Consider the following 72,089-nt stretch of genomic DNA (forward strand, 5'->3'; position numbering starts at 1 on the left):
AAGATAATAGCATCTGATGGTTTGAAGTATAAACCATTAGTTGAGAGATTAAACAAATACCTGTGTGTTAACAACTCCTCTAGAGTTGTCTTTTTTTTTTGAGAAGAGGCTTTAATGTAAGTAGCTGAGGAACTGGTAAGAAAACAAAGCTCTTTTTTGTTTTTTTCCTGCCTATTTGTATACGTGATACATTGGCTCCAATTCAGTCTAAGGACTGTCATCATTCCCTGTTTAGTCGTTCCTGGAGGAAGAAATTAGAAGTGTTCTGTTTATTTTAAAGGATTGTCGTCTTTAAAGCAAGTAAAACATAAATCGAGGTCCTGGTCTTATCTAATTTGTGGTGGATGGCATCCATACCACTGAGACCCTTTTGTGCAGGACTTATGCAGAGGGGGTAGCAGAATTCTGTCTGTGGCCACGATTATTTTGTTCACCCTGCTGTTTTTGCCTGTAAGATTTGAATTGGAACTTATAATAAATCAACATTACTAATCTCTTTGATTAGTTGAGGTACTGTGTTTTGCTGTTGTAGTGATATGATGTCAGCATTTCTGTGCGTTTATTAATTTTAAAATACTTTTCTTCTCCTTTTTAGTCACAGAAGAGAAAAGCAGACCTGGCTGCTGAAAACTCTGGAAAGAAAGATGCTAAGAAAGTTAAATCGTGAACTTGGAAAATGAATTCAAAATGTAAAGCTGTCTCTTTCCTCTCTTCATCTACAAGTATTAATTGCCAGCTTCTCTGCATTCATGGTACTCACCCACAAATCCCTTGGCTTAATTTTGCAATTTTGTATATTTTACAATGTCTTTCTTTACCTAGAATGTGTAGCTTTATATTTTATGCATTCCAGTATTTTTGTGCACTGTACTTTGTGAATTTCATGTCTTCAGCAAAATTCACTCAGTCCTTGTTTTTTTAAGCTTGTGCTGAGGTTTTAGCTTTTATATGTTTTATATGCTGCTGCTTTGAAAGAAAAACTAGATTCTATAGCTGTATTATTGTTGTTTCATATTTCAAATTTATATGGCTGTGGGAAAATAAACAAAATTATTTGAAGAGAAACGTACTTCATCTTGGTTTTCCCTCCCCTCTTTTCTGTGTAGCCACATTTAAAGTGAATGTTAAGGTTTGTATAATTGTGCCTTCATCATCAGTAAGGTTTTTTTTGAGGTATATAGGTAGGATCAGGAACATGATGAAACAAAATGTCTAATGAGGCTGACGTCCTTGTTTGGTGTCAGAATTAAATGGGTGTTTTTCTCAGAAGTACTCGGAAGGAAATTCTGCAGATCACTTTTGTTTTTTTCCTAATCACTGGTTTCTATTAGGCTGCATGTGTGCTTAAACACAGGTTGAAGTGTTGCTTGGAATGACCTCCACATTAAACCTTTTCTGTGCCTAATGAATGGAAGTGCGCAACTAATAGCTTCTTTAAGTAGCAAACAAAATAATTCATCTTTTGGTTGGTAGGCTGCTCAGATGCATTGCCTTGTGCTAGAAGATCTGTTGCTGTAATTAGCTCTTAACTCTCCTTTTACCTTTGATTCAACACGTCAGTCAAAAGCAATGGGGATATGCTCTGGAGTGCTCCTTTTTAGTATTTTCATTTTAATGAGGGGATGAAGGTGTTGGATGTACCTTTCCTTGACTTTGTGAGAATGGCCTTTATTAAGCAGGTTCATAGTTTCTGCTCACCTTGGAGTCTCTGCCTTTTCCAGCTAAGTAGAACAGTGACTGTGACATCTAATGTTTTACTTTAATCTTCTGTCTCTGATCTGGTGTTTAGTATGGACCTTGCCACAGCAACATGTGCCCTTATAATGTCAAGTCCAGATTAATGCAGTGTGCTTTATACGGTACCTTCATTGAAGACGATGTGTAAATTTCTTCTAGTGCAGTTTGCTTCCTTCGTGAGTGGTTTGAGATGATAATGTTGCCTTGTATTTCATGCTTTTGTTGGCGACTTTCTTCTGAATTTTGTAAAACTTAAACTTTAATAAAAACTTACTGAGTTCTGGGGCAGAGTTCCGTCCACATTTTTGTGTTAATTCAAATCTGCTGGAATGCGTCTGAAGCTTTCCGGGGTGAACAACTGTAAACTTGATGAATAATTACCAGTCTTTCCTGATGGTCTGTGTAGAAGGTTTTGTACAAAAATGGGTGTGGTGGCTTGGCTGGGCACTTGGTGAGATACAGTTCTTTTGACTTTTGTATTTCAGAATAGAGCTGTTGTTAGGGGACCAAGTCGTTCCAGTGTCTGTGCTGGACTCTTATTTGTAAGACTTGTAGTTTAACAAAGTATTTATCTGTTGAGAGCCATGTCTAATGATGATGGGGCGCAGCTTTCAGACAGAGGGCTATCGATGGGTGTCAGCATATTTTAACTGTGTGCAACTGCAGTGGGATTGGGTGCACGTTGAAAAGAATGGCTTTCCATTTGGAAAGCATTTCTGGTATCAGAGTAGTCGGCATCCTATTTTGTCCTTGGCAGGAGGACATCTAGTGTAATTATGGTCTGTAAATTGCTATGCAGCTACCTACATATAAATCACAAATCTCTGGAGCATTGCTATTAATAGAGGAAGATGCCTTATTTACATTTGCTTTTCAGCTCCTATGTCACTCAGTAACTTTATTGCCCCAAGTTATAAAAACATGTATAGAGAGGAAGGGAAATAAAAGCTGGAAGAGCCAAATTAAATTTTACTTAATTATATCAGCTGGGGGTAGACCGTATTCGTTTGCTACTATTTGGCATTATCAGCTAGTATTTTTAATGCTTTAAGAATTAAAATACATGTAGTCTGTTTTTATGTTTATTAGAGGTTAGCTTTGTTACTCTTGTATGTTCCTGTGCGTACAGTTTTTCTGTATTATCTGCAAAGTATATGGTAATATTTCAACTTGTTTTTTTATGCAGGTTTCTTGGCTTCGGTGACGTGATGTAGTAGCTGTGTAGCACGAGATCATGCAGTCCTTTCAGATACCATCCTCGTGATCAGACAGCTTCTCTGAAGCATGATAGATACTCCCAGGGAATAACTGTTATCTCTTACAGTCTGTGGTTCCTAGTTAAACTAAACATGCTGTTGAACAACAGTCCTTGAGAGCACTTGTATACCATATACTAGTTACCCAGCATATTGAGTCTTCCTATTCATCATGTCCCACAGTGATAACTAAAGAAAATTGCTAACAGCTGCTGGTCAGGATTAAACTAAAATGGATCTTTCTTTTTCCTTTTCTGTTCTTCTAGTTGTAGATATAACCACAGTATGTGCCTAGCAGAATCTAAATGATGTGTTGCTGTGGCTTAAAATTAGGTGGGCTGAAATAAAGGAATAATTTACTTTTAACTACTTTTATCTTAGATGAGGAATACTGCCTGTATGAGATTTGTAAGCACTGAATGTAATGTCACACAAAGAACTCCTGAAAATTCTGGGCCTTCAAACAATTGGATAGTTGTGAAGAAATGTGATATGAAAGGCTTGAAAGGAATTTCTTGTCTCCTTTTGAGTATACAACTGAAGTTTGATGATGGTTGTGTTGGGGTTGGAAAAAGTAATGCAGCAATCATCTAGCGCTTCTCAAAGTGCATGTAACCTCCTTAGGGAGGACACAGCAGTTCTGGTGTTTTTTCTTTCAGTTATTCGTTGTTATCAAGTTACCCACCCTTTATTTTTGAGTTGTGTTTGTGATGATAAACTTACATGGCTGAGTCTTCTTTGATGGAAGTAACTTATGTGTCTCCTACAGCACCTGCACTTTCTGTTGTGTGCTGCCACAGTCCCTGGCACTGTCTGTAGGCTCTCACTGTGTGCGCCTCTTCCCCATGTTCAGTGCTGTGATTAAGCACATTCAGTGATCACAGCTTTATACCAAAGATATTGGAGGAACAAAACCCACCCCAAGTAACAACAACCGAAACCTACATGGGTTTTATGGGTTGAAAAAGCATGGAATTCTTCAGCCAGCAGTAGTTTAAAAGTATGAAATGACAGATGTGCAGACACTGGCACCTGTGCTGATGTTGGGTTGGAAAGAGCTGATCTCTGTAGTTCGTATCTTGGCAACAGACTGAAGATTGATTGCTGGACTTCCATTTGGGACTAGGGAATGCAAACGAGGGGGTCCCCATTTAAGCAGGGAAGCTGGAGGAACTTGATGCTTTGATTACAGGGCTTGAGGTCTGCTACAGTTCACAAATTGTCTGGAAAACAGCACAGAGCAACTGAGGCAGGTGGAAAGGGGGTGAGCTGCTGCAGTGGTAGGAACAGCCTGAAGAGCAGTGGTTGATGTGTGATGTTTGCTCACTGCAGCTACTCAGTGTCTGGGAAGGTCACCTTTCTCAGGGAACAGAACTTGAACATCTGAATAGATACTGTTCATGAAGTGCTCTTCTGAAAAGAATAGCTGCTCATTAGAGACTGATACACCTTATTCATCGGCAACATATTTGTTGCTGAGTGTTTTAATGTTCAAGGGATGGGGGGCCCTGCCTCTGTGCTAGTGAAAGCATGTCAGTCACTCTGCAGAAGGGGCAAACTAGATCACTGATCTGGCATCTAATTTGAGCAATACCACTAATCAGTTAATTCTTCCCAAATGTGTTTGACTTAAAAGCCTGCTTTGGTTGCATGTAGGAAAACTGCATGTACTCTCTACCATCAACTCTCTGCTTCAGTCATCCCCTCTAAATAAAACCAGAGCTGATATGGTGCTTGCCTACTTCTTGTTGTGGTTGGAAATCCCTAGTGCCCTCACATGATTTTAAATGAGATCAAAGATCATTTAGTTTTGACCCCCCTGCCATGGGCAGGGTTGACAACCACTAGGAGGAGAGGAGACACGAGTTGTAGGTTATTACTGTCACTTGAAATACTGCTTGGTGTTTGGATTGTAGGGTAGTCAAGTCTCTGTAATGAACAGAGATGCATGGATATGTGAGATGTGCTCAATAAAAAAGTGCCTCTGGTTTGAGAGGAAGGTTTTGTATCCAAGCCTTAATTCAAATCCTGCTGGGCTGGCTGACATCGTGGATATTTTCATGAGGAGGCTCCTTGGAAACCTGTCCAAGTTAACAGATTGGGATCTTGGCAAGTTTCCGAGCTGTTGTGTGAGGGCTGCTCTCACAGCGGACCTCTCTGCTAGTACTGGATGTGAGGAAGGAAAAGGTTGTGGCTTCAAAACAATCACCTGTGCTGGGAAACTTGGTGTGCAGCTATCTGGCAAGTAGTGGCGAACTCTATGTTTTATTGGTAAAAAACCTGAAATTTAAAGGAAAGCTGCTGAAACTTGCTGCTGAGAGTGTTACCTCAGTGCTGAGGTGTTTGGTGTTTTTGTTTCCATTTGTCTCAGCAAGGCTGTAGTCCTGCAATTCCCCTCCCAGTTAGTCCTTACCAAAAGTACCTGCAGTGTGTATGGATGGTGCCATGAGGGATGAGCTGGGTGGCCCTTCCTTCTCCAGGCCCACACATGTTCAACTCAAAGACCTCTGCCTGCTTCAGCTCCTGGTGGATGTGGTGCTCCCTGTGCCTACCTGCAGTCACCTGGAGTGGAGGCTTCTGCCAAAAAGCAGCATAAGCATCCCAGCATCTGTGATCTCTCTCTGTGTGCTGCAGGACTGGACTTCAGTGACTTGCTGCTAGTTATTGCTGGAATTAAAAGCAGAAAGCAACAGCTGCCCTTTCAGAACAGTGTTTCAGCATCACTTCACATCTTCTATGGGTATGTACCTCAGAAATGATTTTAATTATTTACATTACGAAGAGATTTTAGTAGGCTTTGAAATTCATCTTTTGATGATTCCCATTGCTTGAATGCTCGTGTGGAAGAGGTACAAAAAATTTCCTTTGTTCAAACATCAGCCCTGGAGATTCAATGTTTCCCTTCCATACTAAAAAAGAAACTTAATTTTTGCCTATTTGGTATTCTGCGATAATTAACTCCTCCGTGTGCTGTATCTTATTGTACAGACCTGAAGATTTTGCACTGGTAACAAAAGGAAAATCAATTTCAACAAATACAGTTGTTGCCTTCTTATTAGGTTACGGTACTCAATGCAGATTAATGTTTTGAATTTGTCATCAGTCGATAGGTGCAATTACTGATTTGGGACTTATGAGGTAAAAGTGAATAAATAAGTTTTTTACTTTGTTTTTGTTCCGTGAGAACACAATGAAGTCTATGGAGCTGCAAGTTATTTTGTGGTGAACCTGAAACAGAACCAGAGACAATGTATTTTTGATGCTAATAGGATTTTCTTAAAACATGGACTGACTCTTGTGTCCCATCACGTGTTCTCAAGCATTTCTTTGCAGGGATACTTACAAGCAGAAGCTTTGATGGACGAGTGAGAAATGAGCCAAAGCAAACTGAAAAACAGGATGCAGATACATCATCAGATTTTCTGTTAATAAAAGCTCCAACTTCCATACGCAGTGGCAAAGCTTGTTCTTTGGCGCTCAGTATTTTGTTTCAACAATAAAGGTGATTTGAATTGGAAAGGTAGGTACAATGGTGTTATAAAAAGACCGAATCTCTGGCAGAAGTAGAACACAGGCATCAGTTATTTGCTGTAAGATTTATGGTATCCTGTACATTGGTAATTTACTTTTTTATTTTCTTTCTGCAGAGTTACATCCAACCCTAATGGTCTTTCTGTATTGACCGATTGCAGCAGTCACTTTGTTTAATAATCCCTATTCTACTCTTTTGATTTGTGTACAAGACATGTCTAATAAGGGCTCCCTAGAGCCAGACATTACCTAAAGCAAACGTTGCTGACTCTCAGTTTTTGCACTGATCTCCATCATTCTGCATCAGATGCCTTGCTGCATGTTGCCCCCTTGTTCATTTTCTGTTTGCAGAGTCACATAAACATTTATGTACTTTGGAGTGTTTGAGGTTTACTGTAGTAAACCAGAGAGGTGCAGAGGCAGAAAATTAGGATTGTGGGCAGTAATTCACTTGAAAACAGGAGTACAGTGTTATTGAGTTGTACTTTGTGAGGAAAGCGACTCTGTCTTCCATACAAAGATATTTCTGAGATACAGAACTCTATGTTTGGTGGCATTCAGCCATCCTGAAGTCTGCCTGATGTACCTGATGTTTACCTCCAGCTTTCTCAGTGCATTCTGCTTTAGAAATCCTGTGCATAGGCCTGGCTGCATCAGTCTTGAAAAAACACACATCTTTATGCACAATTTGCTTGGTACCGTGTTGAAGGTAGACTGTCTGAACGTGGTCAGGTCTTCATCAGAGATTAAACCATTACAATAAGTTATTCCAGTGGTTTTGAATGGTTGCTGTATTCCTTGCTCATGCCTAGATGCTCCTGAAGTTGACTAGATGAGGCAACCTAAAACATCTATCAGTCTGTCACTCAGAGGCTTGTTCGCATGTGCCAAGGGTGCAGGAGGGCTAAGGGGAACCTGCTTTGCAATTAGTGCACTACAGTGTGTTTGTGTTTACATACAGCTTTGATAAGACTGTCAGCAAATTACTACCTGCTTTAAGTCATTTCTCAAGGAAGGGTGGTGCCTAGAACCTAAGATCAGCAGCACTGATAGCTTGCCTACGTACTCAGTTTGTTTCTGATTTGGCTAAGAGGCTTTCTTTGGGGGGATGTGATAGACATGATTGTTCTCATTGGGAATTAGCTGTAGTAATAAAAGTTGTGAAATTATAATTATTATTTTTTTTTTTTTCTGCTCTCATGGATTTAGGTCAATGCCTTTAAATATAGACCAGAAAGCAAGGAGAAGAGCTGATTGAAGACTTAGTACCCTTGATCAAATGGAAGCAGAACCTGGCTGGCAGGAAACCTGTTAAAATAAAAGACAAAATAAGACAGACAGTTTTGTCAGGTGGGGACCACGTTCCTGCTGGAGATCTGGTATGATTGATGTAAATCCTCTGAAGTTGCTGGAGGTTATAAATAGTAGGTCCTGTGCAAAGACTGTGGGTTATGTCTGTATCTCAGATAGCTAGAAATAGATACAGATACCTTGTCAAAGACTCAGTGGCATCATAAAGAAAAGTATATATGAACAGATCTATCACAATATTGAGTTCAGTAGATGCTTCTCCTTCTGAAGCGAAGTCAGGGAGGGTATCTCTAAGGGTTGCTATATTTATCAAAGAGAAAAATGAAGACAGCATCTTCTTACAGTTTACTAGTCATCTAATAGTCATCAAAAAGACCACACAACTTTTAGTATGATTTTTTTTTTCTTTTGGCAGCCTACATTTATCTGTTTGCTGAGAGCCATCTTATGTTCTGTCTCATGCAGCTTGGTGAGTGCTATTGGCCTTCTCTAGATAGCTTTTGGTGCTACCTGGCCTCTTTCATCTTCTTGGCTCTGTTATTTTATGCGTGGGTCTGTCTTTTATTCTTCCTGTGTAGTGTCTACTGCCCTTGGCCAGGATCTGGGCTGATGCCATCACGCTTCATAAGGAAAAGACCCAAGAGCTCATCAGTTCCTCTTTAATGCAAGTACTTCTCCTCTAGTGCATGTGTTCTGCTCATCATTTATAGTTGCTGCACATATAATGAAAGAATCATTGAATATCTTGAGTTGGAAGGGACTGAGACCATCCCTACATGTCTCTCCCTCCAGCCCCTTCCCCTCCTTTGAAAGCCCTATTAGTTTTAATCTCTTTGTGTTGTAGCAAGCAAAACTGTACTCAGTGCTTAAGGTGAAGATGGTACCAGAGCACAGCACAGGGTATGGTTGGCCCTTCTGGCTGCTGTGGCATGCTGCTGGCTTAGATTCAATTTGCTGCCAACCAGAGCCCCCAAATCCCTTTATGCAGTGCTACTTTCCAGTTCCTTGCTGTCCGTTCCACCCCCCCCCCGCTCCCACCCCCAAACTGTACATAGAGCCAGGGCTGCTCCATCTCAGGGGCATAATCCAACACTGGCTCTTTATGCAGATGATGACTGCCCTTGATTTGATTGATTTGAGTAGTGTCTGGTTCTGTTCCTGATCATGGAGCAGTGACGTTCCTGGTTGAATTCTATGTTGTGCATGATACAGGTATCACCTCTTCTCCTCAGTAGCAGTGGCTGGTAATACTTTCTTGTTGATTTCATCAGAACGAAATAAAAGCTAGTGTTTCAGGATCAAAGTGATTCTTAAATGCCAGGAGCTCTGTGTAGAGCCCTTGACTGCTGAACTGGCTTCTTGTTGCCCTGCAGCTCAGGTGGGGTTGGCCTGTTGGTTCCCCACTGGAGCTCTCATTTGGCTCCATAGTACTGAGTCAAACTCCACAGTGACTTAACTTTAACATGCGATCATGCAGTCTGGCTTTCCTTGTCTGTGTATTGTCTATGGCTCTGTAACCAGCTTCTCTGACAGAGTGAATACAGACAGATACCAATAAGTGGATTGGATTTTCTTTCCAACAGCTCCTGCAATCAAGCTCAGCAGGATTTCTCTGGTAGCGGCTCTAGAGCACTGGGCTCGTTGTGTCTGGGCATCAGCCCAAGATGAGTGCAAAATGGAGAGTTCCTCCTCCGTGCATAGGGTGTCATGTACACCTAAGATGAGTAAAGATGCACAGTAATATCCAGAAGCTGCTATGTGCCCATGATGCACTTGTAGTTCCTCTGTGACAACCAGCTCCTTCCTCTGCAGCTCGCTCACCTTCTCTCCCTGTCCACTCCTGTCTGTGCTGTGTGTGTCCTTTAGGGCTAGGATGGATATTGAGCTGTGTGTTACAATGCTGAGTGAAATGGGCTGTGATCTCGGCTGGGGTCTCTAGGTGCTACTGTAATTTTAATAAGAGATGGGTAATAAGATTCAGTGTTTGTAGCTTTTCCCCATTCGTGTCTGTTCTGAGTAGCTCACGGAAGCAGGGACTTCATTGCATACAGCAGTAAGTAATTGATTTGCTTCCTATTGAATAAGTGAAGTGCCGGTGGAATGATTAATGAAGAAGAAATGACGAGTGTCACTGACACAAAAATGGGGATAATCATTCCCATGACAATTCCTTTTTTTTTTCTACTCGAGTTTAACTTTCTAGTGGGAAATAGTTTCACTAATTCAACACCACCACCCCATAAATAACTCATCATCTCTTATAAACGTCAGGCAGGGAAATTTGTATTGAAGCACTGGGAAATGACACCTGTAAAAGAAACATTGCCACAAATAATGGGAAAATTGCAGATGTATTTTATACCTATCCTGAAAATCAAAAGGTCTCATAAATACAGTGTGTAAAAATGTCTGCGGAAGAGTTAACGTAACAGTACAAGCAATAAGCCTGACCTTTCAGTGTAATTTATTTTAGATTTGCTCAATCCTTTTTTATTAAAACTAGCACATCTGAAGCAGAATTAAATCCCATTATACCGGCTCTGTGATTGTATCAATTTTTCTCTGCCATGGCACACTTTATTAAAAGTTACTTTGTTTCATATTGGCTAATGCAATCAGGGGAGTAAATGAGGTTTTGTGTTCTTCGATAGAGAAAGAAGTGTGTGGTTTCTGTCCTTGATAGTCGCGTGAATTACCACCAAGCTGGGCTGCATTCCAGCCTTACAGCCCCCAGTTCAGGTGTTCTGTCTGGGCACTTCTGCTGGGTGCTGGCAGGACACAGGTGCCCATCCTGCACCAGTCTGCTCTAGTCCTGGCCCTACCTTATGTGTGACACCAGCCTGTGTAGTTACACAGGAGTTAAAAGCAGCGTATACATCTGTAATTCACAAATTTCTTGGATTCACACTAATAGAGATGCTGCAGAGCCTGGGATTGTTGAACTTTTCTGGGATTCGTATCAGCTTCAGACCCCCAGGCACTGAATTCTGTTTCCTAAATTAGTTATATCTTTGTTCTGGACGCAGAGGTGTGCTCAGAAGTAACCTCTGTCTGCATTCCTTGTCTCTTGTCTTTTAGCGGAGCCTGTTTTTCATGCCAGTTGTTGTTTGCTTTAGGAGCCAGCAGTGATAGCGCATTTGCTGCCCTAATGTGGATTTGAGCTGTCTGTCTTCCTCCATGGCTTCTTGCAGTGCAGAGTCAGGTTGGGATGTAAAAAGGGGATTTAGATGGAGCCAAGTATTTTCCAGCTTTAAAGCCTGCCCAGAGTTATTAACTGAACAAGGTCTCCTGCACTTTGGAGTATTTACTGCTTCTATTTAATGGGCTGCTTAATATTTCAGTACAGACTTCTGTAGCCTAGCTGGGCATATTTCCATGCTTATGGCATGTTTACAGTGAATAATAATAACGAACATAATTTACATGTACAGCTTAATGCCCCCAAATCTGGTGCTATAAATTGTTATATGTGGGCACCTGGGGCAATAACCTTTACCCCATCTGCTGTTTGTTCTGTATAGCATTAGGGTGAGAGCTCGCAAACATGAGCTCACTTTTTGTTTCTTCTTCTTCCATCACAGTGAAGGCACTCTTGGGAAGTGAGGGATCGTTCCTCACCATGCTCACCCAAGTCTTTGGCCTCAGCCTCTGCTCAGGCACTCGCTAGTGATACCTGGAGTGCACACGCACACACAAAACTCATTTCACACGGGCCACTGAGCAACCATTAGACATGAGAAATGTTCAGTCCCTACCCCCAGGCTGTGTTTGAGCCAGTGACCCGGAGGTGCAACGTGTTGCCGAGCACTTTGCCTGTATCTAAACGCAAATTAATCTGCCACGTCATCCTGTTGTTTTTAATAATTTAAACTTTTGTTGTTGTTGTTTTGTTCTTGTGAACACTGATTTCAGCTCACGTATCTGAGTGGAGTATTAGGCAGCAGCTCACTGCTAAGGGAGTTTGCCTTGTGATGTCTCTGGGCAATACACGATAGAGACGCTCTTTGCGTTCCTGCAGTTTATACCAAATGCCCACAATGATGTGAATAAGAATAATTTGTTAAATAAATACTCTGGTGTTGATGCTCTGGCAGGAGATACCATGGGAATTATCTGTATGCAAAAGGATAATATAAGTTGAGAGCATCTACAGGAATGATCAATGCCAAAACTACTGTTACCATTGATTTAGGCTTAATTAGTTTGAATGAAGACAAAAGACTGTCATCAAAAGTAATAACTTGAAGCATGGCAGCTAATTCAACAGGCAGAAACTTCCATCAGAGGTGTTTAGGGAAGGTGTTTCGATCCTCTGCCCTGATGATGTAACTCAATGTGTTGACTCCGGCTGGGTTTGCAGGTTGGTTTGCTCTGTCTGGCATAGATGCTGTGCTACAACAAATCTAATCTGTCTTTTCCAGGTAATCCCACTGATGTGTTGCCTTATCTGTTACACATCCAGTGTCTGTACAGAGATGTAGCTGGCTCTACAGGGTGCCAATCTGATGGACACTGCTGCAGACAATGGGCAGCACAGGACAGCAACCCATTTGAAATCTGTGTGCTTGACTCATACTTAGAGAGAGAAAGAACTAACAGTGCTGGAGACTGTGGCATTAGTTGAATCAACCAGAATTTTCCCTATTTTTCCAGAATAAGTTGTTGACCTGGCACTCAATTGCAAGTGGCCTGCTGACTTCAGCTGGGCTATGTTGGCTTTTCCTGGTTGCAGACCTGACCCTGTGCTGGTTTGGACTGATTCAGGGGACAGGTCAGCTGCTTTGATGTTGGCTGACATGGGAGGTTCAGGAGCCCCATGAGTGAGGTGCACTGAGTAAATGATCTGTTCTTTCACCATCAGCCTTGAAAAAAGTGTCAGATGAACAACAGTGTGTTGAAAATCTGTCCTTCAGCTTGCTGTCAGTGTGACTTTCCCCTAGGGTCCTTAGGAAGCATCATACTGGACTGCCAAGAGCCAGCACAGGCTCTGTGAAGAGTGGTGAACAGGGGTGGCAGGGCCAGAGGTGAGAGAGCACTGTTCAGCTGGGCAGCTCTTCAGGCTGTCCAACTGCATCTCAATGGAAGTAAATGGTTTCCATGCCTTCTACTGAGATTTTCTTCACACAATAAAAGGTCATCAGTTGATTTCTGGCTGAGCAGCAGAACTGCTTCCAGGCTGAATAAATGTAATGCGGCCTTTCATTACTTTGTGTGGCTGCTGCTTCCAAGGAGCACCTCTTTATTGTTGGAGATTGCCACTGAGACAGCACTGTTTTGAGCCAAAGGGAAGAGGAGTGCCAGCACAGATGATCTGCTCGGGATTAAGATATCAAAATACCAGAGACTGTTGTTTAGAGCCAGGATTTTTAAAGGAATTTAATCTCTACATTCTTTAATCAGGAGCTTGTTCCTCAAGTACTGTGTGTCTCTGTAACTCACTAGTACCAGGAGGAGCTTATGTTGTGTTGGTTTATATATATATTTATGATTTAGTTTTCATTTTGCCTCTGTGTCTTTCATTTCTGAATTAAGCAGAAACAAGGCTGCTTAGGAGAGTGTCTTCATGAGACAGGAAAAATCTCTGAGTTCAAAGTTATAGCTGTACTGTGTTGGAATTGGGTATTTCAACATTTGGCTTTGTCCTTCACTGGCATCCCCTTCTGTACAGTGCATGTGGGCACAAGATGTTGGGTGGTAGTTCTGGGTTTCCTCAGAAAATTTCCTGAGAAATCATCTGCCCCCTGAATAAAAAGAAAACAAAGGGTTAGTTCTGCCCTTGCTCGTTCATGGCTCCAGGTGATGAACTTTCTTTCTTAAAAGAAGATTGGTTCTGGCTGTGAGGGGAAGAGACGAGATGACTGTGCATTTGCTTTCCAAATCCTGGATGGTATTTTGACTCCTGCTGAAGCAGCAGCTCTGCTGCTCTGGCTTCTCCCTTATGCCTGCTTCCTATAATGTCAGTCCCAAGGATTGTTGAGGAGTTAAACATTTTAAAAGCAAAGATTCTAGGAAATGCAAACAATGTAGTTTATAATGAGAAAGTAGAAATTAACTACAGAGACGGAAATAGCATGTTGAAAATAGATTAATAAGTAGCATGGCTTTGGACGCCTGGATAGCTTTACTAACTAGTCAATTAGAGCCAATTATCATCCTTAAACCCCTAGCACTGTGTTTAGTATGCTTGTAGTGCGTCCAATTTAGCTTGCACTCTTTCATAGGTTTACAATTTTCTTTCTGTGTCTGAAATGATCTAGCTGGAGACACCATGAAAGAGCCAAGCATTAAGTATATAACAATTGTAATTCTTTTGACTGAAACCTGATTTGATTCAGTTGAAAATGACTTTAGTGTATTGGATTTACGGTTCATTTAACAAGTGCTGTAGATGTCAATACATTAGTGTAAACCTGATGCAGGTAGTAATTTGGTTTCTAATGAGGTTCCCCGGCAGTATCCAACTATGAAAAATGGGACATTCTTCAGTGGAGCACAAAGTGCACCTGCTTGGTCACAGATGTTGTCTGAGGCCCTGCCTCCTAACTTCCCGGGAACAGTGTCTTTATGTCTTGCAATGGGCTTTAAAAATGCCTCACACTGATAGAACATTAGAAGCACAGATTGTGAAGTATACGAGATAACTCTTGAGAAGTTTTGTTTTAATTATAGATTTAAATTACAGCCTTAACTCCTATAGTCTTAAATGTGCAGTTGTTGCACGATTGTGCAGATGCAAAATTCCAGCCAGATTTAATGGAACTGCAGCAGCTGAGATCAAGAGAAACCTTTTATCATTATGGGTCTGTGTGATAAGACTTTCTTACCTCACTGCTGCCTTCAGAATGTTTCATGGAATGATCTTTCTAGTGAAGGAGCTGTTTTGTTGTAAATGCTTAGGTTGTGGTGGAAATGGAAGCACTCGATAAAGAGCGGACAGAAGGCCATGAGGTTCCCTTGCTCCTTGGCTCACCTTTGCCTTTCTTCTGGACATGAGACATATTTCAGAAAAGCCCTGGGGGATGTGAATGAAGATAAGCCACTTGAGTGAGCAGACCACAGCCAGGTCTGAAGGATGAATCAGTGATGTTGGTATCAGCTGCACCTCAAAATTAGGATGTGATCCTGAAGAGGTATCTGCCCACAATGTGTTTCTGTTTTCTTAGGCTTTTAGCTTTGGACTCCTAGAGTCCCTTCTCAGACAGCAGCTCTTGGACTCACTGCCATGCTCAGGGGACTTCCAGGGATGTAGGTCTCCATGCATGTGTCCCTCCAGCTTGTCATCCTTTTCCAGGGCGATGCAGGTGACTCAAAGCTCTATTGGTCCCACAGCAGCTCTCAGTGGCTTTTTCCCTGTGGGATGGGCCCTTCCAGGCCTCTGGCCACCACCTTTCAGTGTGATTTTGTTCTCACAAAATATTTTAAATCTTCTATATGCAGCATCCCTGCAAGTAGCTTATCAGCATCAAGCTGATTTCCAGAAGCTGAGACGTATAGGTCAATATGGGGCATATCAGAGCCTGATCCCAGCAGACGGTGTAGGAGTGATTAACTGTATGGAGGATAGATTCAATCCTACACAAAGAAGCTCTTCACTGTTTCTTGATTTGCTTCATGTCTTAGCTGGAAATACAATGCTCTTCTGTCCTCTGTAGTTCTTAATTCCCTCCCTTTGCTGTTATTTAGCTGCTAAGTGCTGCTGTAGATAATGGAAGAAGCTGTTCAGAATGAACAGGAGAAGCGGTAAGCTGTGAATTGTGTTAAAATACAAACTTTGCCTTGTGAACCTCCAATGGGTAAGTCTATTTTAGATTAAGCTGGCTATGCCCATGCTATTTGCTACATCTGGGTTCATTAAACATGTATACGGTACTCTACTGGATGATAAAACTAACATACAGGACCCATCTGCAAATTTGTTCATGCAGTCCCAGCTTAAGGCTAAAACAACAGCACAAGATGCCTCTTCTAGCAGCTTGCAGTGGTTTCCACCAGTCAGATCAATCCCAGATGACTGCTGATGTAGACTGAGTTCTTTATCTGAAATGAATCGCGTTGTGGCATTACATGTCTAATGCCATTAGCAGCTACTAATGACAGAGGAATAAAATTTGCATAGGAATTATTATGTAGTGCATCCTCTCCCTATAATGATGTTGGTCTCCCAGTGACTTTTGCAGGTGCTTCTAATTGATTTGTTTGGAAGTAGTTCTGGATAGCACAACTGTTCAGCTGAGATGCCAGAGTGAGCACAGACTGTTGGCTTCGGTTGCCTTGGGAGATCTATAAATGTACGTGCTATTTCGTAGTATCAGAAAAGCGTGTTAGGTTGTTTGGATGTATTTATATTTAATACGCAAAGTCAAAGCAATTTGCACTTTGCACTTTAGTGTGTTCTAAATTTAAGACTGAATAATTGTTTAAAACATGCTGTCCAGCATCCTATTCTCACCAACAAACCTGAAGACTGAGCTGAAGTTAAGGCTGAGCAGTGAATATTGCAAAGTATGGCACCGCTACCCTCTAAGGTGGGGTCACAGAGGAAGAGACAAACTGTGGCTGAAATGGAGAAATGCAGAGCTGGGCTCTTGCCAGATCAGATCTAATGGCTCAGATTGAAGGGCATGGCTAGACTGCATTGAGTTCCTGCATCACTCAACATTAAAATAACTTTAATTGAATGAAGCTTAATTAATTTCCAATTACAGAGAAGTTAGCCACTTAGGTTCTGAAGAAACAAGTCTACAACAAAAATTTGATAGTTTTATTTAAATGCTACTTTGGAATAATTTTCTTCAGGGCTCCTAAGCAAAGTGGTATTTGGAGACTGCAGTGTACATGGTGAGGGATGTGTTCTTACTGAGTCTGCAATGCTTTGCATGCTCGGTGCTGTAAGTGAACTCAATTTACTGCGTCCTTCCTTTGGGGACAAACCCCAAACAGACACCTTTTAAGGGCTGCCATGTGGGAGCATCCCTGTGACACCCATCTCCACACACTGGCTGAGAATGGTGTTCCCAGCTCACTGATGCCTGAAGTCAGCCACGGCCCAATAGAAAACACAAGGGCCAGCACACGACTGCAAGGTGCGTCTTGGCTGGAATAAGCCAGGAAATTCATGTTTATTTTATAAAGTTTACAAAAGGGCATAAAATGCCATGCCATTTCATTCTGAACAGCTTCTTCTGTTTTCTACTGCAGCACATAGCACTTAGCAGCTGAATAACAGCACAGGGAGGAAATTAAGAAGTATAGAGAACAGAAAGGCGCTGTATTTCCAACTGAGACATGAGTACCTGTGATGAGAAGAGACAGCTAAGGCTGCTCTGTCTGTCCACGTAATGGTTTCTTTCAGGTTTCCTGCAGCAAACAAGCCCCTTTCTGTCATTAGTGTGTTTTTTCTGCAGCCACCAGGTGACAGTAACACCTGCATGATGTAGCAGCCAGGGCCTGTCTTTGATTTTTATTTCCTTATCCTTTTTTATCTAGGTCCAGGCTTGCAGAACAGTGAAGATACGTCACAGCAGAAATACAGGCATGGTCACCTCCTAATGGTCCAAAATCAAGAGGGAAGTCACAACTATAGCAAGATTACAGTAATTAAATTCATGTGAAGTTATTTTTCTTGTCTTAACCTTTCAATTTGCACAGTTCCTGTTTTTCAGGCCTCTGAGATGCTGCAAACAAGTAAATGCTTCTGTTCTGTCTCCTTTAATGATGATGTGGGTCTGACTCAACTGTAGGTATTTTTGCACACTGGAAAGTTGGAATAAAGAACCTTATTTGTATCTGAGGTGGTAAACCTGCTTCTTCCCTCCCGGTCCTTTTCATCATGCAGGGTGGGAGAAATGCTTTAAGTTTGTTACTTAAAAAAGCATATTTGTTAAAAGTTAACGTTTTCTTTTCTTGTAAATGCTCATTCCCTCTTGTTACATTAGCTATTCTACCTTGTTCTTCTGTGAAGCAAGTTTCAGTTTACAGGTACATCTGCTTTCCATTCCACAGCTTTAAGTCGTCAGGAAAATCTTAAAACCTACTTAACGAAGCCTTTTAAATGCTCATCCTGCACTTTTGAGTGAAGTGCAATTTATATTTCATAAAAGTAGAAGCTGAGCTGCAAGCTGTAAGTAATTATCATATAATTAAATGTCTACTATGAAAGAAAGGAAAACTCACGCTTCTTGGGAAGCTTCCGTGACTGGTTTATGTAATAGCAAATTAAATTACATTTCTTCACCTCATGAACATTCTGGAGGTATGTTAACCCAGTTTGGCGATGCACCTCTGAGACTGCTAAGCTGCTTTAAGAGGGGAAGGAAGTTGATCAAAGCAGCAGATTCCATGGGCAGGGTAGAAGAACATGTAAATATGTGATGGGTTCTGCAAACTGGGCTGTTTGCCTTCTTATCTGGAAACAGTAGCAGTTAATAATGAAGAAATCAACCCTCCATGAACAGTAGCTTAAGTGAGCTATCCTGTTATTAGGTTACTGATGCATTGCTGGGTTCCAGCAGATGTGGTATTTCTCTGCAGGAGAAAAAAACATTCGATTTACTGTGCTTTTTTGGGTAGGAAATCTGGACACTGGATTAACTTTTCATGTATTCAAATATCCAATGTTCTAAGCTATGAATCCCCTTCTGCTGCCCAAGGAGGGCAGTGAGTTCATGGACAATGCACCTGGTGAGGAACTCCAGTTCTGGCTATGAACCCTTCCTTTCATTTGGCAGCTACTTTTAACAGCTGCTTCTGTTAATCATTATTCAGGTAATGGTATTCTACAACGAATACAACTGCTGCTGCAGTAATAGTCTGTTATGGCTTTATGCAGGTGATGAATGAAATATTTTTGTGTGCTGATGGAATTTAAGAGCAGTTTCTGTATGACTTACCTTAAAGAACAGAAAGAACGAATGTTTCATCGTATTTTTGTGGTATTCTGATCTTGCTCAAAACTTGTGTTCCTTTACTGCACAAAGGGCAGACTGAGCGGAGACTGAGAAACTCTACTCCTTTGCTTCTCGAGGGTTGATTGAGCCCCATTTTGATCTCCTCAAAGGAAGATACAGCTCCTGCTGCCTCCAGTGTATAGCACAGTGATAGATAAAAATCTCAGCTCGCTATTGTATACAAGGGGATGATGATAATGTATTGGTATCCTTCATGGCATGCCAAGGGGATATATAGTTGGCGTTGCCTTTTTTTTCCCCACTCACTTTTTTTCCTAAGGTTAACAACTTAACCTTGAGTTCAGGCTGTATTTTTTTCTCATTACACTTCTCCATTATACATTATTTGGTTTGGTTACAGTCACTAGAGTTTAACTGCTCTGACATATTAATTTTTAAGGGCATAAATGACTTCATTAAAATAATGTCCTTCACATAAGTGCACTTGGCACTGTGATTGGAAGTGGACAAAAAGAAATATGAAGCATCAGCTCTTCTGTATTAATAATACATTATGGAAACAAAAACCAGTACAACGTATAGATATAAAAAGCCGTTTAGTTAACTTGAGGTTGCTCAGGCCCCTTAAATCCTCTGGGGATGGAGTAGCTGTTGGATCAGGTCACTTAGGTTAAGATTTCTTTAATAAAGCAAGCCCAGAGCCCCAGCGTGAGTTGGGTCCATCAGCCACCCCTCAATGCATTGCCAAACAAAGTGCCCAAGATGCAACTTATCTTCCTCTAGCAGCCCTTTTGCAAAAAGAAAACAAAACCCAGAGAAGTTCAAGATGTAACTTACATCTTACATCCTTCCATTGATTATGATCAATCATTTGTATATCTGTCAGGATTTTCTTTAGTAATGTGCTTTTAGGCAAACCTTTGCTTTATGTTTGGAATCTCTCTTCATTTATATGCAATGCTGGTTTCTTAGTCTCCCTGTTTGTTCAGCCTTATTTCTTAGCAATAATCACATGCTTGTTAGGAATTGGAAACAAAGAGGAACTCTGTCTGTTGTATCCTGATAGGAGATGTTTATGGGAAGTAGGTTAGAATTAGAATAGGTGCTTGGAAACCAATGCTGCTCTCCATTTGCCACTGCTGGACTCCTTGCTTCAGTCTCTAACACTGAGAAGTCGCAATAAATTCAGTTAAAAGGGGGATGTAGGCTCTACTGCTGCATGATACAAAGAGAAGAACGAGCAGCAGGCAGCCTCTCCAAACCAAGAATTGCTCTTTCTGCAAAGGACCTGCAACACCCCTGGCCAAGAAGCACACTGTCAATGCTCCCAGTAAACCTCTGAGGGGAGGTTACGGCCTAAGATGTATGTTCTCTGAGGCTCTTGACTCCCATGTGTTGCCTCAGCTTCTTATGATGGGACAAACAGCACGAGCCTGCTCTTGAAGGCATTTTGGATGCATTTCAGTGCAGCTGAGCTTTTAGCTGAGTGATAACTCCCACCTGCCCCTCCTCTCTCAGGCCAGTCTGGAATCTTTTAAGGGCCCTGAGTTTCCTTCATCAATTGTCAGGCTTGGATGTGCAAAAAGCCTTTGAGGTAGTAACTGGGCATGTATGGATGGACATGCCCTGAAATCCAGTGCTAAAAAGCAGCAACTGTGCCTGACAGTGGGGGTTGAGGAGACTTGGGCTGAACATCCTACCTTTTCTGCTACCCCCCATGGCCACACAGCAGGCGTGGATGGCAGCTTTGGGGCTGAGGCCTTGGCCGCTTTCCTCAGACCCACAGAAGCAAGGCAAGGTGACAAACACCAGGCTGCTGCAGATGAAAAACCCTTCCTAAAAAATGAAGTTAAAATTGAAGCTGACCTGAGTTAAAAAGCAATTTTCTGAGAATGCAGAGGCATGAGGGGAAGTGCCTGAATGTGCTGTTAAGTGGGGCTGTGAATGTGGGAGCTGGGCAGCAGCAGGGAAGGAGTGCTGGGGGAGCCCTGCCATGTACCCAGAGCACATCTCCATCATGGAGCATGCTACGTGTGACTGCTGAATTCTGCCTGGATAAATGGATTTTAGAAGAATATATGTAATTTTGGAAACCACTTGACAAGGTAGTAATAAATCTGCCAGCGTTTCTACTTTGACCAAAGCTGAGCTGTAATTTGGGCTTCATTTCAATACCTAATGCCATTTTGGGGTGGGAAGAGACCTTCCTAGCTTTGGAATTAGATTTCTCTACAACAAGTATTATACTCAACCCTGTATCAGTGCCTTTGAGGAGCAGCGGTATTTAAATCCTCTGTAATGCAATAAGCCTGAGCTCTAGCTAAGCGTGTGCTGTGCTGTTATAATGCTGTGCTGGTGGCAGCTCTTGTTATGATATCGAATGCGAGGTAAACACAGGGCTTTCATCAAGAGTAATTAATAATTTAACCTCTGTGAAGTAGAGGTGGCACTTCATTTATCCCAAATGTTCTTTGATTTTTTGCTGTGGTCCATTTCAGCTGGCATCTCTGCCTTTCTCCCCCTCTCACTCATGCTGGCTGCCTTCATAATAAGATTTTTTCAGGAAAGTCCAGTCTTCAATTTTTCAGATAGCACTAAGCTTATCTTTCACATAAAAATAATCGTGTCTTACTGTAAAAGACACCCTCTGTTGAGCAGACCACTGGTATGATGGGGAGCTGCAGCCCCTGCAGTGCCTGCTGCAAAGCAGTAACCCCCTTACTAAGCACAGCTCCTGGAGCAGTCTGTCTGTCCACCTGTACACAAAGCTGAAAAGAATCTGTATGGGAACTGTTAGCATAAGGCTTGAACTGGTGATTGAGCACCTGGAGAAGGGCTGCAGCTGCCCAGGGGGCCCAGGCAAATTATTTGCACCTGTGCTCCCCTAAAGACTGAAAGGGGTGGAGCAGGGGGGCAACTACCCTGAGGTTATATAAAGGCTTGCCATAGAAGGGGGAGTGTTTCTTGGAGCTAGTCTGCTTCTTGAGGAGTCATGCTGTATAGCCAGAGATCCCCTTCTCTGGTTGAGTGAGTTCAGCTCTTTTTTTCCATGTGCAACTGTTGGCCTACCTGTGAGTACTTTGCCTGGTATCACCAAGAACCCATCAGAAGCAATTTTACTTCTTTGTGAGCAGAACAGAATCACAATGAATTGATTTGATGTTTGCTTCTGCTTTCAGACCTGCAGCAAAGTCTTGGACCTGTGTGAACCTGTGTCCTATGTATGCAGCGCTGGAGCTGGATTAAGTCTTCTTGGAGGTCATATCTTGTCTAGATCTGCCCCAAAGCAGGGTAAGTCAAGTCAGCAAAGCACTTACTGCTTTCTGAATTATGAGTTTTTAATTTTATAGCTATTGTTTTCTACTTCTCTTTCTGAAGTACTGGAAAATTGTATCTAGAAAGAGCATGGCTTCCTCCTTTCTGACTGCATTTTGAATAGGAGCAGTCACAGGTGGTGGCTCTCTGGTTGGAGGTTGTCCTTTCCCTGGATTTCCAGTGCTTCTTGTTTGTCAGTGGAAAACAGGATGTGTGAAAATCTTCTATAACAAGCACAGCTCCACTTCTTAGCCTTTTGACATTCAAATTCTGCAGAAACAACTTGGCTGATGGGCAGGACTCCAGAATTGCTCCAAGGCTTTTGATCTCTGATGTTCCAGGTGCAAGCCTGATGAGATGGGAAGGCTTTGCAGTTTGCATGTGAGAGAGTTGTGGCTCTGGAACAGGGGGCACGTTGCCTGGCAGTCTGCTGCTGTCCTCTCACTTGGTCAAATAAGGCGTTCTGGGGGCTGTTTTCATTAGCAGAATTTGTTGAAAGAGCTCATTTATTTTTGATGTACCATTCTTATTTTAAAAGAATGCATGAAGTTCTATTTTATTAAGCGTGGCAGGAGTTGAGCAGTAGGAGACATACTTTCCCTTACCTTTGCATTTTTAAGTCCTTCTGAACCAATCCAAAAAAGCCTCTAAATGGCTGTTGGTGTTCATCCACCATGTGTTCAGGTTTCCTTGTGCATTCTGCTCATTACCCTGGTTTCTGCTGTCTCCTTCCCAAGTGTACAAGTCACCGTAAAGCAGTAGCTAACATGAAATCTCCCCCAGCTACACAGGATTTGAACAAGGGTTTTTTCTTCTCTGGAGTGTTACTGTTGTTCCAGATGCCTACATCCATACCTAATGACTTGCAAAGAATGATCTAGCTCTTATGTCAGGATAAGCTCTTATTTATGTCCAATACATATTTAACTATATTTATTTCCAAAGCAACATAATGATGAAGGTTATTTAACATTATTATTATTTTTTAGTGTTTAGTCTTTAGTAACAAATCTATTTTCATTCTGAAGTGCTGCACTGACATTTCACAGGATCTGAGCAGAGCTTTGCTCAGCCTTTCCCCAGTCTGGTGTGAGGATGCTGCTGTGTAGCCATGTGTATTGCACTGGGGCCTTGTTTCAGCTGTGGGAAAAGCCTGCCCCACGTGGGTATCACTGGAGGTGAATATCGAGGCAACTGATGGCAGTGATTCAGAGTATCATCAGGGAGGCAATGTGGGCAGATGTAACCCTAGATTATTTTTACCCCATAATATGCAAGCAATTTAGCACTTCTAGCAGGTTCCTGTTTCAAAGCAACTGATTATTGTTTTCAATATACATTTCTGGAGTATTTTCTTCCCCAAATTTAATTTGAGCAAGGAACGCTTTCAACACTGCAAACTAAATTGGTTGTGGCACTGTCACGTTGGCTTTATGTTTTGCTGTTCCCATTTCTGGTGGCTAGGACACTTGTGCTGTTGTTTTACAATTAATATTTTGATGAAACCTTGTGAGGTACCGTAGGCATAAATATTTAATACCTTCCACTCCATGTTTCTTTATTGCTGAGCTTGGTGATAAGTTAGTACTTCAGACTGAAACGCAGATAAAACAGTAATGTGAGCAGTTTAAATCCGCATTTTTCCAGTGTTCCTCTGGTCAAGATGACTGTGTTGCAGCAGGAGCATTGCTATTTAAAATTGTTTACCTCTACACTTCAGCTGAATGCTGCTGTATGTGATAAATGAGGTAAATAAAGGTGCCTTTCGGGTCCCAATAACTGCACAAGAAACCTAATCATTCTCACTAACATAAAATAATTTAACAAATGGAACGGTGCCATAGCAGTCTAATAAGAAATTTCTGAGTACTGCACCACATATGGCCAGAGCTTCTTCAGGCATAATTCAGACTCCCCCCAGCTTTATGGTAGGCTTGTGTTTTATGTTTAATATGGAATAAAATGTTGCACGTGACATCCACAACACTCCCACATTTTTTCTTTTCAGAATATATTTAATTTTTGATCTGGGTGTGAAGAAGTACTTTTTTTTTCCTCCATGATAGCTGGCATCACTTCACCTTATTCAATAGATGTATTGGATTTTGGGGGTGGGGGTGGGGTGGGGGCTTAAACCATTAGGTGTGGATTTTCATCTTGTTAGAGACATTAGAATGTCATTTAAGTAAATCAGACCAATACCTTTAAAGGTAGATACTGAAATTTCTGTCCTCTTCCACCTCCTGCCTCCTTCCCTTCCTTTCCTGGCTCCCCAAGAAGAAAGTGATTTCTGAACAGATGAAGTTATTACTATTTAATATGAGTAATTTTTTTGCACAACACTACTGGGCTTCTGCTAGCCAAGATGGTGTCATTTGGCTTTGTTTGTATTTTTAAAATGATGTTGCTTAGCAGAATACCATTTGAGGTAAATGGATGTTAATCCCCTGCCTTGTTAGGGTGGTCTGGGTTGCCTCCTGTAGAGAAGCGCTTGCATGTTCAGTGTGTGTCCTCAGATTTGGTCTGGAATTCAACCCACTCTGCAGCTCACTTACACAGGATAAACATCTTGTGTTCCTGCCTAGAGTACAGACCAGAAGAAAGCACCAAGGAGAGATCTCATAAAACTTCCAGTTCATCTCCGAAGTGTAGTTTAGTTGTGGGCTTTATGTATTTATGTGAAGAATCAACTTGTGCTCTAATACTGTGCTTACAAGCCTTTGTCTTATAGATGCCAAGGCAGCAATGCAAATAAAAATAGGGCTGGAGTGAAATGTGACTTTATTAGAGCTTTGGGAACTTGAAGATACACTTATCCCGAAGTCTGCTGGTTAAAACAAACATAAGAACTGTCTGTGAGAGTGTCTCAATTCCAGCTGTTTCAATCTAACTGTTGCTTCAGATCTATGGGTACTGGCAGCTCCTTGGCCTTGCTATGTCTTCCAGCAGGTGAGGATGGGTGCTGTAGGGTCTTTACACAGAGCTGTGCACAGGAAACTGTGGCTGACACAGAGATGGTGCTGTCCTGAGCTGCCCTCAGCCTCTGAGCTGCAGGGGTGCAAAAATCACTGCTGTGTCTTCAAAGAGTAGGAACTACGTTTCATTAACACCAGCCTGAGTGTCACGGAGGAAGCACAGATGGTGTGTTTTAAAAAACAAACCAGGAAACACTTTAAAATAAATGAGAAGCAGTTATTCTCTCCTTTGGTGCCTATTGTAAGCAAGTGTTAATGTGGTTGGGCAGGGTCTGTATACGGACTAGATATTCTTGGTTTTGGTGCAGTGGGAATAAATGAACGCAAAGAGGGAAGTAATCTGAATACATCTACCCATCCCAAATGTGAATGCCCCCATCTGGGCTTTGCTAATGAGCAGCCCTGCCAGAATAGGGCAGGGTCTGTAAGTCTTAACCATGTGCACTACCATGCTGCAGGAGGATGGCTGGTTGTCTCCCAGCAGGTAGGCAGTGCAGGCAAGTGTTAGGAGGGCCATGTTAAGAATAACCCATCATTAGGCCCCCACTGGTCAGTGTGGAGCTGATAGGGTGTTTTTCTGCTGGCACCTGTTTACAGCAGCACAGTTGCAGTGAATTTCTCATTTCATTTTTAAATATGGCTGCAGTTCATAGTGTATTTTTTTTCTTGACATTTAAATTTATTCACAATAAATTAAGGCAAACATCTATATTAAACTAAAACTAAAAGAAGCCAAAACCTCTCTACAAGGTAGTTTTCAAGCCATTGAAGTAACATTTTTTCAATGACTATTTACTCTTCATGTGGATATCTTGTATCTTGTCATTGCACTCTCATCATACTTTCTGCATGTTGCTCTCCCCAAGAAGTCCCATACAGCCTAATGGAGCACTGGGATTTCCCCCGGTCTATAAACTGTTTCTCTTACTCCTATTAGTTTGTTTGGGAAGTTGAAAAGCTGGAGTGATCAAAAATAATCATTGGTGTCAAAACTATTATGAATTATTAAAAGAGGCGCAGCAGTGGGAGCTACAGATGATTCCTCATTCTGAAAATGAGCACGTCTTATGTTATTGCTGCAGTAATTACCTAAAAATACCTAATACTTAATTACTTCCAAGGTGTCAATCTTCATAACTGTTTATTAGAAAATTCTAATGCACGGAGCAGCTGCTTCCACACACAAATCTAGTTGTGGTGAACCTGACATTCTGCTCTAAATATTATTCCATTTTGATCAACATTATTTCTCCACGCGTATCTCGTTACAGCTGTTACAGATTGGGAAGGGAGGGTTTATCCAGCTGCAGTGGGAATTGCTTTGCTCACTCACGGCTGTCAATTTCCAACTGCTGGAGAGAGTGAAAATATTTGCAACCATTTTGTAATGAGGAAGAAGCTTGGTTTGTGACCCCGTGCTTGGTTTCTTGGTGTTATTTCAGCCTGGTTGAGGATACAAAGGATTCTCTTTCAGGGAATGCTCAACTGTGTGTGGAGGGATGATGCTGGGGAAGGGGTGTGGGGCAGTGGGATGTGGATCAGCAGCAGGCTGTGCCTTTGCAGAGTCCCCATGCGCTTGTTATTACCAGTGTTGGCTGCCAGAAGCGCACTTGGCATTTTGAGTAGACAGTGTCAGTCTCGAGCACTTGTGAGGTTATCCTGTGTGAATTGCAGTGGAAACTGTGAGTGAATTAGGACAGAATGTGGCCCAGAAGTGTAAAATCATCTGCTGTTTTGTGCAGGAAATGTTTAAGAAGTCCAGAATGAATGAGCACAACAATAGAAACAACTGGAAAGCAGTAGTCCCTGGAAGCAAGCTCTTCAATAACCTGCTTAATACTGAATTCTATAAACCAGTGATTCAAACTCATATGTTCATGCATTGCTGTTTTCTGTTAGAATTTTTTTTTTTTTTTCTATTTTATTTTGGGAAAGAATGTGCTGGATCAGGTATCCCTAAGAAGCCCAGGGCCATCTCTTCTTCTCTATAGCAGCAGGAGCTTTGTGCCTTTGAAGCACAAGGATTTTACTTCCATCCTCCCACCTCTGCAGTTTCTTTGGAGACCAAGGTAGTGTTGCAATGTACTCCATTAGACTTCATGCTTCATCAGTGGCTGATGCATGAAATGTCCTTTATTCTCCTCTGTGCTGTCCCTCAAACATCCTCACAGCTGAGGCTGGGTCAGGGCTTTGCCACACTGCCTGGCTCTGTCTTGGCACGTTCTGGGGCAGCAGCACTGTGCAACCAGGGAGATCTGTCTTCTGCTGAGAGACAGCAAGAAATCACCTACGACCTAATGGCAATGCCTGCACTTGTTATTTCTGATAGTTTGCCATTAATTCTGAGCACAAACAGTAGGTGTCTGGAGGCATGAGGTTTGTTGGGAAACTTGTATATTTTGCTTAATGCTGTGGATGTTTATCTGCATGGCTTTAGTAAGTCATCAGACCTGTTACACTGTGTTATGCACTTGTTGCATTGTATTTAATGGGTATTCACTTTTTTGAAGAGCATTTGGTTCATTGCAAATCTCATTATGGCAGGTGATGAATTCTGCCACAAGGAACCCAAACCTTTGTGCTTTTATCCTAAATGAAAACTCCAGCCCGTAGCAAGCAAGTGCTCCTAGCACAGAGCTGCTTACTGATGGGAAACCTTCCTGCTCTTGAGTCTTTTTTTCCCCCTATGTGCAGTATATTTTACTGCTAAATCCTCACCCTTTAGTAATTTCTGTGAACATCTATTGCTGTGGAAAAAATGAGAGTAAGAGTAGTCACCCACACTGATGTCTATGAAACGGGTAAGCCCAAGGCAGGGGTTTGTCTGAGGCCCTCTCTGGCTGTTGACCCCTGCACTTTGTTCCTCCCCTTAAAGACTTTGGTGTCTGAAACAGGCTGTAAGATTGGGGCCGCAATTACTTTTATGAGTTACCAGTGGATTTTTCAGCTATTCAGAGTTTAACAATACTGACCATGGCTGCTATTCAGAGTAGTCTAGACATGATGAAAAAATTCTAAGTCATCCTCCCCCTTCCTCCTCTCAAATTGCTCCCTTTCATTCTGAAAAGGATTCAAAACTGAGATGTTAAAGTATATATGTGTGTGTGTGTGTGTAAGTATTTATATATATATATAAATTCCTGTTCTACAGATATATTTACAACTGAGTTACCTCTTAGCATCCTGTTCTGTACCAAAACGGTCTTTTTTTTTTTTTTTTAAATTATTTTTTTATTTGGAAAATAGCACAATATGAAGGAAAACATTAAAAGTAAAGGGATCCAGAGGAGCTCACAACTCACAGCTTCATGAAAATAAAATAACGCAAATGCATTGTGATGGTTTATTGTATCTTACCTTGGAAAAAGGGAGAGCTGCCATGAGCGGGTCACGTATTCTGCAGCAGACCCAGTTTATTCTCTTTTATCCTGCATAATGAATGTGCTTCAGAAAAGAATGCGAGTGTTTTTTTCTTATTTCCTGTCTCTAATATTGGGACAGGGAGTTCGTTTAAAAGATGACAAAGGGATTAAAATGGGATGCAAAACGTGCAATTATCTGTGATAAGCAATGCTTTATGTTTTGGTTTGTGGGTTATAAGTCTGTCACTGAAGGGTTCTTCACCTCATGTAATATTTTGTGTGACTGCATTGCTTTTCAATTATACAGCTCAGAGGAAAGTTTCTACTGACAAAAGCAGTGAAAGCTCATTGCTTTTAGTATTGGTTTTTGTTGTTTTTGCTTTTTTCTTTTATAGGTCTCAAGTGTCTCTTCAAATACAAGTCCAAATGACAGGAGTCCAGGAGTTTGGAAGTTATTAGGGAGGTATGAATATATGCAGCTAATGAAATCTGCTTGCTTACAATATATCAAGACGTGCAGAATGCCGAGGAAAGCTCAGCAATTTCAATATTTAATATAGGCCGAAGTTAAAGTATTATATATACTTTTTGCAAATGCAGCATATGCTAATCTATCGCTGAGCATTTGTCTAGCAGATTCAATTTCCACTCATAATTTTTCATTCATTTCTTTCCCTTTCACATCAACGCAGTTGTGTGCTCTGAGCAGTGCTGGTGAGATCTGTTGTGATGCAGCACATGGTGAGGCCAGGTGATGTACTGTGGTCAGGCAGTGGGCTGTTCAGGGCCTGAGCAAGCTTGGCTTTTAATTATTGGTTATGCTTTAAATCCCTTTCTCAAGTTTTCACCTCCAAACTTACCACCTGCGGAACCTAAGATACACCAGTGAGTGTTGGATAAAGGACTGCATTGAGCCATGCTGCAGCTCAAAGAGAATGAGCAGTTTCTGCTATAGTTGGCCCCAAACGCTGATAGCATGTGAATAAATTCATTTGCAGCACTGCAATGTGATGTGGGTGGTGTGATGCTGGTGAGGACCCAGCTGCTGCTCTCCCTGGCAGCAGCGCATCTCATCACATGAGCCTTTCTGAGGCCTATCTGGTAATAAATAAGCTTGTGTTTTTGAAGGCAGAGTGAGAAATAATTGTTTTATTTAAAACGTAGCACTGAGACTGCTACTTGACGTGCGGCAGCTTGTTCTGAAGTGGTTCTTGTCATATTGTTCAAAAAACAAACAAGTGAAACAAAAATCTTTCCATCTCTGAATGCTTCCTTGCTGTGCGGTGTGTCTGCAAATCAGTGCGTGTTTCATGTTGCACTCCCATCTAGGCTACCTCCCCAAGTGCAGCTGTGCAGGGGGGCTGTTGCTTTCTTCTGACCTGCCTGCAGCATTGGATAGTCCATGTCCAGGGCTGGATGTCTGTGCTAACAGGGCTGTGCTTTGCTTCTAATCCTTAGTGCCTGGATTAATGAAAACTAGTGTTCACCTACAGGACGTCTCTTCAGGGAGTCCTTCGCCTGTTTTGGCTAAACACCACCACAGCAGTGCTTTAAACAGCTACAGAAGATCTTTAGTGTATATTTAACATATGGCTATTGTGAAAGCTGTCTTGCTTGTAAGCCGTTTTTTCCAGCTTGATGTCAGCTTTGGCTCATGGGGCATTTCACCCCTGCAATGGTTTGAGATCACACAGTGATACTGAAGGGAGGCTTGAATCTCAAGTCAAGAAATAAAGGTGTGTGCAGAGCTTTCCTATATCTGATGGGGCCTGGCCTTTGCAGCTCAGACCACGATGCTTGGCAGGGCACAAACAAAGCTTGTGGCTGCTTCTGGCTGAAAAGTATCACAGCAGGACCCTGGTTGTTGCCAAGTCCCATGGCCAGCCCTGGGGTGCTTTCCTATGATTCCCACCCTGCAGAGGTTCAGAGGTGAGCTCTGGTCATAGAAATGGAGCTTGTTGTTTGTCTGGAAGTGGTGTCTGCCTTGGGAAATGCCTGAGCTGAGTTGTCACAGGATGAAGGATCACTTGATGCCAGCCTTGCTCTTGCATATGTTTTGCTGGGCATTGGCTGCTAATAATAGTTGGAAGCGGAACAGTGGGGTAGTTAAATCCTTGGGTTGATCCAGCGCAGCATTCCTGTGCTCATAAACAATTGGCATGCTAAACACTGCTACTGTTAATTGCACTGGTACTCGCAACTATTAATTCTAATTACTATTCATTATTTCTGTAGCATGTCAAATGTGCTAGAAACAATATCTGTTGATACTAAAGATTAAGATATGGTTACAGTAAGAGATAACCACTGTTTTTCTGTCTTTTCTGTGCAGTAGTGGAGCCTATTTGTGTGGGGATGTTTGCCTGTGTAATGTGAGGCAAAGGTTGCTCAATTTTTGAGTTGGTCTTCAAGGTAAGTTGCTATATCTTGTGGCTGCTGGAGCCTCACTGTTTTATTTCTGGGTTGAACGTGGCCCCCTGGTTTTGTGTGCCCATCCTCTGGTAACCCCTGTTATCGAGGCTGGTGACCAGTCAGTTTTTCTCTCTGGAGATGCTGGTGGGAGGAGAGCCTTCTCATCTGCTAATTCAGTAGATCTGTTATTGTTCACTTCTTGTGCTATCAGTTGCTGGAGGAGGGCAGGCATCAGCTTCTAAAAGGAATTCCTTGTTGGAATGCTTGGTAAATGTTACCTGTTATGTCTGTGCTTGCTTGTAACTGAGTACTGGGAGGGTGTGGATGAGCCAGTGAGGCAAATGCATCTCATCACAGCTGATAATTTTAAGTCTTTTAATGCAGACAATCGATATGCAGAATTGCAGTCCTCATGTAGATGTTTTATTTCAGTTTTTACTTCCTCTGGCAATCTTGTCTAAATTAACATACAACTGAATAGCTGCTGGCTGGAGCCGCATAGGTGTTGGTTGTGATGTAACACTTGGCCTCTGGGTAGACCTGCAGCAATGTTTAAACATGAGAATGGAGGCAGGGTGATGACGCACAGTCACAGCTCTCACTTAAGGGGAATCTCTGATTTCAGCAGAATTAAAAGGGCAGATGGGGTATGAGCATTTTACAAATCCTGTCTCGCTGAACAGAGAATTAGCAAGATCATTAAACTGCCTCATTATTACCATGGTAATTACAAGATTAACACACTTCACTTCAGGATCTCTAATTTGTTTTGTAATATAAGCAAGATGGGGAGATGATTTGGCTCTGTTTGAAGTCAGAGGACTGATAGTGTTTGAGGAATAGTTAGGGGGTTAGCTGCACAGGATGATGCATATAAAGTAGATATCAAACAGCTACGTATGCTAATACGTGATGTATATGTGAGCTGCAAAGATCATTTATTCCAGAGAGAAGCAAGTAGGTGCTAGGTTTGATCAGATTATCAAAGGTACCCAAGGACCTGTCAGCCACAGCTCTTCCATGTTTTACTGAAACTTTAACATGAAAAGACAAAGCAGAAATGGGTCTGACGTTACTAATGATGACAAGATCTTCAGATCCTTCCCTGGCACCCCTTGCTGATTTTCCCTTAAAGAGCCTTGGTGGGCATCTTCTGTTGCTGAAGCTGGTGGGCTGGGTGCTGCCTGGTCCTCCTGTTTGTGGGTCCTTAGTGGTGGGGCACCATCATGAGCTTGAATTTGTTACGAGCAGATATAACACTGGTGTGTTGGTCTCAGAGCAGAGTGAGACTGTGGCCGGTGAGCACAAATGGCATGGAAAGCATTGAGGAAAACTGCTACACAATGGATGAAAGTTACAGGGTCCTCTCTTTAAAAGAAACTGCTTATTGCTATGCAGCTGCTGGGTCTTCTACCTCCAGAGTTTATAAAACTGCATCTTGACTTGAATCCTCATTTTTCTTCTCTTGCTGTTATTTATTGCTGCGACTTACAGTTTGGTATCCACTTATGCACAGTTTCACACAAGAACTCTGTTATTCTAGTCTGGTTAGAAGGAAGTTTTTAGGTGCTTGTTTAAAGTTGACTGTGACTGTGTTGAGATCTGCCCATTGACAGATGAATCAGGCACACACTGCACAAGGCTGGGACAGGAGCACATTTTCTTTGGCTTGGGCTGGTGATGCCAGCAGGAGCCCCAGCAGCAGCAGGCCACAAGAAGCATCCTTGCTCCAGCCCAGGGGCTGTGGCTTTTCCATATCAAACATTTGAGCAGCAGATGGAGCAAAGGACCAGAAAAATGCTTGCTGGATCACTGTGCTCCAAAAAGGGGAAGCAGAGGAGAGGAGGAGGCTGTTGCAGCAGTGGTTTTGCTGTTTAGTGCCATAGCCTGGGAAAGATCCTGTGTCTTAGCCATGGGCAGTTTTGTGTGCTTCCTCTCACCATGTGAGAAGCCCACTGAACTCGCCTCTCCCTTGGTCCAGCAGCCACAACAGAAGAAAATGAGCCCAAATGGGCTCATCTCCTGCACTACCAAAAGCATCTGAGTGGGGGAAAAGTGGGAGGACTGTCTGAAGGATGATAGGTGGTCATTGCTTCTGTTCTGGCTGTAACAAACAAAACAAATAGAGATGATGCTGGGAGAAAGCATTGGCTTCTGCTTCCTGAGTTGCAGCATGTGAAGTTGGGTGATTCTGAAGAGCTGTCAATTCCTGTTAACAAGTGATCATGTCCTAGGAAGGCTGGGAAATAAAAACATTCATGGTTTAGAAAATGAAATGGAAAGATCTCAAGAAATATCTGTTGCTTTTTGTTTCCCTTTTTTATTTACAAACAAAACCCAAAAGACAGTGGATTTTTGGGGAGGGAGGGGGGGTGCTGGTGGTCCTGACACATGACTTTTAAAGGCTTCCATATGGCAAGGTGAGCTGGTGTTGTTACCATAGCATTGGAATGGATTTGGTAAGGAGTCAGCAAGCAGGAGGGTTTTATTTATTAATTTTAATAATTTAGCCAAGGGTGAGTGGGGAACATCTCTGCTGTAGTTGTTTCTGTGTGAAGGCTCAGGGTCAGACAGGACTGATTTCATGGCTTTTTTTTCCAGCCAGTGTGCTTCCTGTGCGTTTCCTCCTTTGAAGCAACTTCTCTGTGCCAAGAGCTTCCCCAGAAGGGAAAAATTCTGCTTTGACTTTCAGGTATGTTTCTAGTATGATTCATGTAATTTAAACTTGTTCTCAAAGCGAGAGGGAACAGTTGCTGGCTTGCTGAAGGGCCAATCTGCCCTTTTGTTTTATATGCACACGTTCGCTCATTAGATAACTAAGCAGCACGACGTTTAATGACTTATTTAGGATAATGAGTGTGAAATGTGAGATTTCTGTGAGCCTCCCCAAAGTACTGCCTGTCAAGTGTATTAAAAAACATTTGCTACCTACTCTGAAACAACTGCAAAGCTATATATTTTAAAATTATTTCCTAAACAGTGACTACTTCTGTGAGTTATTGGCTCATATCACATTTACTGTGTTATCACAATAAGTCATTTTTTCCTGAGCACCTAGATGTTTCTCTTGTAGACCCAATTGCAATTCTCTTTCAACCCATTTATATTCCTATTAAGTTTGGCTGAAAGGTGTCACATTTTTCGCTCTGCCTGGATTCAGTGCTGACAGTTATACCAATGAACTGAAGCAGCTATTCCGTCTGCAGTCAGGCACCCATGATATCATTCCCTGCTAGTCAGTAAATTAAAAATGCTAAAATCTCTGCTCTTCTTTGGCCTGCTGCCTGTACATTGGAGGTGTTTATTGCCGTCTTCTACCTGAAGATTGCATGGTGCTTTGCATTTGATAACTTTACCAATACATTGGAAAGGTAAGTAATTGTTTCCTTAATGCTGCAGGTACTACAGAAACCAGACTTGAATAGAAATGTGGGTACAGAGGGTCTTTCCAGACCTTGTCTTCTCAGAAAGCTGGTGTTTCACATTAGCGTCTGTGCCAAGTCTTTGTCTTCAGGATCTGATATGCTGATTAAAAGGCCGGCCTAAACCCTACTCCATGCATCTCCTAATGCTCATCTCTTGTGTGTGATACTTCTCTCTTAAATCTTATGCTGAATTGTATGACAATTAAGCAGCCCTTAACCTTTTCATGGCCATTTTAATCACGTCAGGGCTCTCATTTATGGGTTACATTTGATCTGGACGTTAAATGATCAAGTTAATCATGAAAAGGGGAAAAGTTCTCAGCGTTCATTCTTTTGTCAGATCTTCTCCTTTGCAAGTGACTTCATCCATTTTAATGTGGCCAATTTGCTTGTTGAGTGCCATCAAGTGCTGTCAGACCGATGCAGCCCTCTAATCATTCATAAGATTCTGTAAATTTAGCCCTTTTCTTCTTCATGAGTTATAACCTTTCTGGAAGTCATTTATTAGTTGATGAGATTATTTGTGGAAATGTATTTAAGGCTGTGGGCTGATGAATAAAGCAGATCCTTGGTCTATTCATAACATGCTAGGACTGATAGTTCAGTCCTGCTAGCTGAACTGCCTGCTAATACAGGATTTGCTTATCAGCAAGATCAGTGTTTTAAACATATTTTTAAAAGGTTAGTTTTAATGACTGCATGCCACCATACTTGTGAACCTGATGTTTTTTTGTGTGGCAGCTACCGCTTGCTGTAGTTGTAATGGTTGCACTTCGATCATACCCCTCCTTACTTGGTCCAGCCACTGGGCAACTCTCACCCATAGTGAGATGTGATGTTGGGACTGTCCTTGTTGGCATGGTGGCATGACAGCACCCTGTCCCTGGTGGAAGAGCCGCATCTGTGGGTCTTCCTGTCTGCAGTTGTCTGCTTAGCAATAATAGGTGCTAATGAGATATGGAGAATGTGCATAATGTTGCCTTGTTTCCATTCAAATCTCTGAAGAACAGCCATTCCTCATACATCTATGCATATACTAAACTGCTTGTGAAAATATTTGCGCACTGCAGATAAAATGGAGATAAGGAACTCCCAAAATGGGAGTGTATTTTAGACTCTTGCCCTTTGTGTAGCCATCTTTCCATTGCTCTCTGTGGGAAAAGAAGGGAAAGAAGCTGCTGCCCAGCAGGAGTTGAACTCCAGTGAGATGTGAGACCTGTTCACAGGTTACTGTGAAGAAACCCTGCTAAGGAAGCAGCTATTTATTTTTCCCAGCAGAAACCTGGGCATTGCACCAAGCTGGCCTGGGGTAGGTTGCTGGAAGAGGGAGAGACCCGGAGGAGTGGATGGGAGCTCAGTGGATGTGAAGCTGATGATAGTTAAATTCCAGCTCCTGGCTTTGGCACCTAACCCCTGTTATTGATTTATCCATGAGCTGTAAGTTTGTAACTGCATCTGCCTGAGGAAGAAGAGCTATTCCTGCCCACGCACTGCTTTGAAAAGGAAATAGCCCTGAAGAGTAAATATGACACAGCTGAAGGACAGCGATCCCTCAGCCTTCCTGGTGGGCAGATTTCATTAACTTTTCAAAACACATCATGCTCTTGTCTGAAGCTACCGATCATATTGAGAGAGATCTCGTATGGGTCAGAAAACAACAAATGGAACCATTGTTACAGGGAGTGTGAACAAATCCTGGGGGAAAGTTGAGCAGAGCTGTCATTTGGTTCATATTCCGGGTCAGCTGGAACTTGGACACCTCTGGACTGAGGCATTTTGGAATGAGATTTCAAGGAAATGGCTTTGTTTTTCCTTTCTTTAAGCCCACCCCACAAACCATGCTTGGACTGGCTCTCTATCAGCATGGGTTGATGAAGATATTGGAATCTCAGGAGTTTGCTTCCCTGGCAGTTCAGACAAGGACACCAGAGAGCAAAATCTGCATAAGGATGTCCTCAGCCCACATGTAGGCACTTGAGTATTATCTCTGCCATGTCACTGCATACACCGGGTTGATTACTTCAGAGGACTGGGTGCAGTAATAAAAATGTGAAGCACTTAATTCTGCTACTTGGCACATTTTCCTTAAAGAAGACTAAGTTAATTTCTCAGTGTCATTGGGGGCCCTAAATTATATGGCAAGTGTCAGAAATAATTAAGAGAAATGATGCTGAACACTGCAACCTCAGAAATAGATGTTATTTGCAACCAACTTTCAGCTAAATTCATGAGAATTTGCTGAAGTAGATGAGCTGTCGTTTACTGTTCTTAGCAGTGCTCGCTATTCCTTGGCCTTTGGTGTGGGATTGAGCAATTTCCTTCTGAAGGGCTGGCAGGAATCTCTAGAATTTTTTCTTCACTTCCAATTGATAGCTGCCAAATTGTTTCTGAGATGTGCTATGGGCACGGCATACTGGGATGCCCCATAAGAGAAGGGTGCCATGTGGGATTGGGTTTTGGCAGGCTTTGAGTTGGAGTCTCTTCCCTTTTTTCCCTGTTGGGCTGCTTCTTTCTCCTTCCATGTCCTTCCGGTGCTTGCACAGATCTTGCTGTGCATTGTCCTACCTCCAGCCCACCCGCCCCAGCAGAGGCAGCAATACTCCCTGCTCTTTTCTGGTGTTTTCAGCTGGTTGCAGCACTTGTAGTTTTCCTGCAGATGAGATGACAGTGCTGCCTGGAAAATCACTCTGTGTGATGGAAGGTCATTCTTTCATCCATGGAAAATAAATAAATAAATGAAATCACACCTGTAGAAATCACAGATGACATGAAAGGAATGTGAGGCAGCAAGGCAGAGTGATGAAAGCAAAGCAGAAAGGTGGGGCAAGGACTGCCCAGCCGCAGTCCCTCTGTGTACATGTGTGCTAGTTGAGCACTGTAAGATGTTCTACACTGAATCAGAGACACTGGGCCCTATGGGCAGGAATACATGACTTGTTGTTGGCCAGCATGTGCCACGTAAGGCGAGGAGCAGCACAGAAGAGCAGTGCAGAAATAATTAGTCACTAATTACAGGCAGCCTCATCTCCCTGCTCAAACCCAGGGTGCCACCAGGGAATATTCTCAGCAGTGTGTGATGATGCAATTGGATGGGTGGAGATGCAGCTGGGCAGTGAGGGTGTTCTCACCTGGACATTGCTGCATCTGAGAGCTGCCCCCAGCAGGTTTATGGTGTTTTAATTGCAGTTGTCTGTGTAGTGCTTATTTGCTGAGGAGATGGAGAGCTGACTTTTGTTTTTGGTGCTCATGATAACTAGATGGTAACAGGACAGATGTGCAGAACAGTACATTGAAACCCGGTTTTTGTTCAAGATTGCCCAGCAGACTGAGAGTGCAGTTTCTGGATTTAAAAAGGAGTCAAAAAATCTTGTCCCCATTCCTATTCTAATGTTTCAGACCTGTGGGGATGAACCCAAATCCTCCCCATTTTATATTTGGTATGAAATAGATAGGTTACATAGTATTAATAGGAAATCAGAACTAGGAACTCCCACTGGATTTCACGATTCAGAATCTTTCTGTTGAAACGCTGAACATTCCACATTGATGGACATTTAAGAAGTGCACATTTAAACTGGATATTAAGGTGTTAAGCGGTATCAAAACAGCTTGGATTTGTTGCTCTCTGGCAGAGTGGCTGTGAATCATTTAAACACCGAAGTTTTTTTTATATTATTTGATGTATTTTTTTCTGATGGATCACAGAGGGCTTTTAAACAAGGGCATAGTAATGCTGGGAACAAACTAATTTTCCATGGTCTCTTGTTGAAGCTTCTCAGAGCTGCTGAGAGGTGCTGTATTTACACTGCCCAAATACACATTCAGCAGGGAGAGGGAAATGAAAAGGATTTATTGTATGGTAGTTTATCAAAGGTCAAGTATATAAAACAAATTCCCTTTTATTTCATGTAGAAAGAAATAATCTAGGTAGTAGCCTGAACTTTCTTGTTCTGAAAGACACTTTTTCTTCATGTAAAAGAAATAAAAATGTCAACTGGCAGCAGGCTAAGAGTCTTTTTTCTGGAAAAAAAAGTGCATCAGCCTAGTATCTAAACAAGTTTGATTGTTAACTTTGTAGAGCTTTTCTTTAATAGAATCTTATTTACTTCCATCTCATTCTGCAGACCAGGGAAATAATAAAACGTGCTGCTCCTGTATTAGTGCTCTGGTGAAACATTTCAGTGGCACAGAGCAATTGTGCGACATTTCTGTTCCCTCTGGGCATTTCAGAGGAGGAGTAAATGCCTTCTTCTGCAAGATGAAATCAAACATACTAAAATCCAGGGGCTAATGGGAGTGATGACTCTCCAAGCTTGTTTTGGCCACTGTTCTGTACATCCCAGGACACAGATAAAGACAATAGAACATCTACAAATCCCTTGTAGATACATGATGATGATGAGAGAAGCTTGTCTGATATTTATTCATGTACATAAATGTGCTAACGATGGGCCCAGCCCACGTGTTGTTTCTCCAGGACACGTTTGTGACAGCACGACTTCATTCCTCATGCTCTGGTTCTCAGGGTGCTAAGTCTATGTCCCACTGGCTCTGCGGCCCTGACTTCATGAGTGAGGGTCACCCAGAGTGTTGCATATCTTTCCTGCAGCCCTTAAGACCTCACAGATAAGCAATGATACCAAAAAAACAAATGGATCAGCCTGATGTTCCCTCTCCTATAGTTGAGGAGAGCTTGGAATTTTGTGGGCATGTGAAAGCTACCACAGCTGAAAATCTTTGAAAAATATAAGGAAAGGTAAATGCAAGGATGCAAGAGGCTTCTTGCTTTAGAAAACAGTTGCCTGGTTTTGGGCCAGGTAATGTTTTTCAGTTAATTCTGTTGCTTCTACGTTCCTTACTGATGGAGGTTTCTTTTCCCGTTACAGGTATGGAGTTCCTTGCCATCACAGTGCAAACCAACAAATATGGATGTTGGCCAAGAAACAAGGCAGCTTAAATGAAACAGCAGTCCCCAGGACTTCTCACAGGCAATAGCACGAGGGGTGAGGTACGTGTTGATTATAGAAGCTGACATGACTTTCCATTGCCTGATTAGTTTTTTTCTCAGTGTACATGAGTTAGAGCTGTTTGGGATCAGTATCCTCTGTGTCTCTGGGATCAGTCTACTGCCTCAGAAAGCAATTACGCCTTTCATTTTGTTTTGGGATCTCCCAGCTGCTGGCAGGGGATGAAGTTCAGAGTGGCTGTGTGAGATGATGGGGAGGTCTAGCCTTTCAGTTGGGTCCCAGGAACCTGGTGGCAGACCTGTCTGATGCTGGGCACAGAGCCCCTCCTGCACCGGGTGCCTGCCCCAAGCTGATCACAGCTAGGAACCGTGCTGTGCATTCTTATGGAAACGGTTTTTGTAATGGTCTCTGGAAAAGAAAAGCCCATTTTGCAGCAGGGTGTTTTCTGCTGGAAATGTTTGTAAATAGTTCTTTGCATGCAAAGTTTTAATGCTGACGTGATCCACGGCAGGGGAGTATGCAAAAGCCCAGCATGGGTGGATTGACAGCTATTATTCCAGAAGCTAAAATATGAATCTCAAATGTTTGTCAGACGTTTTGCCCCATTCTTGGTGAAGATGTACAGCTTAATCAATAAAAATGAATAATTTAAATTCAATATCTCCCTGTCACTATCAATAATACTTTTGTGAGTGATGCATTACTATCATAATTCAATTTGTCAGACACCACCAATTTTACCTGACAGTTTGCTAAAATTTTAAACTTAATTTACTGTAGGTGTTTGACTCAGGCTGTTTAAATTACACTGAAGTTTTATCTTAAACTCATCGATTTTGCTTGAGGCATCTTTTCTGCCTTTGTGCTTATCGCATTAATAACCAGTGAGAAGAAAACTTCGGTGGGCAGGCATGGGAAGAGCTAGAGGCTCATCTCCCACTGTACAAGCTACTTTTGTTAGAGCGAGTTTTATAAATTGCCAGGTAGTGACGAGTTAATTTACAGGGATAATTACTCCTCACAGAGATGTCCAGACATCATTTCCCCCTTATTTCTCTCCTTGCTTTTGGTGCTTTAGTCCTGGCCCATCTTTCTCCAGCAGCTGGGCTCCAACCTCTGATGTTGGTGTTACTGGGTGCAAGGTGCCTGCTGTTGCTCCCATTAGGTGCAAATGGTCCATCATACTTCACAGAGCTCCTTGGATGAATACAGTAAAGTAAAGTAAAACAGGCGACCACTGGAAGCTGAAAGAGTTCTCAATTTGTGTTCAGGCATTTGGGGAAAATGGATTCTATTTAAATCTATGAATAACAATGTATTTCATAGAAATAACCACCTTTGGAACGCTAAACTTAACTTCCTAAAGCATTTGGTTAAAATTATTGATGTTTTTGTCCACTGCATAGAAAGAAATAATCAGACAATCCCAGTAATCCTGAGAATGAGGTGGGAGGGCTGGAAAGCCTGGCATTCAGCACTGAGCTCCTCCACAGAGAGCCAAAGGCACAGCGTGATGCCCAAAGGCAGCCTTTGAGGATTTGCAGCGTGCGGTAGCTCCTGTTGACATTTCCCCCCACTTTGTTCTGGAGTCATAATGCAATCTGAGTAATTGCATCCTGTGAAAAGGAAGCAGGGGGCAGAGATTTGATGGCTGCAGTGATGCTCTGGTAGCAAAGCTTCCTATCTGCATGGGAATGGTTATGCTGCGAGAAGCTGAGACCCTGCTGAGGGCAAACACAGAGTCTGTGTGCCACTCACAGTGCTCCAGGCTAATTTTGCCCATGTGTAGGTGGTTCTTGATCCCTTTGTAGGGGGGTACATTTCCTCAGCTGTGTTCTTGCAGAAACCATGTTCTCCCTTCCAGTTAAATGCCCCAGCTCCATGCTAGGATCAGTTTTATGTAGTAGTGTTTCCTGAGTACAAGTAACTGGACCAAGTCCCTTGCATCTTGTTCCACCATTAATATAATGTCTTTGTTTGGCATGATATTTAGGGGTTAAAGGCCAGCAGGAACACTTGGAGAGGAGCAAAATGAGCACATGCCTGAGCTATTCACAATTCATCCCTGCTTATTATTTACTTGTGCTGCTCCCAGTGCCAGAGAAGACTGTAGCATTGCTCACGTGCAGCCCCAGTGGAATAAGCAGTGCCTGGCCAGGAGATATAGCCCAGGGCAGGAAGCCCCTGTTGGATGCAGCCTGGGGAAGCATGGGGCAGTGGTAGCCAGGGTGGGTGGCAGCAATATACAGTGGGGCTCTGCTGTCCCTGAGAAGTTCAGAAGGACTGCAGAGAGGGAAGGAGGCTCAGGAGTGGTATTTCATGGTGGTAACATACTAGATGCTGGCAGCTGCTTGCTTGGTTTCTGCACTGGCACCCAGGCTTCCTCCTGAGAACTCATCAGGGTTGTGTTTTCTTCTCCTTGCCACAAGAATTTTCACAGCATCCTGCTGTAGCTACCCAAAGAGGATTATGACTTTAAGTGCAAAGAAAAAAAATAGTAGCAGCAGCGGGTGAACTTTTTGAAGACCGAAGATGCTATTTTTCATGCAAATGTTGTTAGTAATGAAGACTGTAAGGAAAGGAAAAACAGCACATACATCACGCAGAGGCAAAATTGTTTCAAAATAAGACATTTTTCATGGGTTACCAGGAGGTGTCAGCTGCTTTTTGGAAGTGACTTGGTGATGTACTGGGCAGCACTGCACTGAGTGCAAATATAGGATGGAGCAATATAGCTGTTTCACATGGGTACGTAATTGCTGCATCCCAGTTTCAGAGGATGCATGACTACTGCCAAGTGACTGACATGAGAAGCAATAGAGTAATCAAATCTACCATATGTGTAATGAAAGCTGGTACTTAATTTCTGTGTATCAGCAGTAGTAGGTGTTTACTTTGAAATAGGATGAATGCCATTCACTATCAGTAATAAGAGTATATCAAGACAAGGGTGACTAAAGGCTTGACTTACCTTATAAGTCAGGGATAATAATGAGTGTTTCACTATTGTCTTGTCAGGTTTTGTTGGAGTGCATTCATCGTCTTGTCTGCTATTTCAGCATTGCTGCAACTTTCTGGACTGGAAGGTTTTGGGGAATTGAGATATCCTGTCTATTGATGGCCCTTTTTTTTCAAGGAGCAGGGGCAAGTTCAAGGGCTGGCACCACCCACGCCCTTGAACAGAGCAAAACTGGTGCTTCCCTGTTTCTCCTTTGATTTCTTTGTTGGATTGAACGAGGATGGAGATGGAACTGAGAAATGAAAAAGTATGTTGCCTGTAAGTAGTGAAGCTGGTACTGTTTGGTGTTCCTTAAAAACTTAATTAATTGAAAATGCCCGTTATTGGTGTTTTTTTTGTAGGGTGAACTTGAAGAGTATGATAATTTCACTATCAGATAAATATAATTGGGGATTTACCCAGGGAAGGATCTTTTACAGAGCCTTGGAAGCATCTACTGCATATTTATGTCTAAGAACTTTTGTTTGTCTGACCCTGCTAAAAAAGCATGTTTTCATGTTAGCAGCAGTCGGATGCTCCAGAAGCTGCTTTGGGTGCATTGGTAATCAGAAATTTTTCTGTTATCATTAGTGAATTTCAAATGTAAACACTGGAGCTGTTTTAATTACTTCGTAATTTAATGTGGGCAGGATTTATTGCTGTGTTTTGTGACCTGTAATTGATTTGGTGTATTGCACCATGCCTAACAGAAGATCTCGTGGTGGTGCAAGAAAGAACACATGTTGCTACAGTAATTATATAACCAAACCTTTAAATCCCCCTGCCTTATTCATTAAAACTTCTAAGCTTTCTACTACAGGTGTTACTGATGTGTATGTGAAAGGCTCAAATTCACAGCAAGAGGAAAACTACTGAATCTCTGAGGTGTTTTGGTTCAGAGCCAGAAATGCAGCAGCTGAGAGATTTCTTGCTCAGGGCTCATATTGGCATTTGGAACAGGCCCTTTGAATGCCTCGTCACATCAGCAGGGCTTTCTGGGAAGTGCTGCATTTAAAGAGAGAGTTAACAACACTTCAGTTCCTACCCAAAGAGAAGGGCGGCTTTGTCTGTGGCAGCTAGGCCCAATGCGTGTGGAAACCTTAGTGCCTGGCCCCGTAACAAGTGTTTGGTCTCTTTGTTGCTCTTCCATACACAAACTACAGGTGCTATGTTCAGGTGATGTGAACTCTGAGCTGCTTGTATGATTTCTGTGGGAGAGCATATTTACATTGTAGGTGATGCTCAGCAACCTTCTGGGCTCTGTGAGCATTTATAGCCACTGGCTGTGATTCCCTGGCCATGGAAACAGTCACTAAGCAGGTATTAATCTTGTTTATTAAATAACAGTGGCAGAACCCTGGTATAAAATGAGGCAGAAGTGGGAATAGCTGGGTTTTGGAATTTTCAGGCATCAAAGAAGCTGATTTTATTGATCCTGGAGATCAGAAAGAGAAGGGCTTCCTATCCTGGAGTTATGAACTAGTCCTACTGTTGCTGTGGACTTGAGCCCTGTGGTTCAAATTAATGATTATAAGTTTCTGGTAAAATTGAAAAATGTTCCAGAAAATGCTTGCTGAAATACTTGCTGAATGTACAGAGTTGACCATGCCAGATGCTCTGCCTGCCTGGGCTAGCAGGCCTTGTGCCTTGTTGTTTCACAGTCAGAGCACAAACTGCTTGCCTCTCTCTTCTCTCCTTCTTCACCCAAGAACTCTCTAAGTGTAAGGAATGCTTTCCTCAACCAGCAGTAACTTTCTGAAGCCAAAGTAGTAAATGTAGGGCACACTTCTCTGGAGTGAGCTGTATTGGGTGGCAGCCCTTGGAGGAAAGCAGGATCCAGACTCAGAGGAGAGCCGGTACCAGTGCTCCTATATCTGAGGCTTAATTAGCATGTTCATCACCAGGCATGGCACAGCCTGAGCATTTGCTGTTAAGAAGGCCCAGATATAGGCACCTGAGCTTTATTCCATAATTCACTGAATAACTGCAGATCTAACACCAAACCAAGTGCCTAGACTTTGTTTTGCAAACAAGATGCAGTGGAGTCCTCCACCCATTACAAAGGTCTTTTCTACCTGTCCCATCTCATTTCTGTGTGCAGCTCTCTGTGATGAAGATAAGGTAGAGAGTCTGAAAGAGCCACATAATTGTAAAATTGGCCTTTATTTTGTTGAGCTCCTTCTATATTGATGCTGCCTTGTATATGTTTCAAGTGAGGGACAGAAAAGGAGGGTACTTTGGGGAATGCAGATGGAATTTTATTTGTTAGGATGCAAAGGCCAAGGAGCATTAGGAATTAGATTTTTTTTCCCCCCTTACTGGAATTTTTATAGGATGTTGCACCAACAGACACGCTATGCGCAAGACACTGATGTGAAGAAGAGCATTCTCTGACACTTTTTTCTTAATGCCCATCTTGCCACTCTTTGTTTGGAAGGAACAAGGCCAACTGATAATGAACTATTTTCTATTCAAGTCAAAAAGTCAAATATTCGTTGCTCATTAGTAATTCAATGTGACAAATTTATTACCTTGAAGGTGCTGTGAGGCAATTAGACAATGGGAAATTGTGTCTTCTTTTCAGCCCATTTAATTGGCTTTTACGTTGACATTCATCAAAACCTTGGCTTTACATGTAAACTTTTCATTCTGCAAGACTGCGGAACTATGAGCACTCGGCAAAATTCACCTGGAGGGAAATTTCACTTTTTTTTTTAATAACAAGGAGAGCCAGAAAGAGAATGTGTGAGAGAGTCTACATGAAGCTTAATTAAAGTCAGTGGAGAAATTATCATCTCTTGGTACTTTTCACATGACAAAATGGCCCGTGGTTATATGTAATTTTGGAATTATAGCTGTTTGCTCTCTCTCACAGAGTGTTACAAAATTGTCAGTAAAATTAACATCTTTATCCTTTCTCTCCAGTTTTTTTATGTATTGTTTGGGATAGAACAGAATGAATTTGTTTTAAATATCATCTTTTGTACTCCAGGTATTTTAAAGCACTTCACAAAGTAATGATATGTTATTAAACAGTGATAGAGAAGAGATTACCTTTCTAATAAGGACCCCTGGGCAAACAAATCATTTGAACACCGGATTTCATATTCTTGGACTGCTTTTCCAATGTGACTGACTTCAATGTTGACCTTTAAAAGACTGCCATATGAGCTCTTGAGTCTGAGGAGCGACTTTGACTACAGTAATTTATTTTGCAGCTGCTGCAGGTATGTTTTCAATTGCTGACATTCACCCTGAGTTTTTTTTTTTGTTATTTACGTGGCTTTCTTTTGTATCCTGTAACTTATTTGTATATGGCTGCAGTCTTTCAAGGACACCCTTGAAAATGAAATTGTTAGTTTCAAAGGTCTGATTTGTCCTTGTAAACTTAAGCACAATTGAAAATAGCACAAGTAGCTTTAAGGATGTGCAAGGTTCAACAATTTTTTGATTCTCTCATTTGATGGTAATGATTTTCTTTTCCAAACTCTTGTCTCTAGCATCTTCTTCCACTCACAGTGTACTTTTAAAACTAATTTGAAAAACTTTCATCTGCCATATTATACAGTCTTTCTGTTTTCATGTGTTCAGCCTCTTGCTTTTTGAGCTTTCTCCCCTGAAAATACTACAGTGCTGCAATGTACTTTTTAATGTATGCGTTGAATTTTCTTCCCTTATTCACTCTCCTGGATTTTTCAAGCAGTGGCAAACCTGCTGACGAGGCTCTCTATCCATTTACTCAAGTCACTGATGAATGAATTGAATAATAACTGGACCCAGTAGTGATCCCCATGGTGCACCAGAAGCTGCAGGCTCCCAGCTAGACACCATGCCACTGATCCCAGCTATTTGTCCCGTCAAAGAAAGCAATCAGGTTGCTTAAATGTGATTTTCCTTTGGTTAATCCATGCTGACTAATCCTTAACACCTTCTTGTCTTCCACGCGTAGATCAAAACATTATTCTTTGCATGTGGTGATAGTGGACATGAATATCAGGCAGGTGTATAATATGTGAAATACTGGACCCCTGATACTGGCTGGTGATATGTTCCATCAGAACAAGAATGAAGCAGTAAATTCCCAAGCTGACTAATTATTACTGAATTGACATACCATTTTACTGATATGGAGCCATTTCTTGCTTGTTTTTCTGGAGAAAATAAACCGGAAAAAAACCAACAAAAAAGGCAAAATGATTGCTATATTAAGCAGCTGCTGCCTCTGCCCAGAATGACTGGTAGATTTTTGTGCAGAGTTGTGACATTTGGAAACTTTGTGGGGTCAGATTTGGTGGCATTAACACTGTGTGAGCAGCTTTCTAATGTATGGTTGGGTTTAAAGCACTGTGTAAAAAATCTGTATATGCTTTTTGAGAGGGTCTAAACAGAGATTTGTAGGTAATGCGAGTACTTTGGCTAATAGATAGAGACAGGATGAGGGGAAATGGCTTCATGTTTGCCAGGATAAGTTTAGATTGGATATCAGGAAACACTTCTTTACAGAAAGGGTTGTTAAGCACTGGAATAGGCTCCTCAGGGAGGTGGATGAGTCACCATCCCTGAATGTGTTTAAAACCATTTGGATGTGGTACTCAGGGATGTGATTTAGCAGGGGGTTGTTAGAGTTAGGGTAGTATGGTTAGGCTGTGGTTGGACTTGTTGATCTTTAAGGTCTTTTCCAACCTGATTGATTCAATGATTCTATTCTATTCTAGTCTTGTATTTAATATTTCGCTGAAATGTGGGCTTTGATGATTGATATCCATGTCTCCTTATGAACCATAATAATCAACCTGACATATTTTACAGTGGAGGTTGGTAAAATGTTCTGTCTAAATACCTGTTGGCTTAAGGTCCATCTGGATCTAACTGTGTACGTCTGTGTCTAGCAATGCTTTGTGCAATATGCTCTAAATAGTGCTGTCAAAGACTTTTAGTATCCAAGAAGTTACCTTAAGAATGCCTTGTCTTTCTGTTGCAGTTTTCATTGGAGACCCTGAAACACTCCTTAATTAGACAGGAGTTATTAGTCTTCTGTTGTCTGACATTAAACCTCTGACAGGTAAGACAGTATCTACTACTGACTCTAGATGCTATGGACTTAAAATATTTATTAATATGTATATGTTCGTGGAGGCTTGCAGTTCTTTGTAAGCAGGCTTAAGTCCTCCCTGAACAGAGCTGGGCTGTGGAGCCAGGTCTTTGATTTGGTTGCATTTTCTTGGGAGTCAAAGTTGTTTAACACAAGGATATAAAAAGCGTCTACAAGAAGCAAGGTGTTTGTCTCCCATATCCTCTGTTTCAGAATGTTCTTTACTATATTTGTCAGAATCTGTGTGCTGTGGCGTATCAAGTCTACCGTGGACTTGATAAGCACGGGCTATGGATGAAGTAGAATTCAGGCAGCCAGAATATTTGTGAATGAAAAATAAACTTAACATATTTCTTAAATAGGAGCACAAAATTCAACCTGTTAGAGTATGAAAATTATGAGAAAAATATTGATAGTGATTTTTGCACTTACAACAGCTTGTTTTTCCTTTGTTAAAAATTGCCTTACTAAACACTCATTTTCTAAAGCTTTTGTTGCATTAAACCATCATTAACATGTCAAAATCAATCTTCTTCCTTTCTATTCCTTTCAAGTCAATCAAAAATTTTCTATTGTCAGCTAGAGAAGGGGGAAAACAAAGGTCAACATTGCATCAGTCTTTCCGAAAAGCTCTGTATTGTAAATTATTAAGGTGCTCGAATAAATCCATTTTTTCTTTTCAGTGGTGGGACAATAAAAGAAAGATTTACTGTGGCAAGTGAATGGAAAAAAAAAAAAAAGAAAAGAAAAGAGAAGAAGAATTAGCAAAAAACAAACAAAAAGCTGCTTGCTTGGCAACCTTTTGTGTTAATCAAAACCTGAAGACTCGACTGAAAGATCAATATTTGGCTTCAAGATGAAACATAGAAAAGCTTCCATTAAAAAAAAAGAAATCGGAATAAAAAGGAGCATAGGCTGTGTTAATCGAAAAGAGGCAAATACAAAAATCCATACGGTCTTTTGGTTATCTGTGATAAAATGGTCCCATTGGAGCTTGACAAATTACAGTATTTTTATACACATATCAAAGTTCAACTTGATTGTCTCATATGGGGGAAAAGACCATCTGTCTGTATTCTAGAAATAATCTGCATAATTGACTTTCAAACAAGCCTCAAAGAAACACGCATTTATCACCTTAATTGTGACAGGCAGAATGTGTGTCCCTGCTATTTTACCAAGATAATAATGATAGCACTGTGGATACCTGGTATCCTGTCTTGCTCTACATTTTTTTCCTGTTTGTGTGGGTGGGAACTGGATCCTTTGAGTTATGATTGCTTTGATAAATGACATAGGAGGCAGCATCACCTACGACAAAAATAGCAGAGTGAGATGCCACCAAAGGCTGGACTTGCTGTGCAGGACTTAAGATAATAGCTTGCTGGAATTTGGAGGATATAGCAGGAAATCTGTAAGTGAGTAGCTTGAACATGGACTGCAGGTGCGGTATGCACATATAAATTCCCCTTATTAAGGGATTTCCTAGGGTTTTGAACACAGAGGCTTCTGCAGTTGCTGCTTAGAAAGTGACACTGGACAGTCCCTGGGGATGTGAGGCCCAGTGGGAGCAGGAGGAGCTCAGGGAGTACGCTGTACTGTGTGGACAGTGTGGCTCTAACTTTCCCTTTGCAATAACTTATTGAATTTGTTTATTTATTAAGTGAAATCAGTTTAGATAAATTTGCATGGATCTTCTGATTCAAAGTTAAGTTATGCTCCTTTGATTTAAGCTATACTGAAAAAACTGGTATTGAACTGAAATAAGTATAAGCTTGTAAGTACTCATATGAATTCAACTAGGATGTTTGTTGCTGCCTTGACATTTTGGGAACCTAACAATAAAGTCTGTACTTTATTTTTGAATTTTTGTATTCTTTTGCTGCTCAGATTTTCATTTTTAGAATAATTTACTATCTGCAGTCTCATCTTTCACACAGAGCACAGTCTGAAAGTTTTGTACTCATTCTACCTTTCACCCTCTTTCCACCAAAACAGGTGTGCAAAGTCAATTTCAGTGCTATGGTACACCGACTGCCATTGCTGGCCTCCAAGCCAAAGTGTTCCGGTAAGTCTGATTTGGATCTTTTTGTGGATGGAGAGCTTGGTTTTTATAAGCCTGATGCGGAAATAGCTCCAGAATTCGAGACCAGTGGCTGAGAATAACTAAATATACTTAAAACCAGCCAGAGGGTAGAAGTCTTGGCATCAGTGCCTGAAAACATGAGGGCACAGTGGGCTGTTTATAAAACCTCTCTTCTGCATGAGTACCTAAGCTTCCCACTCTATAAAACTTTTTTAATAACCACCTCTTTATGACTTACACCTGGTTATAGCATAAAGGATTGATTAGGTCTCGAATCTGACAAGGAGAGTAGGCAGCATCTAAAATATATATTTGCACAAGATGAGTCAACGTGCTCTCCTGTTAAGTCAAGCTGGTGAGCATGGCTGGTACTCAAGGCAGTAAATAAGGGGATGCTGGCTGTGCATGCTTGTGTCCTCTGGGCTGTGAGTCTGCACTTTGGAGCTGGAGTAGAATTACTAGAACTAACAGTAGCACTTCCCACCACGCTCAGTTTTTATTTATGCTTTGCTCTCCTGTTGAAGGATCGCAGGGAAGATCACCCACTCTCCCCCCTGCTCTGCATTTGGCAAGTTTATGTTAATGTGGCCTGGTATTTACAAGTGGGGCATAAACGACTGACAATTTTATGGTGCTAATAAACAAGCTTTTTTATGTGTGAAATGTTCTGTTGTTATATTCAGAAATCCAATTCAGAGACTTACACTTGCATGTGGGAAATATCAGAGGTGCTGTGTAAATCTGAGCTGAAATAACATTTCGCGTGCATATGGTATCTGGTAAAGAAATTGCTGAGAGAAATAAAATCGGCACACATAGGCATTGCTGGAGGCAGTGTTTCTAGTAGTGTGAACTAGCTAAGGCAGGCTATGGGGGAGGATACTAAGGAGGTGGATGAAAGAATGATAATATTGGTTAGAAGACCTGAAAGATGTTCATCGCCGCACCGACGACCTTTGTCTGAAGGGATTCTTCCCCTATACTAAATGCTGGATTTAATTGCGTACATCACGTTTCTTTAGAAAGATTTAATGTTTTAATTAATTTTTATGTATCGTACTTCTGTAAATGTGAATTATTTCTTTGTGATTGTATTTCAAACAAGGTGGTAGGGCAAGTAGGTAGATGAGGCGGACTCTTCGATTGGTGTGAACTGGTAGAGCAAGACATGGGAACCATGTTGATTGACAGCCCCTGCCCAGGGAGTCTTTGCTACTTTTGGGGCTGCTCAGCTCCAGGGAAATCAGCTCCCGGGGCTGTGAACCCATGTGAAAATGGACTTGGTGGCTGCCATTGTTGGAAGGAGTCTTTTAATGTTAATAGAGTAACTTGGAGCATATAAAAAGCATGGAGGAAGGTGGATTTCAGCCTGAGCACATCAGAGTTACTGGGCTAGGAAGAGAAAGGATCCCAACAGAGGTGATGGTGTTGTTCAGTTCCCTGCTGAGGTACATGAACAATGTGGACTGATGGTCCAGCTTTTAGCAGTTGCATGTACTGCTCATTAGATGAACACTTCCAAGTTTTCTTAACTGTGTCAGTCAGCTTATTGTAAATTCTTCATAGGCCTGCTTGTATTTTTCCCTTAGCCTTCAAAAAGGCTGCATAAAATAACCTGAGGCAAATTCCTTTCTTGGTATTATTTCATTCAGCCCTAACATTGCTGGTGGAAGAGGGAAGGAGGTCTGATGCATGGTAAGAATACTCCATAACAAATCACTGGAAACAAACAAATGTTTTAATTTGACATGGGAACATAATGTTAGGTTCTTGTGTCCAGCTGTTTTGTGGATGTTTCTATGAGCTGTGATGCTCAGTTTAGTGCTGTCCCTGTATCTGTGTCCATTCTTTTTGTCAACAGTCTGCTAACTGCCAATATGCTATTAAGCTTATTTGCTAGTTTGTTTGCTCTTGTAAAGTTGATAATTTGAGCATCTTACTTCACCTAGAAGGTATTGTCAGAGCTTGCAGTTGGGTAAATACTGGAAAAAAAAAAGAAAAAAAGAAAGCCTTTTTAACAGGAGAGGAATGTTTTAGCGTGCTACTTTCAGTTCTTGATATTTATGCAGATAGATCTAGAAAGGAGTGCTGTGTCTATACTTCTGCCATGCTTTTTTTCCCCTAGCATTTGATGTTCTTTGCTTGTTTTCATAAAGCTGTATAACTTGTTTTCTTTCTGGATTTGCTTTCCATCCTGCTATGCCCTGGAGCATCAGAAAATGATTTGTGTACATTTGGAAGATTTTTGGATATTTCCCACAACAGGTGGAGATTTGGGGCTTTTGCATCTTTATTTTAAAAAGTATATAACCTGCTCCCTTGGTTCTGGGGCTGCCTGCCCTGCTCTCACCCCTGAGTGCAGCAGGCATACAGAGTCCTGTGGGGTTGGCCCCATGGGCTGACAGCAAGCAGCAGTCTTGAGGGTTTGTTCTGTAGCCCTCTGCAGTTCATGCACCCAAAGTAGGGACAGGACTCACTGGTAGGCAGGATCTGATGCTTTTTGCAGCAAAATCTGACTTGCGGTTAATAAATTACTGCCCCATATTTTAACCATAGGAGACTTGCATTAACTCGGAAACTCTGGCTCAGACCACAGTGCCTCAGGAATATATCCATAGTGTGCTTTTGGCACCTGATAAATGAGATCTGAAGCTTGTTCTGTTTTATGGCGCTTCTCCTTGTTTTCCATCTGCTTGGTAGAATTGGAGGTAGTCCTGTCTGTAGCTTCAGCTGTAGTATTGGAGGAACCCATAGGAACCCAGTGCTGTAATAAAGGAAGAAATTGTAAATTAGGCTTTCCCCTCGTAGACAAAAACTTTGAAACATGTTTTTTGTTGTGACATTTTTCCTCACTGCAGAAAGTTGAAAGTTGTTATTGACACATTCTTCTATTTCAGATCATATGTTTTTCAGAGCAGGGATCTGTCAGATTTTTACTTATTTTTAAAGCCCTATTCACACCTTAAGTCTGGTTTAGTATGCTAATAATAGAAACATGTCACTTGACCCAGCTGACTTTTCACTGTTACTATTGCTACCTAAAGGTATCCATTGGCACATTGAGCATATGAAAATGTTATTTTTTTCCATTGTTTTGTAGTTTAATGTTGCTTTTGTTTTGCAGTAAGTCTGTAGTCTTGTAGGCTTTATTTATAAATTGCTTTAAAGTAATTTCCAAGTATGTAATTATTTGTTACTGAACAATATTTGCTTAATTTGTATACGCGGGTGCCTGAGGATTCTCAATTCTGCATATTGGTGAAAAAGCGAGAGATGTAAATGTTCAATTTAGTTGCACTTGACTGTTCAAATGGGGATAGAATATCAGAATTTACGTACTCACATTTGGATGACAACATACATAGGGTTGAATCTGTCCCAGCTTTTGTCTTACAGCACTGTGAAAATGAATGGCATGGCAAGCAATGTAAGTCAGGATGATGTTTTACTTCCTTCATATGATGTAACTCATATATAAGGACCTAGATCCAGTGCTTTACTCTGCTTTCAGATTTCCATTTGTTTTTCAAGCTCATTTTGATCTTTTCTGAGGATGCCACTGCATTAGTGATGCAGTACTTTGCTTCTGTCTCTCTTCATTTTGCTTTACCTTCCCAACCCAGCTGGAGTTGTCTCCCATAAATCCTCAGCTGGCCTCAAAATTATGATGTATGTAGGTAGGATGCATGCTTATTCTTCTCTGTAGGGAATCATATTTAATGGAGTTTCTGGTTAAGATTCAGCAAGTCATACAAACTGTGTGTAACAAGCAACTACGGTGCAGAGTGCTACAGGCCTTTATTGAAAGGCTATTCCTTCAATACTCATTTTGCCAAGTTGTCCTACACCTGCCAAATACAGAATGCTTTTTGAAGCCTCAGTGCTTCTCACTGGTATTAATGAGAGATTGTGATACACTGTGTGGTGAAAAAGAGGCCCATAGGGGCCAGAGATACTATGAATCAACAATGATGAAATGAGAGCGAAAACATACGGTGTTAACTATGAACAAATGTTTCTGTAAAGCACCGCGTTGTCTTCAGAGATCTTCCCAAACCATCTGAAACAGAAATATCATTTCTTACAACCTGAGTAAGATCTCAGATCTGCTAAGGCAACTGTTTTTCATCGGTGCTTCATATGAAATTGATCCTTGCTTGTGAATGCTGGAGTCTTTAGTAACAGATAGTCTGTTATATTTTATTTTCATCTGCTGTACATTCCTCACCAGGATTACTAAGTTGTGAGTGTATTAAGGTACACAGATTTGGGTGAGGCCAGTCAGCATATTCTCTGTAGGTTTCCATAGGAGGTTTCGCTTAATGCAGTATGGGTTGAATATTGAAATGGATGGGATCAAATGTTAGATTTGCACTCTTTCTTCTTAACAGTGTGTCAGTGATTAATTAAAAATGCAAGAAAAAGAGAAGGCAAGTCTCAGTGTAAAATGGTAATGACTACTTGTCAGCTGGTCTTGGAAGAAGCACTTGGGTATTACTGTTATACTTCAAAATGCAGGAAGACTTACCTTCTATTGACTAAATACTATGTGGTGTAACAGAAAGCTGTAAAAGGGCTCCTTGTAGAAGTGGGAAGAGTTAGAGGCAAGCTTCAAGGAAAGTTATGCTCTGGTAATAAAGATTGATGCAGAAGGAGCTAGTTATGGTGCTGGTCAAATTGATCCAGCTCTCTTCCTCTTCTCCCATGCTTAGAATCCCAGAGTTAAGAGATTTGGCTTTATGTCATGGCAATGCCCTGATATAAACTAGAGCAAGTTTTACAAGACACTTGTTGAGTGAGTTTGTGTTATGCTAAAGCAGCTCCATCTCAAGGGAGTATCAAAATGCTGAAGGTCAACTATGTCACCAGTTTGTCCTCCTTCACTAAGTTGAAGGTAGGCAACTCCTCAGGTGAAGATATAAAATGACCTTTTCAAAACATAGAGCATGAGCAGCATCTTGCAGTTGACTTTATGCTGCCAAACCTAGTGTGTTCTACTTAGTCATTACAGCTGTTGACTCTATGTGTTACTGCATACAAAATGTAGATACTGCAGCCTTAAGACCTGGCAGTAGAATATGGGGTGTTCTGTGATCTTGCAGTAGAATTTCTGTTGGGTAATCAGCAAGTCTTAATGGCACAGAAAGAGCAATTAACATTTTGTTAATGGAAAACATATTTGATCTGTATCCAGATACTTAGTGTATGCACTAAAGTTTATAGAGAGACTTTCTGGAATGGAAGTAATTGTAGAACAGTTTTTAGTTTTTTTTCCAGCTGACAAGCAATTTGTGAAAATGATAATAAATTGTTGCATGATGCTTGGAAAGCATAGAGACAGTCAGATCAAGCATCTCAAAGCGTTCTCTTGTTTAAACAGCTTGTTAAATTTTTAATGACTCTGAAAGTTTTGCATATATTTATTTAAAAAGAAAAACCTGCATGTGTACTGTGTACTTAATGATGAATTACAATTTTAAACTGCATGCTGCATGCAACTACTATAGTATGGCTTGGGATTATGTGAACATATTTGTTTTGTCCTAGATTGAGACTTGGATAAAATTGTTAAACACATTATGTTACCATAAATTTTGCACACATTGAGCAAATGGTATATTTTCCTTTGTCTTTTCACATCAGTTAAGTAAATATGATCCTGGTTAGCTGAGGAGAATTAGTCGATTCAGGAGCCTATTTGCATGACACATGAGATAGGAGAGCTGCATTTTGTGGAATCGTAAAAGTACTCAGTCTTGAAAACGTCTTGCCTATGGGTTTTGAATATGGATGCATATAAAAAATGAATCCTAATCTGGATTCATTCCTGGTTTTCAGTGTCTGAATCTGCAGAAAGTCCCCGAAAAAAGCTAGGACAAAAGTATGTGCCCTTATTTCTGCTAACTCTGCATATGCAAAAAGTTCCTTTAACTGTCAAACATGTATCAGCATATGCTTAAAATTAGGCATTCATTTCTATGCCTTCTTAAAAGGAGTGCCTGAAGTCAAGGCAATGCTTAAGTACAGGCTTAATGCTGGCTATGCAAGCGTCCAGCACCATGAGAACCTTTCTGTAACAGGAATTACTTTCTGCCCCAGCAGGACAGCCAAGGATCAGTCATCACAAATCAATCTGAGTTCATTTTGTGAAGGGTACTAACCCAGTGAAAAGTTACTTCTTCAGAGGGAGCTGTACAAATGAGAACAAAAACACTGTCTCTCAACTCACAACAGAGTGCATCTTATTTTCATTTACATCATTGTTAAATGGATTTCTTAATTCCGCATATGTTGTTTTGCAGTCATTAGTTTGTTACCTGGCATTCTCCCGCTGTCATTCCAGTGACATGTAAGAGGTATGTGCACACCAAATGTATGCTGAATGGCAATGAGGGGTGTTTTAGAGTCTTGGTATTAATATTTCAAATGTTTTTGTTTCGTTGTCTTACTTAATATTTTATTATCAGATTTTTACTCATTATGTGTATGGCTCTATTCCCTGTGTGAATTGATGAAGTTATGTAGCAGTAAATTGAAAAAGAGAGCTATACATACAAGATGATTTATTGTTAATGTGAAATTCAGCATAAACCTGCAAATGCACTAGCAGAAATCCCTAGCTTTTTCAAAATTCACATTATGAGACAGACAATCAGCTGCCCAACAAACAGAACATCTTGTACTCTATTAATCCTGCAGTGACAGATCCCCTTGCACGCATTTAGTTTTTCAAATAATACAAACATATGTCACCATTTTGTTTTTATTGATTTTGGACTTTCAAAGTACAGCTACAGCAAAGGCATTATGAAGACATTTATTGCGGAGTTTGCTTTGATTTGTTGCAGTCAATTGAAATTGTGTCAAAGTAAAGTCTTTAATATTAAATATGATGAATTCCCTTAGGCCCTAATCGTGCAGCATCATCCAACTCAAGGTGACTCCTGCCACTGGAGCACAGGAGCTCTGGGTTGGGAAGTTCTTCCTGGAGCACTGCCCACCTGCCGGCCAGAGCAGGAAATTATCATTCATTTCATGTCATGTGACATAATCCCATTCACAAGTGTATTAAACTCAGCCTTAGGATACTTTCCTTTTTGCTGTTGCCATTATTTGAAAACTTTTCTATCTCTTTGATACATACCCTTCCCACCTCCCCTCCGTTTTTCATATTTAGTATGTTTTTTGTCAGTATATACCCATGTATTTTGGGGGCAAAAGTAGCACTTAGCCACAAGAGACTTTCTTTAATAACCAGTTTAAATATAACCAGTGCCATTTTCAGCCTTGACTTTTTCCCCTGTGTTCGGAGAGTTTCATTAGTATATCTGTGTCCCTGCTGAGCAGGCTGGAGGAGCCATGCTAGCACTGTACTGGCCGTTTCTGTAGGCACACACTCAAGCTTTTCTCTTCTTCATTCCTCTCTTGATGGTAATTTTCTACTTTACATCAAAATCGTTGTTCTTAAATGCTTGCTATTCAGCTCTGATCTTGTAGCTCTTCCTGTGTAGTGCTCCATTCCTCCTTTATATTGATCAGATCTCCTAACCTGATATCATCAGCTAATGATTTTTCATTAGCACACTCTTAATAGTAGCCTGACTCATGAATAAATATATTAAATAAAGTAAAGCACTCAGTGCTGTTCTTGCAAAATTGTTTGAGCTCCTTCTTTCCACCTTGGCTATCCTATCATCTCCTTACATTAGACTCTCACTCTTAACCAATATTAGTTCCCGTTGTTGGATTTGTGAACTGTATTCCTTTCTAGCAGCACAGGCTGATGTGACGTAGGCAGAAGTCAGCTTTTATACCATGTTTTTTTGAAGGTCTCTGTAAGTGGGGTGGCTTTAACAGCATTGTCTCTCAGGAAGGATTGGTGCTGCTTTTTCTTAATTCTGCTCTATATCATGAGATGAGGGTATGGCAGCTGTTTTCAAATTGAAATTGGTTGCTTCAGTTCTCAGCTTGTCATTCAGCTTGGCAAGTGAAATCAGATACATCAATTTTGGGTTGATTCCCAGTGGTCTCATCTACGAGCACAACCATTGGGTCTCAAATGTTAAAGCAGAATATTGTAATATTTAAAATATTCTTCTTTAGCTTAGAAGATGGTTTTATGCAAAACTGTTCATGTGAAATCATTTGATCTGGTCTAGAAAGCCTAGTATTTCTTTAGGCTAGAGTAGTTTTGCTGTTCAAATGCTATGGGAAGGATGTAAGAATGAGGGGGCATTTCTTGAAACCCCACCATGCCCTGCAAAGAATGGTTGTTGTGTGGAATGGGCTGTATATAATTGTCCCTTGCAGGCTAGCAGTTTATAAGCTAAAAATAAGGGAAATTCTTCAATAAAGGAAATATTCTGCTGCCTAGATTGGCGGCTTTGATTTTATGCAGCCTACAGTAAGGGAACAGCAGTAAGGAAGAAGCAAGGGTAAAAAGGAATCAGGGGTTTTGGCAAAGGAAAAACAGACATTACAGTGAGTTAAATAACATTTTATCAGCAGAAAATTAATGGAGTTTATCCTTTTAACTCACAAAACGCAGCCGATACCAGGCTAAATTTCATTGTAACTTTTGCTAGTGAACAAGGAGGTATAAAATGTAGGTTTCCACTTCTAGATATAGCTCTGAGAACTATGTTAAATAACAGGATCTATTGACCTGGACTGTGGCAATATTCATTAAAGTTTATTTGTGTCTTCCCAGCGACTATAGTGAGAGTAAACCTCTGCTACTGACCATAAATGTGTTTAAGTGGGGTGAGGTGAAAACTGCAGCAGGTTTTGATTCTGGTCCCATTCCCCTGGCCCTGGCAGACTGCTGGCACATTTTGAGGGGTAAGCGCTTGGAGTGTGGAGTGGACAACTGAGCCCTTTGTTTCTGAGTAACAAAAGCTAATTTGAGACATGCAGTGCCAACATGGCTATGTACAAGTTGACTGCTTGCTGCTGTGGGACTGTACTGAATCTGAGGCAAGGCAGGATGAGGATTACTCCTGCTGCTTGCACCGAGTGAAAGGGCAGTAGGGCTTTCAAACATCAGGCTGAGAGTGACATTGCAGATGCTGCCACAGCTATTGATCCCTGTGGAAGGCCTCATGGTTGCCCAGTGGGTCAGCCAGGCCCCTTTAGTCCCGGGCAGGATGCCCAAGCTTTGGTTTGTTGTGATTGACAGCAATTTATGCTGGAGTGCAAGGTAAGAGGGGATGCTTAGAGTGCCAGCGCTCTCTTAGAATTATGAAATGGCTTGAGTTGGAAGGGAACTTAATGATCATCTAGTTCCAAATCCCAGCCATGGGCAAGTTTGCCACCCAGTAGATCAGGCTGCCCAGGGCTCCATGCAAGCTGGCCTTCCTTCTCAGCTTCTTGTCATCAGCAGACTTGCAGAGGGCGTGCTCAGTATTACAATACAGGTCTTTGGTAAAGATTTTAAAAAGTACTAGTCCCAAGACAGACCCCGCTCATTTCCAGCCTCACCTGGACATAGAGCTTTTGACCACAATACTCTGTGACCATTCAACCAACTCCTTATTCACTGAATAGTCCATCGCTTCTGGTTCCTGAAATATGTCAACCAATGAATTTCAGTATGTCAGAGATGGATTCCTGCCTGTGTTGACAGAGGTGAAAGTTTTCTGAGGCTGTGCCAAAAAGTGCAAATCCATTGATCAAGACAAAGTATTTTTGTTTTCTTACAAGAGATATTTAATGTAACTTCCAAGCAATAAGCACAAGTGCTACTTTGATGATTACTTGGTGGTTTAGGAAATTTCCTGGGATCCTGAAGTGATGTGGCTCTTGTTAGAGAATCCTCATTCCCCTTTCCCAAACTCCCTTGTCTCTTTCATAGATAGTGAATCATGCCTTGAGTAGATAAAATATCCACGTGCTTCTGGGTACACCAGTTCTGGTTTCATCCATCCAAAAATGAGAAACCATTTTGGACAGTTCAACCAATTGAAAAAGAAAAATAGTTAACCTCCCCATAATAATACTGTAATGGAAGATACTTTGAAAATCTATCTGCCAGTTATCATTCACTTTGACAAAAAAAAAAAAAAAAAAAAAAAAGCATGTCATTATTTGCCAATTACAGATTACTTTCCAGACCCAAACAAAGGCTGTAAAATAATCTATGTTTTAAACTTAGAGACCGCAGTGTAAATAGTACAATGTCTCTGAATTTTCCTGCTGGGATGCTGAAACTGCGTAATTTGAAGATGATTTTGAAAGATGTCAGTAAAAGTCTGGATTTCTTATTTTGATGACTGGAAGCAACATCAAAGTAGAAATCAAAGCCATACCAATAGAAAGTAAGCTGAAAATAGAAGTGAAAATTTGTGATGGATCACTTGGAAACACCAACATTGTTTTCACCCCCCCCAGCTGGAAAGACAGGACTGCAGGATGCTCAGCAGGTATAAAACATCCAGGTTGGTTTACTGTGACTGTTAGAAATATTTCTGTTGTTTAAAGTGTCAGCAATCACAGAGAAAACCAGTTGGCAATTGAGGAGTGGCTGTTGGAGAAAGAGGACAGTAGCGGATGTTTTCTTTAATGTCCATCTTCTAATTTATTAACGGTGTTGAGAGCAGTAAAGGGAATGAATCTATTCTACTAAGCACAGGCAGAGGAATACCAATTAAATTAAGTAATGAGGGGAAGGCTGTTGTGGAGTGTCATCACCAAGTGTAACACCACGGAGCAAGAAGCAGAGTTTTGCAGAGCCCTGAGTGCTGTGGTGTGTTAGGTTGGCTGTGGCTTTCTGGCAGAAGACATTCAGCTGCTTGCTCCCCTCCTCAACAGAAAGGGAGAAAATAACATAAAAAGCTGGACAGTAGCTGGTAAAGGGATTGCTTGCAAGTTACTGTCATGGGCAAGACAGATTTGACCTGGGGGGAACTAGTTTATTGCCAATTAAAACCAGTTGGGTGCAGCCATTCACAGCTGGAATCATCTGTGATCAGCTGGGGTGGGCCTGTGGCAGCCTCAGCCTCCCCTCACAGGGCCCTGCACCCCTGCTGGGCATGGACACCCAGCACTAGTGGGCACACTTGGGCTTTCTTGGGTAATCAGGAGTATCATTGGTTACTCCAGCTCAGTGTAATGGCTGCAGATGGTGCCTCACAGGCACTTCCCAAATGTTTTCCATTTTCACATATCATGTGCTGTATATAATTGTCACCTGTTTGGCTAGAGCTCCTATTTACCGTCTGAGTTCAGCTTTACAGACATATAAGATAGCACTAAAAATCTGGCTGTGTTTCCTTCATAGAGAGCACATTTTTAAAAAAAATAACTTCTGTGCTACTGGTGGGATTTGTTTTACCCATCTTTACCTGTTTCATACACAGATGGAGCCCACTAGTCTCTCTGGATTCAATGACAGGCACTTTAGGGTATAATTAACAACTCCCCTTTCAGATGTCTGCTTCAGGACAAAGGGAATCCTATCCTTGGTGCTTTAATTGCTGCAATGTCCGTCTGTGATGGACTGATCAGTGTCTTGGTCGTGGAAAGCAGTTTACTGAATACCGTGTTATTTTGGAGGTGGGAAAGTATATGAACATTATGAAGTTCCTTTCCTATTTGGAAATAAAAACATTTAAAAAACATTTTGATAAAGTGAAATATTACTACTCTAATTTTAACGGTATTTAGAGGAAAATACTAAAAAGAATCTTAAAATGTCCCCAAAACAAACTACTTTTAAATGCTCTGGAAAAGAGCTTCAGTAAGTTGAGCTTTTTATGAAACTGATTTTATTCCTCTTTCACCTCAATTTTGGTTACATTAATTTGTCACGAGTACCATTTTGTTCTTGTTTTAGTACAGTTTTGCATGGGAATCTCATGTCTGGAGGATAGTTAGATGGGTATGGTGAAATCACTGCAGGCCTGACTATTCTTTTTGCCACTTCTCCTCACTTGATGTGTTACTTCTATTTGTTTACTACTGCAGATCCTACACTATGAGTTTGTTCCTTCTGAAGCAACAAGGCATGAGAACATGAACAGATAAGACTCCCTTGGTGTGTAATGTTTATCATCTTCAAAGTAGTGCTTCACTGTGATAGAACTGGAACACAAAAGCAAGGTAGAAATGCCTAAATGAAAGAGCTACTTTGATTATCTGTAAATGAGCAAAATGCAGCAGTCAGTCAGAAGCATCGGGAATATATTTTGGAAGAGCTGCTAGGTGACAAAACCTCATAGCTCTTCAGTTAGCAAATGGAGCCCAAGGAAACCCCTGCTAACAATTAATAGCTCTGTGGATTACATGTGTGTATTTGTTCCCCTAGAAGTTGTCTTGTTACTGCGTTGTATGATCTAGATTTCTTTAGTTTTATTTTTCTTACAAATGCTCATCTTTTAAAGATGCTTGTTTATGCCTATATGCCTTGCACTGTGAGCTCAAGTGTTCGATTGCGCTACCGTGGCTCAGAGAGGTGAGCACACCTCTGCTCACGCACAGTTCCCAATAACAAAACATGTCTGTTGCTTTCGGTGCCAGCAGAATAATCCGCTTTTACCATTTGAGAGTTAGGTGTTTCTTTTTTCATTCTCTGAATCTAAATTGCCTCTGTTTGAAAGATGCAAGTGCTCTTTCACTAGACACGTGTAGAAGGGCAGTGAAGATAGCTCGTTGTGGCATTTATATATCCTGTTTGACGTTACAAGCTCTTGGAGTATTTATGCATAGCTTTCTAATCCCCCAGGGAAGCATTCAGATTTACAGTTTTAAGCCACCGCTCGTCCAAATTTTGACATTCAGTCAAACAGAAATTTGTCGTAATTTATAATGCTTGTTAATGAGGAACATCAAAAATTAATGCTCATTAGGGTGCTCATTAATATGCATTGTAGTCTCCGTTTTGACTTAATTAAGTGAAGCAGCACTTCATAGAGGTATTGTGTCACTGCAGTAAAAAAAAAATTTGAAAACCATGCTGCAGTAACAGAATGGAGAACACTCCCTTTGGAGAGCATTACCCCAGATTTTGTTGCAGGCTCACCTGCCACTCCAGCTTCCTGACAGCTAACAAGAAGAACTGCTGCAGAGCTACCATCCGTATTTGTTATTCAATGTTGTTCCTACTTGCATTCCTCAGAGTTTTCTGAATACAGTGCACGGCGCAGAAGTAGTTATTAGACAGATTCATGAGTGTATGTGCATGCTCTGACATAACTTTGGTAAAGATTATTTCAGGGGAGGTCTCAGGAGCTTCTCTTCTTTCTGAGGGCCTTAGAGGTCCCTGAAATCCATAGCACGGGTTTAAGTCAGCACTGTCAAAAGTATAGCTGTAAGCATTGATCTGCATGGCACATGTAAAGACATGTGCAGTAAGCAGCTACCCATAGTCTTACACCACAGCTGCTTCACTGAGCTCAGTTGTATGTATGGGTTTGAAGCATCCTCTGTGAAGTTCACAGTCTGAGGCTCTTGCTTGGATCCACTGCCTGACTGGAGCAGAGTCAACATATCTAAATGCAGTTCACAGCATGGTAGGACGACTTCTTCCTTGGTGTATTAATTAATTAATTAAACAGCTGCCATTAACTCCTTTCCATGCAAGCCGTGGGAAATTCAGAAGTAATTAAAGTGTGAACTTGTCAGGAAGGCTTAGTGCTCACTCAGCTAAGGCTTTCCTGGTTCCACATGCCCTTCTCTGCCTGCCTTGCAGCCTCCTTCCTATCCAGAAAATGGCTTCAGCTCTTGCCTGGCTCTCCTGGCATAGGCAGTGCTGCATAGAGAAGGGTCTCCTGCTGCAGCAGGAGAAGGAATGGGGTACCAATGTGGGCATCATCTGTTGGTACTGTTCTTGATGGTTTTTATGGGACTTGGAAGATGAATGTGTCCAAATCAAACATCGTGGGTCTTCTTTGATATACTGAGAGAGATGGGGCTGTTCAGCCTGGACAAGAGCAGACTCTGTGGGGGCCAGAAAGTGGCCTATCAGTATCTAAAGGGAGGCTGTAAGAAGGAAAGAATCAAACTCTTTAACAGGGTCTGCTATGACAGGACATGGGGAAATAGTGACAAACTAACAGGGAAGAGATTTAGGTTGGTTGTATGGAAGTTTTTTAGAATAAGGGTGGTGAGGCACCTAGTACAGGTTGCCCAGATGGGTGCCCCATCCCTGGAGATGCTCAAGATCAGTCAGGACCATACAGCTCTGAATAAAAAAGATGTGATGGTGAGTGTTTAGGTGAGCTAGATTCAAACCTGTTTCCTTCAGTAACTTCTCAAATTCTAGAGTGTGTCTGGTGGCTGAAGGGCACCGCCTTGGGCCAAGAGAGATCATCTATTTAAAATCTGAACATAACATGAAAGCATCCAATCTTGTTCTAGCAAATAAAGAAAAGCAAACAAACAAACCAGCTATACCTGAAAATAGAATTCCAGAAGGCCTTTAGTGAACCTAGGAGACCACAGACCTGATTGCTTTCCCATGAAGCACTGGCTTTTTCTTGGATGTTTGTCTGTTGCCTTTGCATTTACATTCAAAGACAAAATGTCCCTTCCATACCTGCCCACTTTAGGTGATAAGCAAACGGAGTGAGGAGCTAAAACTGTCTCTGCATTTTCAGAGCACATCAGCACAGAGTTATTTAGCACAGGAGATTGTCTGATTTTGATTCACTGAGACAACTCATGAAGTCCACAGGCTCTGATTCCACCATTGCGGTGCACTGGCACATTTTTAATAGTCAGAACTATAATAAAACAACATGCATGCAGACACAGTGACTAATTCAGGCTTTGACATTGTGATATTCTATTTCCTTATTCATCCAGGTGCCTTTCATTTGCTTCTAAACTCCTTTTCACTGTGATTCGGGAATGGATTAAACAACACTGGCATTAAAGGTGCTGGTGGAAATTACATGCTTCTGCAGAAGCTGTGGAAAGGCTGCATAGAAAACAGCTTAATATGGCCATGCAGCCACAGAGGAACAAAAGGCAGAATTCGATCTTCCAGCCTGGGGTGATCAAATACCCCCAGCATCTGGCCAGCAGCAAAGCCAACAAACTGTGCAACGCAGGTCAAATTGCTGTATAGAATAGATTTATTATTCCTATAGCGCATGCAAACGTCCTGTGAAGTTTAGGAATAGATGTGATCTGTGGAATTTGGAGTCCTTCAGAATGACAGTTCACATTCTGTCCATTACCAATTAGCAAAGAGGGAATTTTTCTGAAAAATGCTGCTATTCTGCTCCTTGAAATTTGGTCATATTATCAGAACAGAAACAGAACAAGCTTCTCTGGATGTTCTGCAGCAGATGTTTCGTGCGGTCTCCTGTGCTGACCTGTGACCCTACTTAGTAAATCAGTGTTTGCAGCAACATGGGATTTAGTTTTTTGCAGGGAGTATGGTGCACACATGTAGTCCCAGGAGCTTGCCACAAGGCTCAGTGCCTGTTAGTAGGAAAAAAAGAGATGTCTATGAAGAAAGAACTTGAAACGTGGATGGTTTTGCTATCTTCAGAAAAGAACACCTATTCTCAAACCAGTATGATCTTAGTGCTAACTATACTTCCTGACCAGTTTTTCCAAATTGATGCAGTCTGGGCAGCTCAGAGAAGCATTAAAATGTTCATCTCTTTGTTTCAATCAGATCAGATTTTGTTAGAAGAACTTGTCTTTGTATAGGTATTTGTTGTTTCTATTCTGATTGCTAGCTTGATATCTCCCTGTGTACCTTAAGGCAATAGGGCATCCCTTTACATGAACTATGTGAACTGGGCACATGCATAAGGAATTGCATGTGAACACAGCAGAATGGACTGATGTGTTTTATGCAGGCAGTTGCAATCTAGAGATTTGCAGTTCACCGAAGAAACAAAATCTGCTGTTTTGCATGACTTTCACGGCTCTCCAGGTTCAGCTGGAAGATATGCAGCCATTACTTCTTCCTCACAGTCCACCCCTGAAAAAAGTGCTAGGAACAGATACCTGAGTTTGTTCTTTTTCTGCCAATATAGGGAAACTCTTACTAGTTTTTCTCCCAGTGAAGGCGTGTGCTTCAGCTTTGCATGCAAACAGCAATTACTGGCAGGATAAAGGACTTTAGTCTAGTATTGATTTTAAGTCAGGGAGTTTTCTCTGGCTGAGTACTTGTAGGATTTTCTGAATACAATAATACATAAGGAGTGGCATCAACTCCTGACAACTGATGCCGTCAGAATTCCATTTCAGCCCCTTTTCATTAAATGTGATCCCTCTAACAGGGCTTTTCTTCTACTAAGAAAGCAAAGACCTAGTTTGTAAAGAGCAGGAGGTGGCAAAAAAAGGGAGGCTTGCACTTTCTTGAAACCATATCATCTGTTTGTGGTATTAAAGTAGTCTGACTTCTCTAAGTCCTGAACCGTGAAAATTATGCTCAAAATACCCCTGAAAAATAGACTGTAAATATTATGTATGTAGGCCTTTTTAAAACCCACTTTTATGTTAGTCCTTCATGATTTCTTGTTTGGTTGAGCTTGTCAAAATGTCTCCTGCGGGTTTTCCTGTTTCTGTCCCCATTTCTATTAGCACTTTTGGATGTGTGTCACGTGAACTTGGTGCTTTGTCAATTGGAAGGATCTCTAACCTTTTAATAACCATTTTGAACTTTTGTCTTCACAGGAGATATGCTAAACAGGGGAGTCAGTTGATACTCACTTTGCATCTGCCTGCCACTTTTATTTAGGGAAGCAGGTATTGATACAGCCCCTGGGAAATTGAGGGAAAGGAAATACTTCTGATGAAGTTAACAGACAAGTTGATGTCAGTACTGATGTATACAGATGTAGCTGAAAGAAGAGATGTGTGGATTAATTAATTAGAAAACAGTTGCTACTTGTGACTTCCCAAGGGGATCCCTATGTGCTCAGCATATAGAAATGTCAATTCAGAGAAGCTATGTGTCTCTATTAGTAAACCAATACTTTTGGCACTGAATTTTTTTCACCAGAAAAATCTGTCTGTAGAGATCAGCAAGTTGAATGACATGATACGGCATCTCTCCTGAGATGGAGCAGCGGGGACAGATAAGCAATTTATTCTCATCTCAGCACCTGCAGGCTGATGGGTTCCTGCCCAATTCCTGAAGCTATTGCTGCTAAAAAGCCAACTCTTGCCAGCAATTATTATATAATGCCTTCTAAACTGTTTCATGTCTTTCTCTTTCCATATGTCTACTTACATTAGTACATAGAGGCTGTCCTTTCCTACTGATGTGCTACCTCAATGTAAAGTACAACCTCATCTGGTTGGTTTCATTTAAGTGTTGGTGAAGTACACCAGGTGGTGGTTACTATTTTTAAGATCCATCTGTGGTAATAGGGAGAGTGGTTTTAAAATTCTTATTAAATGCTGACATGAAAAACTCTTTGCCTGTATAAACCATTACAGTTCTTGATCCGCCTGACACCTGGCATTCCACAATCGTTGCCTAGTGAGGACAGACTGCAGAATTGTAATGTTGACACTGAAGACTGGTTGATATGTGTTTATAAAAAAGGAAAACTAAAAGAAGTAAAAATGCCCCTTCGCTTGTGTTCTGAGATATTTAGCTTAAGTTAGCTGACCTGCATTGCCATATGCATTCCCTACCTGGTATAGGGAACCAGCTTTTGGCAGGGGGGTTGGACTCGATGATCTCTGTTGGGTCCCATCCAGCCCCTATGATTCTGTGATTTGCCTAACACAGATGCATGAAGGAAAGCTAAAAAGCTAATAAATTATATGTAATCATTCAACAATGCAAATTACCCATCAGGTTAGATTTTTTCAATTGCATTCCTCATGTGAAGAAGAATCAGGTGGAGGTCTTCAGTCAAATCTACCCTGGCTTTAGGCAGCTCTTTTAGACTAGCAGCCCTTCTAGCTGTTGTTTTTTGCTGTAAAATCTCAGTGAAACTAATGAGTGCCATACAGGTAACAAGATGGGCTGGGTTAATCTTCATGTTCTTTTCAGTATACATGATTTTAAGCATTTATGTGAGCTTTGTGATAATCTGAAATATGGCTGCTTGTTAGGTTCTCTTTTTGTTAACTTGCACAAAAGCTTATCCTTTGTGTTTTCCTTTGTCTCTCCTTTCCCATGACAGTATTCAGCTTTTGTGTTTTAGCCAGAGCCATTTTCCACTGAGGTTTCTTTGGTCTTTTTGGTCTCCTTTGTTAAGGAAGAAGATGTGCTCTAACACTGGCTTGATAAGAGCTATTACCACTTATAATACTTTGAGATGCTCTAAAAGGTTTTAGAAAACAGGGCTTTCTCCAGGCTAGGGGGGGTACTAGGGAGGCACTAGGCAGTCACGTAGGAGAAGGGCTGTCTACATGTACAATCTGTCTGAATCACATCATGTTAAGAAATATTTTGGGCTCTTGGTGCAAAGAATACTTCTATATAGCACCTGTGTAGATTTCTTGTTTGATTTTTCACTCAAAAAGGGGGCAAAAAACTTTTTTTTCTTTTTGCTATAAACTGTTTTATAATATATTGTCAAGCTTCTGTATTTTTAAGAAGACCTAACAGATGTAAATATGGCACGCAATTTATGTAGGAGGTGGATGTGTCATCCACAGCACAGGACTCGCTGGGTTTGGGCTGGGTGCTTGCCAGCTCTTCAGCTAGTAAGTACCTGGTGCAGTAAAGCTCTGGATTCCCTTCAGACAACTATTCTTTTAGTGATGGCAACCGTGAGCGAATGGGAAAGTGTTCAGGTTATTTTTGTGCTCCTCTGCAGTGTGTTGGCATCCTTGCCTTTGCAAACTCTCTTTAGGAAGGCTGTTCTAACAATACCTTTGAAAGGACAGAAACTAAGGAAACTTTTTTGGTATGTTCAGGAGTCTGTGAGATATTGCAGATCAGACATTCACTTTTTTTTTTTTCCCTTTTGCACTTGAACTGGGTTTTTTCCAAGTCTCCCTTGGTATCAGAAGAGATATTCTTGGCTGATGGCGGAGTAGACAAGCAAATAACCTGGTTTGCATTACATATGTAATCCTGGAGAGGTGAGCAGTCACTTGGTAGAATAGAGATATTTATAACTGAGATTTGACGTTAGCATCCGGTTGGTTATGTTTGGATTTTACAAGCTAATAGGCATAACCACAGAGCCCACTGTCCTATGGCAGCTCTGCATATTACTGAGCAGATGAACAATGGGAGCTTTTATCACTGAATTAAGTTCAGAACAGTAATTGAGATTTTTGAGCCACGCAGGAGGTTTACCTTTCATTCACTTTGATGGAACATGTGTATTTAAATCCCATGGAGTAGCTCAGCCTCATTTCTGCAGCCTATATGCTCCCAGAGCTCCCATTGACTTGAAAGAAAGATCATCTGTGCATGAAGATTAGGTTGACTCTAGGTTAGTCTCAAAGAAACTGGGAAACTATACCACAGAGCACAGAAAATATTTTAAATTACAGTAAATAATAGATGATTTTTATGATGGATGGCCATCTAATCTAGTAGGCATAGACATAAGAAAGCTTAGTGTATTATTTCTTTTTAACAAAATGAAACTTGCTTCTGTTTTTTTCTCCTTCTACCCTGCTCTGATTCTCCAATCCGCATCCCGCATTTTATGGTGATCAAAAATACTTCTAACACCAGGCCTGTGTTGTCCTAAACTGGTCATTTATTCCAAGTACTCAGCAGGATTCAGTGCTGCTCATGTATTTTAATGGGATTTTACAGTACCTTTATTCAGAAAATAAATAAAGTATTGTCTCAGGAACTAAGTTTTGATGTGTAATGTCTACTGATTATTGGTGTTGGGAGCACAGTCTGAAAAGGATTTTGCACTATTTGGCCTTAACACTCTCATATGTTAAAGAAATAGCTGTAAAATTCATATCTGAATACAAACTGTAACAAAACCTCCAGCTAGACCAGCTGAAGCATATGTGTCTAATTAAACAGCAAAGTGAGCTTTAATGTATCTGCAGCTCAAGCTGTTTCTTAGAGAGACTCATACTCTGAATTTGTCTTTATTAAGGCCTTGTCCAAATGATAAATATATACTACCTGCTTGGTATCTGCCACTTGGAAATAAATCATGTTAGGATTGATTTGCTAACAGCTTTCTTCTCTCTGTGTGTCCTGCTGCCCAGCAGGACATGCTGGAGTTCCTTGCAAAAACACTCAAATAAGTTGAGCTGCTGAGAGAAGAAAACTAACAACTGTGTGGCAAAACACCACCTATTTGTTTGCTAGCATGGATGTGTCATCATGATTGTTGTTATTAAAAAGTTGCGAAAGTGCATGACTGACTATCATTTGCATAGGTTTTGCTGGCAAGATTGTTCTGCATGGGCATGGAACTTGAGCATGGATCTGTATAGCTCAGCTTCTGGCCGTCCCCAGGTGTTAAAATTGCCCGCATATAGGATTACAGTTTTACAACCCTGTATGTGATGAACCGTTGTGCACAGGCAACTGTGGAATCTGGATTGCTTTCTAATTTTTGGGTAGCTTAAACTAAAGTTCTTATGCTTATGCTATGAATCTGTTTGAGGCAGAGACTGCTTTTTTGAAGGGATGAAGTAAATTCTAAAATATTAATGCTTCCAAACATTAGGAGCAAACAGTATTGCTCGTAAACTCAGATTCGTTTTTATTGCTGTGGCTCTTTGTATGCAGAAAGGCAGCCATGAAGATGCAGCTGCAGCGCGTACAACTTGGTAAGGGAAATGGGTAGCATAGCAGTGCCAGGATGGCAGTGGCACAAATCTACCTTCAGTGGCATGTATGGGACCTAAAGCAGCCTTGTCAGGGCTCATGGTCCCTTCCAGCTAACAGCCATGTAGATTTTCATCTTCTGTCAAGGGGCAAAGGCAGACTATTGCAGTGTTAGTAAAAACGCAGTCCAAGTACTTTGAAGCTGAAGAAATCCCTTTGCTAAGGACTTACAACCACAGCTCTTACTAGCATTGGCACAAGAGAGCCTTAAGTATGTGCTTAAAATTAACACATGCTTAAAATGTACATGTTCTGAAGTGCAACTGGGGTGGTGCAAGTCATTTGTTTAAACTTGGATACTTGAGAAAGATTTTGGCTAACACTGGGCCTTGGAAGGATTTTATGGAAGCGATTCTGAAAGCAGATTTAAAAGAGACTGAGTTATCTTTGAAATTCTTGAAACCTGTAGAACTACTTAGAAGAAAAATATGCTTGCTCTAAATCATCGTTTTTAAAAAGCCCATTATATTTTATAAAATTCCTTGGAGATTTTCCATAATTGTATTTAAGTTGATGTCTATGGCAGCACTTGGTGAACCTGTGCTACTGCCCACTTTCATGTTAGTACAGCCCTGCTTTACTGACATTGCATTTTGGAGAAGCAAAAATTACACTGAAGTGCAGCAGTTTTCTGTTATATACAAACAGAACTTCAGAAATCATCTATTTAACCTCAAAAGCCCCGAGTGCTTGATCTTGGAGTAAATGAAAGAAAATGCTTTTGCATTTTGGTCTGTTACACAGAACTGAACTAAGAAGAAGCTCTCTTGTTTTTCTTAGGGCAACTACAGCGTTTAACTATGTAGTAACTGCAGGTGAACACTATGGCTCATGTAGGTGCATAATGTGCTTTGAGTGAGATGGAGCCATTGTGGAAGAGACCGGGTTGTACACAAGGGCTTAATTCTGAGTTAGTTTTGGTAGGTGACTTTACAGCCACGTATTTAGATGTGAGGAAAACCCTCTAAGACATGTATTATGAAACCATTACAAGGCCTGTAGGATAAACTCTGGGATTTACATCTCTTTTACTTAAAAATACAAACCAATTCTAGCAAAAGCAGGCTGATTAATAGTACTGTAATTTTAAAACTGAGAAACCTGTGACCTCTAAATGCTTTATTGAATTAACAGTTTATGAGCAAAGGTGTCACAGGTGAACAAGAAGACTGAGATAATTTTCTATACATAATATAGTGCTTATTTCTTCTCCGATAGGGTATTGGCTTGTGCATATTAGTTTCTTCTTTACACCCAATGCTGGCAGTGAAAACATATCTATTTGACTAGAAAGTAGAAGAATTCACTTTATACTTTCTCTCTTTTTTATTTTATTTTATTTTTTCCCTCCTTAACTACATGTTTGCTTAAGGGGGATGTCAATATTGAAATGTTTTTTTCCAGACAGTGGTTGAATCTTCAGAGTTGTAACAAACGAACAGAGATGGGCAATTGTCTATAGATGCTTATGGGAAAGCATGTGTTTCTTTGTAATTTTGCCAAGTATTGGTTCCTGTAATAGATTCATTCCTTAAAGACAGCAGTGAAATCAATAATAATGATTGCTACAATGGCTTGTGGATGTGCATCTTTTCCTAACTTTTCTCCACGTTCAGTTTTCTTTCGCTTATTTGCTTGTACCAGAAGCTTCCCTGCAGCCCTCCGCAAGCCACTGGGGGAGGCCAGCAGTTCTCAGCTTGGCAGAGCTTTCTGTCAGTTCATCCCTCCAGTCTTTATTGCTGCTCAGGGGCTGTGTGCCATCTCTGTAGCTGTCTGCTTGGTGCTGCTGCTCTTTGAAAGGCCTTTTACACCAAGCAGTGGGTACTTCTGGAAGCAGTTCTGCCAAGTGGTTCTTTTACCCAAGAATCTGATAGCTTTTCCTTGACTAATTATCTTCTAACTTCTCCTAATGGCACAGAAGGTGCTGAGGAGAAAGGAGGAGGGGAAATGGTGGTTTGAAAAAGTGGCCCAG

General features: G+C 41.3%; 1 protein-coding gene and 1 long non-coding RNA gene across 2 annotated transcripts in view; both read left to right on the forward strand.

The window, feature by feature from the left end:
- SMARCA1 (SWI/SNF related, matrix associated, actin dependent regulator of chromatin, subfamily a, member 1) overlaps window positions 1–2,027 on the forward strand; it is a 25,689-nt gene extending 23,662 nt beyond the window's left edge. The window contains exon 24 of the mRNA XM_015860816.2: window positions 596–2,027. Coding sequence (XP_015716302.1) covers window positions 596–667 — 72 coding nt within the window. The 3' untranslated portion in view covers window positions 668–2,027. The remainder of the gene's footprint in view (window positions 1–595) is intronic.
- Window positions 2,028–21,651: 19,624 nt separating this feature from the next.
- Window positions 21,652–42,970, forward strand: LOC107312897. Its single transcript, XR_001554686.2, has 6 exons — window positions 21,652–21,813; window positions 21,922–22,033; window positions 30,727–30,806; window positions 33,408–33,498; window positions 39,118–39,239; window positions 42,217–42,970. It is a non-coding gene; the product is annotated as an uncharacterized LOC107312897 (long non-coding RNA).
- Window positions 42,971–72,089: the final 29,119 nt, after the last annotated feature.

This window comes from Coturnix japonica, chromosome 4 (assembly GCF_001577835.2).
Source record: "Coturnix japonica isolate 7356 chromosome 4, Coturnix japonica 2.1, whole genome shotgun sequence".
In the NCBI taxonomy this organism is placed as follows: domain Eukaryota; kingdom Metazoa; phylum Chordata; class Aves; order Galliformes; family Phasianidae; genus Coturnix; species Coturnix japonica.